The following is a 72,089-nucleotide window of genomic DNA, read 5'->3' as shown; positions in this document are numbered from 1 at the left end:
GGGGCGTGGCTGAAGGGGGGAGACGTCTAATGGCTCTTAAATCTTCCCTAGCACCCAATGAATCCTTCTTGCCGATTATGTGATCCCATATAGCTTGACCAACATTTTTGAATGCATGCATAGGGTCCAATAAGTGCTGAATTCTCAACGAAGCCCAATAGGGGAGCGACAAGAAGATTGAGTACCTCCACATACCCTTTGGCAACCCATTGGGAGGCGGTGAGGTACCATGATGCTCCTCCCAATGCTTCGCCCAATTAGCCATGTTCCAATGGAACGGCTGCACTCCATTGATAGAGGGAGCATATCTACGATGTGAAGGAGGTAGGAAGCGATGGTTGTTGGGATAGATCACCTTCCCAAGAATAGGAGGTCTCTCTGTCACAAGGGAAGGGCCACAAGTGGGACACTCCCTATGTCCAGATGTTGCCAATCCTGCCAGGAGGTAAACAAACGTTACACATGAGACGATAAACCTAAAGCAAAGAGTACAATTAACATGTGCATACTTACCAGATACCTCTCCAAATCCTGGGTAATCATGCATGGTCCACATGAGGATGCACTTGATGACGGCATTGCGGTCTCGTGGTGGCCGTGAAATGTCAATGACATCTATTCCTCTCCATAGTTCTTGAAGCTCATCAATAAGAGGCTGCAGATATACATCCATGTTTTTTACCTTGTGCTTTCCTGGAATGATAAGTGATAGTAAAATGTTTCCCTTTTTTGTTGCCTCCCAAGGCGGAATATTGTAGTTTACAACAACCACTGGCCAAGTGCTCCATGAAGTAGAGCGGTGCCCAAATGGATTCACTCCATCACTAGCTAACCCAATCCTCAAGTGATGTGGCTCATCCCTGAACTCTGGCCATGTGTCCTCTATGTGCTTCCACGCTGGTGAGTCAGCTGGCACTCTCATAATACCATCTGTGGAGCGGTTTTTTGCATGCCAACTCAAAATCTCGCTCGTACCCTTCGATGTAAACATATGTTGGATGCGAGGGATGAGTGGAAAATTCCTCAAAACTTTACGTGGAATTCTGTTGCTCTGCATTCCTTCTTTGAACCTAGGCTCCCCGCACGATGGACATGTGTCACAATCGGCATGCTCATTACGAAAGAGCACACAATCGTTCACGCAAGCATGAATGCGATCATAATCCATCCCTAATGCAGTCACCACTTCGCGGGCTTTTCGTCTATTCTCTGGCATGTGATTCCCAGCTGGCAGCATCTTTCCTAGCAACCTATCACAAGAAGAAAGTACATTAGAAGCTAATTTATGCACTCCACAAGCATCCTTCGCAATCTGTAAACATACCTCAAAAGTGCGTCGACACTAGCATTGCTCCATCCAAACATCGCCTGAAGGTTAAGGACTTCGAGAGAAGCCCTTAAAATGGAGTAAGAGCATCTATCATATAGTGCGGTGTGTGCCAAATCGAGTAGCTCACTCCTGGTTCGCTCGGAAGCTTCTTCGCATGCACACTCTGGTTCATGCTCCTCTTCTCGTGCAAAGAGATCTTAAACCATTCTATGCAAATGGTCGTCTTCTGCATCTACGTAAGGAGATGGGATGTGGTCACTCGGATAAGAGGGAGCAGCAGTACTTGGCTGATTTGATGTGCTTCCTCTCTCTCTAATGGATTCCTGGCGCATGCGCTCTTCCACCCTCCTTTCCCCTCCTCCACCAACCACACGCCAATGTGGGATGACGTCAATAGCCGCAAAAATTCGCAGATCGTTTGTTTCCATCCGTGCACGCTTGCGAGGATCGTCCCATAGTCCATAATCTTCTACATGGCTCAAGCATATCCGTCGAAGTCGAGCAATGGCGCATTTGCACCGCACGCATGGGCATGGTAATCGCTCGGCCAACCACTGTGATCTATCCGGTTCAGTGGACGGGCCAAAATCATCCCAAGCAACCTACATTAATAAATTACATACACTAATTAAAATCAAATTACCAAAGAATGTTAATAAAATATCAGTAAAAAATAAAAATTAACCATTTAGGTAAAAATGTCAATTTCAAAGTACTAGAAATACTTTCATTTTATATATATTTTAAAAAAAACATAGTACGAATAGATTGTGAGGATCAATAGTAATAATGTCAGAACGTGGCCATCTGTTTATTTGGCCCGAATTTGCGCCACGGTAATATACGCTGTAATGTTTGCGGTAAGAGACGCGGTAATGCTCGCGGTAATAGGAGCGGAAAATCAAATTTTAAATTTTTTTATAAATAGGGGCACCCGCGTGCCCCGCGAAGTTCAAAGCCCTAAAATTCGAATTTCATCGTCTTCTCCACAGAAGCCGAGAGCGCGAACCTCACAACCTTGAGCTCTACCTCCATCTCTACTCTTCTACTCTCCACCATCTCTACTCTTCCACTCTCCTACCCTCTCCCAACAAGCGCTTCAATTCCATGTAAGTTTTGTTGTTATGTTTTTTGATTTTTTCACACGCATACACACACACACACGCATACACACATGCATACACTCATACACACGCATGCACACACATGAATACACATGCATACATACACACTAATTAGTGCATGTGTACGTTCTTTACACAGTAATTAGTGCATGTGTTCTTTACTTACACTAATTAGTGTAAGTAAAGACACACCAAAACTTAAATTTGTTAATTATTAGTTACTTGCAAAATATAAACTTGTTAGATTTATTACTTGCATAGCCTAATATGTTAAATTTGGGATTGGCCATGCACACACTAATTAGTGTGTGATTAGTGTGTGCATTGACCAATGTGATTGGTCAATGCACACACTAACTAGTGTGTTATTAGTGTGTGCATTGGCCAATGTGATTGGTCAATGCACACACTAATGAGTGCTCATTAACACACACTAATTTTTGTGTGATTAGTGTGTGCATTGACCAATGTGATTGGTCAATGTACACACTAATTAGTGTGCTATTAGTGTGTGCATTGGCCACTGTGATTGGTCAATGCACACATTAATTAGTTTTGGATTAGTGTGTGCATTGGTCAATTGGATTGGCCAATACACACATTATTTAGTGTATGTGATTAGTGTGTGCATTGGCCAATGTGATTGGTCAATACACACACTATTTAGTGTGTGATTAGTGTGTGATTAGTCCAATTACAGAAGTCAATGCACACACTAATTAGTGTATGTTAACACACACTAATTAGTGTGTGCACAATCTAATGCACACACTAATTAGTGTATGTTAAAACACACTAATTAATGTGTGCACAAGCCAATTACACAAGCCAATGCACACACTAATTAGTGTATGTTAACACACACTAATTAGTGTGTGCACAAGCCAATTACACAAGCCAATGCACACACTAATTAGTGTATGTTAACACACACTAATTAGTGTGTGCACAAGCCAATTAAACAAGCCCATTATTCACGCCAATGCATACACTAATTAGTGTGTACACAAACTAATGCACACACTAATTAGTGTGTTTTAACACACACTAATTAGTGTGTGCACAATCTAATGCACACACTAATTAGTGTATGTTAAAACACACTAATTAGTGTGTGCACAAGCCAATTACACAAGCTAATGCACACTAATTACTGTGTGTTAACACACTAATTAGTGTGTGCACAAGCCAATTACACAAGCCAATGCACACACTAATTACTGTGTGTTAACACACACTAATTAGTGTGTGCACAAGCCAATGCACACACTAATTAGTGTATGTTAACACACACTAATTAGTGTGTGCACAAGCCAATTAAACAAGCCAACACTAAAACACACACTAATTATGTTAAATTAAACAACAATCAACACAAAAACAGAAACATACCTCCATGATTAAATCATAGGTGACGTATTAGGCCCCAATGACCATCCAAGTGATCACGCAATCGATCACACTAATCATAAACACAATAATCTCTTATTAGTCAATACACACACTAATATCTTATTAGCACTCGAGGCTTTGCAAGACTCTTTTATAGGTTGTAGATACACATTGGATTCTTTCAACATTGGATACTATAGAGAATCCAATGTTAAAAAATCCAATGTTTGAAAAAAATCAATGTGTAAATTTTTAATCATATATTCAAATTTTATACCCTAGTTTAATCTTTGTCGTAATAAATGCAGACCATGTCTTCTTCTTCCACACCACGCTTTTGCAGCATTGAGGATTTCATGGCAGACGCGATGTCATATCCTGACACTCTCTCTGCCTATCATTCACAGCCGTCGCCTCAGCAGTCATCATCAGGGTTCGGCTGGTTTCGGGATGCACTAGGTGGGTCCACTTCCGTACCTGTGACCGATCCAGATGTGGAGAGGGCATTGCGTCTTCAGGCTGAGTGGTTAGGTTCACAACAGACCCTTACACAGTGCTATTCACCGGCGCAGCTAGCATCTTTTGGATTATCAGAGGTCTCTACTCCGACTGGTGGCACTCCATACCTGCAGAGTTTTCCAGCTACAGCTCCAGATTCAGCTTTTCCTTCACAGGGTCCAACGCCCAAGGGTCCGACGCCGTTGGGTGCGACGCCACGGGCATCCACCTATCCATCACCTATCCCACCTTCTGTCCTAGATTCACGTCGGCACTCTTCTGGCAGTCAGCGTCAGGGCAGCTCGCGCGTTAGCGCCGATCGATCTCGACGAGGGAGCGGAGCTAGTTGTTGTTTTGGGGGGGGGGGGGGGGGGGAAGTACTACAGATTCTCCTCCATAGTCACCGCTCCCTGCTCCAGCAGAAGATGAGGACCATGACATGCCTTCACCAGATGCTCACGGGTTATACTACCAGGTTCATAGAGGAGGTATGGTGGATCTCGGGACAGCACAGGGCAGGAGATTCCGCACACACGTCAACCAATTAATCCACTTCACATATATCAATTTTTTTCTCAAATTTGATCAGTAAGATCCCTACAACCTCACATATATAGAGACAACCATACACATGCGTTTCCCCAACCCTGAGGGGCAACAATTCTCAAGGCAATGGTTGCAAGAGCATGTCAAAACATTTCTGAAGAACAAAAAATCTAGTGTGAGGAGAGCGGCAAAGAAGACAATGGAGTCTCCAGAGCATAGCTATCGGCCAGGAAATGTCCATGATGTGGAGTGGGAGACCGCTATGGGCGAGAAAGAGGACGAAAGGGCAACCGGTGCGAGGATGTATACGCGTCAAGTTGAGGCCAAATCCCATCAGACTCCTACGCATTATGGTTTGGGAGGAAAAACGGCTTGGAAAGACAAATATGTAAGTAAAAATATTAGTTTTATTGTAAAAAATCTAATGTTTTTCATTTAATTAATTGGTTGCTATTTTTTGTCAGTATAACATTACCATGAGTCGCCCGACGAGAGAAGTGCAGAGATATAGAGAGAACCATACCAAGTATCAAACTTGGTGTTGGTTGTTTGAAAATCAAATGATCTCTCGAGAGGAGTTCAAAAATGCGTGCAGAAGTCTGCAACATGTAAGTTTAATCTTATCTAAATAATCAGATTGTTGATTTTATATCAAATATTAAATAACAAAGTGTTAATTGTTTCTTTTTTATGGTTTTGCAAAGTCAAGGAGTTCCACGTGAAATGCCGCCAACTCCCCCATGAGCATCCTCTATTTTGTATACGCGGGGCCCGTTTGCCCTATCCCACATGACCATACTCTATTTTGTACACGCGGGCTTTTTTTGCCCTTTATGTAAATGCAATACCTATCATTTTTTGGCTCAATACCTCCCCCAATTGTAATTCCACTTATGTAAATGAAATTATCAATCTTTTTTTTGGCTCAATGTATTGTCCAATTGTGATATTTTGTTGTAATTAATAATAATTTTGTAAAATAACTAAAATAAATAAAAAAATAGATGACCTTTTGGATGGTCCTGCAAAGGACAATCCAAACGGTCATCTATTTTTTATAATAAATCCCTTCGCGGTAATGCTCGCGATAAGCCTGACACGGTAATATGTGAGGGTACTGTTGCAGCAAAGCACGCGATAATATTTGCAGAAATATTGCCGCATACATTACCGCATCAGTTACCGCTAGACCATTACCGCCAGGTTTGCCGCAGTATTTGCCACGTACGAGAATTTTTATATTTCAAGTTTGTTTGTTTTTTTGCGGTAATGTGAGCGATAATACCGCGCATATGTTATAGTGCACTATTTTCTTTTTGGGCAAAAAAATACGTACAAAAAAGTTTTATTTTTTCTATTCTATGGACATATCATCAAAGTTTCTATAGTCATGCTCAATGTGTTGTAGCTATTACATTTGCAAAGCTTAACAATCATGTGATTTTGCCTATGACGTGTATAATTATCATTGATTTACTTTTATCAATTCCGTTCAATTACTTTTTATTCTGCAAACAATACTATGCATGATGGAGTTAATGGTTATATTGTCTTGTGGGTGACTACTTTGGTTCTATACCTTGCACTTTCGTGCAAAGGCAAATCTGGGCTTATCTTGGATTCATTTAGATTTACTCTATTATGGAAACATTCAATATGGTTGATGGGTGAATGCCCTGCCACCCAAAAAAATTTACTCTCAGGCGTCGCTATAAGCGTTGCTACAGAAGGACTGCAACCGTCGCTATATGCGTCGCTATATAGCGACACATACAGTGATGTTCCCGTAGGACAATGTTAGCGACGGTCTTAGTGACGCCGGGGAGTAAAAAAACCCAATGTATTTTCATCGTTAAAAGCGTCACAAGTGCACATAACCTCTTGTAGTGCTCAGGGGATCAGAACCATTTTTTTCACTCATGAAGTAAAGACCATCTTCAACCCTCTTCCACCCGACTTTGGATGAGGTGGAGACAGAGGAGAGGGAGGTCAATGAATCAAGTCTGGCGGTGGCAAGTCTTAGCGAGGATGATTGTCATGATGATGAAGATTATGAGATGGAGGATAACGAATTCGAAGATGATGAAGTCAACGCATCCATAAACGACAATTCTTCGTTTCTCTTTATTGATTTAGGAGCCATGGCTTAGAATTGGATGATGCCTCATGTAGGGGTCTTTTGGAAGATGATTCATAAACATTTCGCAGTTGTGAAAAGTTTTTTGGTTGTGTAATCCATTCATCTATCACTTCCCCCTCTTTCTCTCTAATTTTTTGAACATGTTCAATTATGTTAATCAAGTGATAGTGATTATTTTAGTTGTAACCAAGTGTAATCCTATTATCACCTACCCCCACCCCCCCCTCTCTCTCTCTCTCTCTCTCTCTCTCTTTTCTCTTTAAATTTGAAAATTTCATACAATATTTTGTAATTTTTATTGAGAGCAGAGAAACACCAAATTTTGAAGGGGAAATTGTTTAAGCCAGAATTTGAAAGTTTAGGTGCTACATTTTTTTGTCGAAAATAAATGCAGTAATACAACCGGTAAAAGATGAGGTAATAAACGCGAAAAAGCTCGCGGTAATATTTTAGAAAAAAAACCCTCGTCCTCCTCTCTCTTCCTTCTCCAGCTGAGTTTGAACCTTCTCTCTACAAAATGCGGTAAAATAGTGCAGTAAACACTTAGAGATTTTCATAAGGTCAGTGCATATGGTAGACTTGGCTTCAAGAATGTATTCCCATAGAAGGATGTTCTTGGCTCACAAATTTCTCTAAATACTACATGATCAGGATTAGGGGATACTATGAAGTGTACCTATGTTTTAGCTGTTATGGCTTCTTGTGTCTCCACAACTCTCTCTTCTCCAATGGCTTGCATGAATTGTTGCCTCTTCTTTAATTCATTCAACACCTTTTCTAGAAACATAAAAATAGTTGTAATTATGAAACCTTTGTCTGAATCTCAAATTATGAGTAAAACTCAAACACATCAGGCCAAGTGATGTTCTGAGTTTAAGCAAAATTTGGAAGTCTCGATTTTAGAATCACTAGAACCTTGATGGAGTAAAAAATTGGTTGGTGCATGTAGTTGGGCAACATGATGGAGCATTCTACTGAACACATAGTTCAACTATTCAACTGTTTGCTCCTTGTGTTTGCCTCAAACACATTCACCTATATTATTTGTAATTATGTCTCCTCTAAAACGCATGAACATTCCAAAAACATACTGCAATAATTTCATGGTCTTTGTCTTTGCATGGAGTATGGCTCTTGGAAGCATCTCTCTCACACGCGTCCACGCGCGCACTCACACACACACAAATCTATGCGCACACATTTGTACATGTGTTTCTGCATGAATGAGAGAGAAAGGTTTTTTTGGGGGGGGGGGGGGGGGAGGGGGAGGCACATTCAATTTTGGGTTGCCATGACAGAGCGAGCGAGAGAGATGAAAATGTTAAAACACTTTAATTGGCATCAAATCTACACCAAAGAATGTAGAGAGATGGCCATGTACAAGGATGGCGAAAGTGTGAACACAGTCCTACGAAGGGCCACTGGTGGGCTGCAAGGGAGCTGCAGCGAGGGGCAGATCAGGAATCAGGATATCAAGGGGCTACAAGAGTTGGTGCGCTTGTTGTTCGCCTTGGTGGTGAAGGGGGAGGAGGAAGAGGAAAGGACGTGGGAGAGGGAGCGCATGAGTTTGGCTGCTATGGCGGCCTTCACCTGGCCGCGGCGAGGAAGAGGCCGATAGTCACGTGCAGCAGCTGCACTATGATCACCTGCCATATCTTCTTCTTAGTTCAGTAGTCTACTCTTGTTGTGATAGGCTGGTTTCTTTGCAATGCCCTCTAGCTGTAGACGTAGCTGGCCACCACCTTGCAAGGCTCTTCTTATATACACGCACACACACCAGGCCGCCATTGAAAACGAGCTAAAAAATCAGGTGAAGATCTGCACCCCATCATGTTGCCAGCAATTCTTCGCTTTCAAAATATGAAGAATGTCTTCCTTTTGCCGCATGCGGGTTATCCTCCTCCATCCGATTCAAAAAGTCTAGTTATAAAACTTAGTAGCTCAAAAGAATCGCCCACAAATTCTCTGCGTGACATGTGTGAGAGATTTTTTTAATCGCCAATTGCCCTATTTTATGACTTCAAGGCCCAACAGCTTCTGCATATCATATCTGCCCCCACTTGTAGGTATATGTATCGATCATTCAGAATAAGCCATTTACTCTATATAATAATCAACGTAAAAATCGAATCCATTCATTAATCTCCTTATTTTAAGCAATCTATAGCTTGATATGCTGACGGCCATACGTCTTACTGTGTAAATCAAGGTTGGTGTTTGTGGCAAAGGCCATAGACAATGCCTCCTTGAAAGAAACACCCATTACTTCCATTTCTATGTCCAGAAACCAGTTTGCACTAGCTCCAAACACACATACCTAAATTTAATTAGTACAGACTAGCCCATCGGCTCTAATAACCTATCTGCTAGAGTTTATTTGAATTATCTGTTAGTTTATTTTTTTCTCGAGAGACTCAAAACTGTAATTCTAGTTCCAACATATTTACCACATCCTTAAGGATCCTAACGAATGTGCCTAGCATTCGTTGTTGCTAGCATCTCAAAATCCTTTTCTGATTGACCATCCAAAATAAGATGAGAGCAACAATGCTAGTGACGAAAACAAAAGTGTATTTCCAATTAAGACCTTCCCATGCCAAGACATGACACTAAACCCTAAGCCACACTATACGGAGATAAACATTTTTTAAATTCATTGCAAACACGTGATGCACAAAAAATGGTAAACCTCAAGCCAACCCGTTCCTAACCAAATCTGCAACACAAATAGAAAATGCAATGCACTACATGGCTCATCACAAAAATAAAAAAATGCAATGCACCCAGAAATCTATAAAGCCCAAATAAAACAAAAAGTACCTCATAGTTTAGGGATCCAAAAGTACATATATGATAGCACCAAGTTGACAACGCAAAACCTTGCAAGCACAAAGCCACAATGAAAACATGATTTCACATAGAGAATTTTCAAGGAGCAACTAAGTCCGAGAGAAGGTGAATCACCGCTCACGAAGAAAGGTTGACGCAATCACCAACGAAGGATCACTGCGATCATGAACTCTACCAACGTATGTATCCTCTTTTCATCTACAACGTGTTTGTGAATGATACATATGTGCAAACATGAAAGGGAGATGGGAAGGAGGAGGGCATGAAATGCATTGTAGAGCATGTGTGATGTGTGTGCATACGTGTGTGTGTGTGTGTGTGTGTGTGTGTGTGTGAGAGAGAGAGAGAGAGAGAGAGAGAGAGAGAGAGAGAGAAAGAGAGACTCAGGGGGGCACTTAATAATGATGTGACTATCATGTGAGTACATGAGTAGAAGGGGTTACTATTTTTTTTCTCACATTTTCACATGCAAAAGGGTACCATAAAACAGATTTGGGAAATATATTTATAGATTGAATAGGAAAAGGGTATATTTTCTTTGTAAAAATTTCATACATAAGGGGTTTATAAATAGTTCTCAATGCACCTGATATACACAATTTATACATAGTGACCCCCTTGAGGAGAGAGAGAGAGAGAGAGAGAGAGAGAGAGAGAGAGAGAGAGAGTTCACCTCAAAAAAGCACCTAGCTATGATGTATGTCTACAACACATCAAGAGCGCACTCTATTTGAATAAAACCAATAGTTTTTATCTCGAGTTACTCAGGTAAGGATGGGTAGGAGTAAAATCTATAGCAACACTTGCAATCAAAAATATAGCCGCCACTATAACAATGCACTTAGCCATGTAAGTAACAATGTATATAGAGGCACAAGTAGCAATGCATATAGTTGTATTCATAACCTAGTTTTAATAGTTTCAAATTCTAGAGAACATCAATCTTGAAGATTTTTGGAATTGTTTGGTTCTAAACACAGATTCCTAAATTTTTTTGAACTACCAAGCAATTCCGCTACAAGACGTTTGAGTGTTATATTAGTCAAAGGAGAAGGTTTGCTACTGTTGCATAAGGGGCAAAGGGAAAATAGTGGATTTGAGATGTATTTGTATGCAAAATGCACAAAAGTATGGCTTTTGGGATGGCCCTTCATGCTTGGATAGTGATAAGGATGAGAGCAATGATGAGGAGCATGCCAATCATGAAGCTGTGGGAGACTCATTGCCACACTACTCTATGGTGGGGGATATCAAAGGAGGATCAAAAGGCTCCACCAAGGTCATCATGAAGTGCAATATCTTGGTGGGTATAGCCCTTTGCTTGAGGAAAAATCCATCACCGACACAATAATCTTTTGTTCCACCTAAACTAAGTAAACACACATCTCATGTGACCCATTTATTGATAGCCCATTGGCTCTAATAACCTATGTGACAAGCACAATTGGTATATATCTATTAATTTATTTTTTTCTCGAGTGTCAGAGAATCCAATTCTTACTTTAGATTCAACAAAATTTGACATCTGAAAGGAGAGAGTTTTTTTAGGAGAGAGATTGAAGAGGAGGATATATGATATTCCGGGCTGATCTCTATATACAATTATGCATTAAACACTAAAATCATGCACATAATTCAAAGAGAATACCACAATCAAGATTGACAACTTCATAAGGACCGGATTTACTTGGATCCAGTCCCCCCTCCAAAAGTCTTTAACACTTGTTTGGTACCAAAATAGGACACTTAAATGTTCTTTTTTCACAAATTTAAATTAAATGCTACTTTCATTAGACGGTTTATTCAAGAAACCCCTCTTGATATACTTAAAGTATGTTAGCTAGAGGGTCTTTTAAAAATATAACCTTGCATTTTAGAATCTACCATGATCAAGAACTATACTCATCAAGTTGGTCCTCGTAAGACTGCAATTAATGCTTTGAAGGAATCGATTTTATAAGCTCAAGAAAAAATGAAGTGACCTAGTAGAAAATTTTAGGTGACTTTTCCACAATTTTGCTATAGATAATCGATAGTTTAATTTGAAAAAAATTTGACTTTGGAGTATATAAAATAATGGAAATTTCCATGTGCTTGATATGGCCATTTCAAGCATATCGTTGTATACAAAGACAAATATGTTTTTGATGTATTTGTGAGTTTTAGAAAGTGATACATTGCTTGCCCTTTCCACTGAGGACTCAAGGTGGCAAGTAGAAGGGCTTTGGTATGCAACAATTATTGGATCTTTTTAAATGTTCAAAACTGCATAAGAGAAAACTTTGATATTTTCATTCTTGAGACATAAGCATTCAAAACCTCAAATAGTATCAAAATTTCTATGTAGATCAACTAAATGTATCAAAGTAAGTGGTACATCACACCTAAAACCTTGGTTTCAATGTTATTATGGAGATCTCAAGATTTTCAAGAGTTTTTGCACAATAAAAAATTCAAGATAGAGTTCAAGCAACAAGATTTAATTGAGTTAGGGAGCCCAGAAAATACATAATTTCTTGGTTTAAACATATAAAGTCATTTGTAGTTGTCAAATTGCACTAGAATAGTACCAATTTCATGAGCGGACCTTTGGAAGAGAAAAATTATGCTCTTCTTCAGCACGTAGTCAAGTATGAAACTATGTCTATAACTTGCATTTGACTTGGAAACTTGTCTTTGAAGTGAATACGATTGTTTTGTAGCACTAAGTGCTAACACTTGGCTTTTATAAACATAAAAAATGCCATCTCAATTAAAAAAGGCCATCTCTATAAAAAAAAAGGCAAAACAGCTTGAAATTTTACTAAAATTTGTGACTTAGAACTTACCAGAATTCTCTCCATATGGATTGTATTTTGATATGGAGAAAACTCTAGTGTTTTCTTTCCCTCATAACCAACCTATGGTAGAAGCAAGGTGTAAGAAACTTCTTTCTAGCTTGACAAATAAATTGCCAGAACTTGGTAGGAAAACAATACACTTTAGTGTCTCAGAAGACTTAAGTGTCCAATTACAGAACTAGTGTTAATGTATTCTAATTCTTTCTCGAAGAAATCTTTGATTACAACACAACTTGTGCTCTTGTGGAGCTTTCCTTGAACCAAGAAGATGGTGTTCTTCAATATTCCATGGTATAACCTCCTTTCCAAGACACGAAGTGATGTTATTACCCAAGAATAAGTACATTTTTTTTTTTTTGTTTAATACATCATGAGTAAATAGGAAGTAGAAAACTACCTAAACATTGAGTTAGTCCCAATTTGAAACCGTATCAATTGAACTTGTTAATGTTCTTTAAGATGTATTAATTCGTAAGGACTTCTTGAGGATATACTGTCTGGAGTAGGAAAGAAATGTTTGCCTAGTAGGAAAACTCTCGAACCTTCTTCATTCAAAAATCCTATACCAATATAGTCAAAACTCCCTTTGATATCCAAGGAGGAGGGCTTAGAGGAGTGAACGCTCAAGCAGTGCATATGGGTGCACACATCCTGTGGGTTTGTGTAAAAAATGCAAGATATTACTTGCGGGTTTGTGCTCAGGCTACAAGTTAGCCATTGCGGATTTGTGCCGAGATTGTAGGACAATTTATTTGTATAGCAACTAAAGACAAAGGGAGCAATAAACTCTCGCCAAGAAGAGTAAACTTTGGGGTTTTTATATTTTAATGAAGAAGGGTTGTATGTTGTTTTCCTTCTAGAAAAGATTGTCTTGGTGCCGATGTTTAAAGGACCATGAGGAGGACTTAAAGGAGTGAACGCTAAAGCAGTGCATATGGGTGCACACATATTGCGGATCTATGTCCAGAATGCACGATATTACTTGCGGGTTTGTGCCCAGATTGTAGGACAATTTATCTGTATAGCAACTAAGGACACAGAGAGCAATAACTTCTTGCCAAGAAGATTGAACTCTTGGGGTCTTGGTGCCGATTTGACAATGATTAAAGGTCCGTTTTAACAAACTTGTGATAGGAGCCCTTAAAAGGAATTTTGTGTATGAACAATCATGTGGTACATTAGGAGAAAGCTGGACTCACTTTTGGGCCTTTCAGTTCTAGGGAGAGAGTGGCGCTTGACTAATGAGGAAGAGGCTAACGTTACGTTGAAAATCGACATTTTGGAGTCAAGCTCTTTTTTTTAAAAGGAAGAAAATATTATTTTGGTTCATCAAATTGCACAATTTCACTCTTTCAAGGCATAAACACCGTAAGTCGTACTAACTATGTACCGAGGAATTTCAGAACTTTCATTGAAGACTCTATCTAGTATCTTTGTTCCCGCCCAAATATGACTTTGAGTAGCTCTACTTCCCTCTCAAAACTTCTTCCTTTTTTTTTATTTGCACTAACCTTTCTGTGTATTCATTCTACTACACACCATGTCTACTTCTCGAAGGCCTAGCACTACCATTGACTCTGTTAGCATTTTTAACAGTTATACTACAGACGATCAAGCATGGATTCCATCTCGAATAACTATCGGAAGTTGGGTTCTACTGCAAACTAGGAGGAGGAAGAGGAGGCAACGCAATGATTTCGTAGAGGCTTTCAAGGGTCAAGTTAAAGAGTTTAAAGTGTGTGCACAAAGCAAGCGGGTGAAAGAGGTCCTCATACAACATGCTTTCCAGCATGCAAACTTAAGGTTGCAAAAATCTCCTCCAAGTTTTCCAAGGCATCGACCCAACTGTAAGTTATTAGGGCATCTCGCTTAGTGAATGATTATATTCGAATATTAAGTGGTGGATATCATTTTTGGTATGTTTCAGATATTTATCCATCGAATAGGACAGATTGGCAACTAGTTGAGAGTATAGTTGGGATTTTTGATGCTTTCCATGCATTTATTGGTGAGCAAATGTACCGAGGAAGACAACACAAGGAACTTGCAGATAGTGGAATTTTCGTTTATGATATGTCATATGTGGAACCGAGAACTTCCATTGGTTGGGATCGTGTAGATCCTTTGTCACTTCCATCCTTTGACAGCAAGGATTGGTCCCTGCCTGCTTCGCAAACTAGTGAAAGCTTCAGGAATAAGTTGTTTCAGGATATACAAAAGTCCCTCAAGTATTCAATTGCCACAAAAATAGTTCGGCTTGCACTATTTATGCCTCTTGAAGTGTTTGTAGATTTTGTCTTCGATGAGCAAATAAGAACTACCGCAACAATGTTCATTTGCAAGTCTGAGAGCTGTTTGGACTTTTTAGACGATAACTGGGATAGGAAACAATCACAGAACAAAATTTGTATTTTGCAAAAGAAGTCCATAATTTCCAAGTTCATTATAAGCTCTCAGAATTTCTTAGTATCGTTTTACTATATTAGATATCATCTTCTTAGTGGGCAGCTTATTCCACTCGACCAAGATACATAGAACAGCCTCGAGAACAAACCTTTATCAATGGAGCTCTACTTTCGAGACAGCCTACTTACTATGATGGAGACAATGTCAAGCACAATTCTGGCACAGCTCAGGATAGATCTTACATGTGAAGAACTTCCACTTTTTCCGGAATTGTATGCATTCAGTCTCAACAATAGAAAGGTGCTTACTAAATCAATAAATTTTGATTGTCTTTAATACACTATGACTGAATCTAACTTTTTCTTCTTTTCAGATTCCAAGGCGCAAGGAGAAAACAACATTGTGTAAGGAGTCACTAACAAATACACTTCACTTAATTGCTTCCACCGGAAGCAATTAAGTGACCTAGCTTCCACTGGAAGCTAGGTCACATACCTTGTGCACGCAAAGAGCTTTGATGCCACGCAAACCATGATGTACTCTTCAAAATGACTAATGCAGAGATATTTTTTGGCGGTCAAACAATTTTTCAAAAATGTACATTTTCAATGTTTCAAAACTTTACATATTGTGTTGTTTCTGTCAAGATTTATACAAGTAATTCACATACCTTGTGCACGCAAAGAGCTTTGATGCCACGCAAACCATGATGTACTCTTCAAAATGACTAATGCAGAGATATTTTTTGGCGGTCAAACAATTTTTCAAAAATGTACATTTTCAATGTTTCAAAACTTTACATATTGTGTTGTTTCTGTCAAGATTTATACAAGTAATTTGATCCCTTTCCCTGCTACTATCCTCTCCCCCGGTTTGTGCCACTCGTCCCTTGTCCTCTCCCCTGGTTTGTGCCACTCGTCCCCTGTCCTCTCCCGCGGTTTGTGCCACTCGTCCCTTGACCTCTGCTCCGATTGCTCCCCTGCCCTCTGCTCCGGTTGTTGCTACCTCTGCCTCTGGGGACACTGGTCTCATGCATCCTTTTGCGTCGCTCGAAATCATGGGCCTCTTCCATGGCTTCCCATGATTCTTGCACCTGTGAAGCTTCCCCATGTTCTTGCTCTTGCCGTCGACGTGTAGCCCATTCCTCTACTTATGCGGCGTCTGTATAATATTGGTTTATTGCTTCTTGCATATTTCTAACTTCTTCTTGAGTCTGATTGTGGCGTTGTGTCATTTCGTTAATGCGAGCCTCTTTGAACTCATTAGCTCTCGTCGCTTCCTCTCTTGTGCGTCTGTTTACCAAGATTATAATATGCTGGATGGCCATTACAGAAAAATGTCGCACATCGTTGTTGGTGTAGTTATGTAATCGAAGTTCCTGTAGAAGCGTGATACAGACATCTGTTGCTTCATACATACGTTGCAGCAAACAATAAAACAGCAGGTTACTTACGTTCGGTATATCCATAATTTGACTAATGAGCAACACGGCATTCAAACAGGTTCGCCAGCCACAACTATAGTCAGCAGTCTGCGTGGGCACAGTTACCCGTTCGTGCCGGACTACATTTCCTAGATCATGTTCTAACAAAAGATGCTCTACACAGCATACAAGTTTTTTCGCGGCACTACATGCATAACCACTTGAGTCAGCAACACATTACAAAGACACACTGCTTTCCCAATGTACCCAAATGGATCTTACGTTTTTACACGACCATGAAACGCCTTGCTTTGCCCAGAGTTTGCATAGTAAACAATCTTAGCTTCCATGTCAAATAACATCAGACTCCAATGATCACTACAAATACACCATCAAAGATGAGGAGAGATTCTCAATAAAAGATGTTTTTTACAAGGCAAGAAAATACTCACGATTGATTGTACGTAGTGACTAGAAAGCGCGCTAGATCAAAGTTGACTCTGCTAAACCAGTTCATCAGACTCAAAAAGGAAACTGAGTTGTTCTGCAGATAAGGCAATATCAGCGGATCTATTACGTATACTTTCTCTTGAACCTCAGGGGGCAGAAGCGAGACAGCGTGGCTAACATGAACAAATGGCAGAGATTAGACTTGAACACTAAGTGGGTCACTACCGAGCAAGTGGGGCAGCTATCGAATTCCATCGGCCGCTGATTCGCTTGGTATTGACCCATGTCTTGGCTGAAATGAGCCATTATAAAGAACTTGACGACTATCGCAAAGACATTGGTCAATACCGAGTGAGTCAGCGGCGGCGGATTCCAATTCCATAAGCAACAGACTCGCTTGGTATTGACCCATGTCTTTAAGGTAGTGAACCATTATAAAGAAAAACTTGGCAACTGCCGCAAAGACATGGGTCAATACCGAGCGAGTAGTACCAAAATCCAATTTCATTAGCCATTGTTTCGCTTGGTATTGACCCATGTCTCAGTAGAGACCCATTTAATGAGCATGAGAAATAAAGAGCATGAGAATTACCACAAACCAACATTGATGACCTCATTCGTTGCGAGGGAGTCGGTGAAACTGCGCATGCACATGAAGTCTACATTATTGAGGTTGGTAATGCAGGCCTCCTCTGACCTTGCAGGCAGTTGTATGTGCGCATGCAGAGGCGCTGATCTCAACAAAATTCTCAACTCCTCTTCATTCTCTTCGTTTATTTGCTCTAATATAATTGACTGATCCGATACGTTGGAGGGCCCTTCTGATGCAGAGCCTTGTCCTTGCCTTTCTTGAGCTGGCTCCGGAGCTGCCTCAGGCTCCTCCCTAACAGCCTCCCTAACGGCCTCAGACTCCTCAGGCTCTGGATCATTTTCCTTCAATATTGGTTGCTCCATAGATGCCTCACACTCCACCTTGACCTACTCTTGTCCCTCATCGTCCATGATGGGCTATGAATCCTCCATGACTTGCTCATTTTGGTGTCTAGATGGCTCCTCGATAACTGTCTCTGTTTCTTCCATGAAAGTCTTGGGGTCCACTCTGGCTTGCTCTTGGCCCTTTGCGGCTATCTCAGCCTGCCCGTCTGTGTCGTTTCTCTCGACCCGTTGTCAAGAGTTTTTTGGAGCAAGGGATTGTGCATATGTACATATACATGCATGGTGCATGAAATAAAGAATTGCCCATTTTTCAGAGCCAGGTGGTTACGTAGGGCCCACATGTGTACAAGTAGGACAGGGTGTACATAGTGCATCGATTTTCACTATTACCAGTACCACTGTGTTTTTTCTATAATAAAGAGGAGTTGTTAGCGCATATAACTTCTCGAGCAAGCTATCCACGGGCCGACGACATGAGGTAAGCAGGTGCGTCAGATGGCATCTAGTGGCGTCAGGAGGGCGAATGGGGTCAATACTTGCACACGGAGAAGTACGGACACAACGTGGGTGTTTGCTTGTGAGAATTATGGAGAAAGGTCATCATGAGGACTTTTTTTTGGGTCCACTTCACGTGGTGGCGAGATGCATTATTGGAAAAAAGCTGAGTGCCAGGTGTGCGAATGATGCAAAAAGGTGACAACTATGCACTGCGAGGTCAGTTTTTGGCCTGTTCGGGGTCCGTTTGAGGTCATCTAAAAGGCCAAGGGTACCCAAGTAATAAAGCTAAGTGTGGGAACTGAAAAAACAGAGAGAAGACCAGAAAAAACGTGGAGAAGAGAGGAGGAACAGCCGCAGGTGTGTTTTTGGTGTTTTTGGAGCCTGTTTTGGCCGTAAACTGCTCATCCGAGGTCGGATTTGAGCACTTTGACATTGTAGACTGGGGTTTTGGGCCGTTCTGGACGCGATGGCGCTGTCCATTTTGCCAAATTTCTCACTCTTTTTCTGCTGTTTTTCTGTGTAAGTTTTTCTGGTGAGTGAAGCTTCTTCTCCAATTTGTGATTGTATCTGGTATCTTTTACCCATATTGTGTGAGCTGTTTGCCCCATTGGTGTTGGCCCAAGCTCAATTGTATCTAAACATCAAAAATTATCCTCTTTTGAGCTGAGTTTTTTGTGTGTGTGTGTGTGTGCTGTGTGGAGTGGGCAAGTGGATAGTCTCTCTCCTCTCACTCCAGAGGTGTGTTCCCTGTCTCGGCCAGGTGTGTTGTCTAAGCCGAGTGGTGCCCCATAGTTTGTGTGTGTATCTTCCCAAGAGTGTGTGTCGGGTTGTTATAGAGGCGCTGTGTGTGTTTTCATCCCGCTCACATTCTTTTGGCGCCCCCACGGAGGATCTTCTTCGAGTACCTTCTGCTTCGAGCTTCGAGCTTCAGGATTACAGGTTGCAGGTTACAGGTTACAGGTTACAGGGACAGGTACAGGTACAGGTGATTCACACAAGTACAGGTAGCTGGAGTACAGTGATATACTAGCAGTGATGTCACTTGTAGTTGTTGTGGGAATGCATCACTTGGCGCCTATTTGAGCGCATTGTCTGCTGGATTGTACGTTACTTGTGGAAACTTCCATTGTACGCATTTGCGGAGCCATACTTGGTTGTATTTGGCAGTCCCATCCATTTCTGAGACTTGGTCTGGAAGATAGTCATTTCTGAGACTTAACTATATGTGATTTGCATTAGCCTTCGTGTGAGGGTCGATAGCGTGAGGTTTTTATTGAGCTGGGGGATTCTCAAATGTGGAGATCCTTTCGGTTATACAGGTAGCTGGAGCACCCTTTTTGTGACCTCGCCACAGGCTATGTACTAGTGATTCCTACTTGATGCTCGGGTTCTATTGTTGACAGTTTATGCATACATAGACAGTCTATATTTTGGGTTCCTACTGCTCTACTTCTGGGGAAACTCTGTCGAAATTTTCCCAAGTTATGATGGCTGGTTTTTTGGTCTTTTGAGCCATTTATGCTGTTATGCTGCTGAAATTTTGGCAAAATCAGAGGATAAGACAGGTGTGCTTTCTTGGGAGCTGCATGGTTGACTTTAATGGATGATCAAAATGGACCTCAGTTCACTCCTTTTCGTTTAACTCAAAGAATCTAGATTAATGTTCATGTGTCCAGGAAGATTTTTTTCCAGCAGCGCATAGTCTTTATGTTCGGGCCAAGAAGATTAAGAGAGATCCTGGAATGTCCTTTGCCTGTTGTAATTCCGATGATCAACTATGAAAACTCATTTGATGTGCATGTGTTTGTCCTTATCTAAAGTTGAGCTCCATTGAAGTTTTTGGGAATTGAGTTAATTAAAAGTTTTGGGTTCTTGCATGTGTGTTTGAAGGGGTTCTCAAAGCATTGTAACTTGGGTAGCCATGGCTTTCTCTTATCCGGAATTCCATGCAAGAAGTGGTGAAGATGCAGAAGACTTTCTGGAGCAAGTCGAGGTGGCATGCATAAGCAACAATATGTGTGATGAGGACAAGATTTTGAGGCTATTTGGATTGCTTTTGAAAGATGAGGCCCGTGTTTGGTTCATGGATTTGGAAGCTAAAGAAGCAATGGCTTCTTCTTATGGCTTGAGTCTTGACAAGTTTATAGAAGCTTTTTTAGAGCGTTTCCACGTTTTTGAAGATGCAAATGCAGTATGGAATGAGCTCAATGCTCTTAAGCAAGGTTCTTGTCAAGGTGTTGATGCCTATGTACAAGGTTTTACAGATTTATGGACTCGTTGGTGTTGCTCTTAAGGATGAGACCCCCCCTTGTTCATTCAAGAAAAGTTTTTTTGTTGATGGTTTGTCACCTTGGTTGCGTTTTGAGGTTGAGTTGAAGAGGCCCGAGTCTTTTGAAGATGCAGTATGCATTGCAAAGCACAAGGAATGGAAGTTTAAGTGTCTTGAGGAACATGGTATCAGTACAGGTATGCATGTGCAAGATGGATTTGACATGGAAGATGAAGTTAAGCCTAAGCAGGTGAAAAGTAGCCTATCCTATGATGTTTCTCGTTTCTTCCCAAGGTCTATTGTGAAGCGCAAAGAGGTCTTGCAGGTTGACAAGTTCATGGAAGAGCCTAAAGAGGTGAGTAATACTTTGGATACAGGATTGAAAAGTCTTGAAGAGGATGCATTGGCTACTTGTGTACCTTGTGATTCTGGGTGTGAGTGTGAGGTTATTGATGATGAGCACGTATCTTTGGATACTAGTTCCTTGGAAATTAGGGAAGAGGGCAAGGTTGAGAGCCATTTTGTGGATTTGTTGGATGTGGAGCCTGTTTTGAAGCCATATGTTGATGGATGTGCAGTGATTGAATCGATTTGTGAGCATGATTGTGGTTTAGAGCAGGGATCTGTATTCTTGGAGATTGATGAACCCATGCTAGAAGCTATGGATAGTGGTGATAGCCATGATTATGATGTGGATGAAGTTATGTGTGATGATGAGTATGCTTATGATGATGAGAAGGGGTTTGGCATATATGAGTCCAATCTTAGCTATGTGGATGCCTATGCTAGGGATATGTGTGCTGCGGGGATACTTTTGTGCTTTGGATATCATCAACTTTACCTTCACACAATGCTTTTAGCTACTTGGGTGCATGATTTGCAAGTTGTTGCTATGGCTGGTGAAGCCAAGATGCCAGGTGATGAGTCACTTGAGTTGTCTCTACCTGTTGGGTTGAATGTGGCATGCAATATTTATGCTTTTGGAACTCCAGACAGGGCGGATGTGTTAGTTGGATATGCCCATGGTGCATTTTGGTTGATTGTTGACAAATGTAGGTGTGGTGTTATGATGCTTCTTGTGAATCAGGCAATATGCCTTTGGCCTTTTGATCCAGGTGGAATGGGCATCTACTAGTGCTGCTGCTGAGCATGAATGCTCTAGCAGGCTAGAGGGTGGGCAAATTATGTCAGGAGTTTTTTGGAGCAAGGGATTGTGCATATGTACATATACATGCATGGTGCATGAAATAAAGAATTGCCCATTTTTCAGAGCCAGGTGGTTACGTAGGGCCCACATGTGTACAAGTAGGACAGGGTGTACATAGTGCATCGATTTTCACTATTACCAGTACCACTGTGTTTTTTCTATAATAAAGAGGAGTTGTTAGCGCATATAACTTCTCGAGCAAGCTATCCACGGGCCGACGACATGAGGTAAGCAGGTGCGTCAGATGGCATCTAGTGGCGTCAGGAGGGCGAATGGGGTCAATACTTGCACACGAAGAAGTACGGACACAACGTGGGTGTTTGCTTGTGAGAACTATGGAGAAAGGTCATCATGAGGACTTTTTTTTGGGTCCACTTCACGTGGTGGCGAGATGCATTATTGGAAAAAAGCTGAGTGCCAGGTGTGCGAATGATGCAAAAAGGTGACAACTATGCACTGCGAGGTCAATTTTTGGCCTGTTCGGGGTCCGTTTGAGGTCATCTAAAAGGCCAAGGGTACCCAAGTAATAAAGCTAAGTGTGGGAACTGAAAAAACAGAGAGAAGACCAGAAAAAACGTGGAGAAGAGAGGAGGAACAGCCGCAGGTGTGTTTTTGGTGTTTTTGGAGCCTGTTTTGGCCGTAAACTGCTCATCCGAGGTCGGATTTGAGCACTTTGACATTGTAGACTGGGGTTTTGGGCCGTTCCGGACGCGATGGCGCTGTCCATTTTGCCAAATTTCTCACTCTTTTTCTGCTGTTTTTCTGTGTAAGTTTCTCCGGTGAGTGAAGCTTCTTCTCCAATTTGTGATTGTATCTGGTATCTTTTACCCATATTGTGTGAGCTGTTTGCCCCATTGGTGTTGGCCCAAGCTCAATTGTATCTAAACATCAGAAATTATCCTCTTTTGAGCTGAGTTTTTTTTGTGTGTGTGTGTGTGTGTGTGTCTGTGTGGAGTGGGTAAGTGGATAGTCTCTCTCCTCTCACTCCAGAGGTGTGTTCCCTGTCTCGGCCAGGTGTGTTTTTTAAGCCGAGTGGTGCCCCATAGTTTGTGTGTGTATCTTCCCAAGAGTGTGTGTCGGGTCGTTATAGAGGCGCTGTGTGTGTTTTCATCCCGCTCACACCGTGATCGGGTCCTTCTGCTATTTGTTTCAGCCCTAGAAGGCTCTGTCTGTTGTGCACGAGGATGGAGAGGGGGGATGTTGAGAATATCCATGGTTCTACTATCCCGGATAGGCAATGGCTGAAGCAACCCATCGTAGCGGAAACGAAGCCTACGAAGAGTATCAAAATCTCGCGGCATTATAGTGACGTGGTGTGCATTGGCAACTAGGATATATCCATCGCTGAAGAATTCCACGAGGTAGTCTTCAGCAATTTCTTGAAGGCAGAGGAGTGCACTGCTGGCCCATCGCATGCCGACTCTCCACTGCTCGCAAATCTCCCGCACTACTCACTGGAAAGGGAGACATGGAATAGCAGGTTGAACGTGTCGTTCTATCCTCTGCAGCTCTTGCAGTACACCTTTGTGCGCCTCATATCAGCGTCTTCTTGCTTGAGCATTCAAAGATTCACCTGTTGCCCTACTAGCTCAGGCCTTTACACGAGGCATCTCTACAAATACAATAACACCAAAAGACAATTCATTTGTCAGCACAAGGGACATCAGATTTCAAAATTAATGGTCAGTACCAAGGGAATATGTGAATAGGAAAGAGTTGCCACCTCTTATTCTCTCGGAAGTGACCTAAGAAAATAGTAATAGCAGGCATGAATTATATTTTCTGAGGTCACTACCGAGCGAATAGGTGCATAGGAAATAGTTTACCTTGCCATATTCGCTCGGTAGTGACCTCAAAAAATAGTAATCGCAGACATGACTTATATTTTCAGAGGTCACTAACGAGCGAATAGGTGCATAGGATAGAGTTGCCTTGCCTTATTCGCTCTGTAGTGACCTCAGAAAATAGTAGTGGCAGACATGACTTATATTTTTTGAGGTCTGTACAGAGCGAATAGGCGCATAGGAAAGAGTTTGTTTTGCCTTATTCGCTTGGTAGTGGCTTCAAAAAATAGTAATAGAAGACATCACTTACATTTTTTGAGGTCACTACAGAGCGACCAGGTTTGCATCCCTAGCAACAAAATACCTTATTCGCTGGGTAGTGACCTCAGAAAAGTGTACAAGCGAGCGAACATGTTTGCATCCTCTGCAACAAAATACCAATGACAGGTCCTAACTGTCATGTCGTTCCCTCCCATCACCTCCCCTAATATCGGGGGGATGGTACCATTGATTCTGTCTCCCACGTCCACCTCTCATGAAACCGCATGGCGGTACCATCGCTCACAGACCACTCACTCATAAGACAGAACCGTGGCTCTGCTTTTTAGGCATGTCTGAAAGTCTATTTAAGAAGCACTTGTTTCAGAACCTCCCTCAGGCTTTCGCAGAACAACTAAAGGAAGCTTAGGATAGTGGCAATGCCTTTCCAAGGTATACTCCCGCAGTGCCAGCAACACCGCATCGGGGCCCTCCCCCGATGTTACCTTTAATGTTCTCTACCGACACAGCTCGGGAGTGGCTGCTGTCAACACGTGAGTCAATTCTCGAGGTAAGCCATTGGTAATTCTTTGCTTTCTGCTCCCAATTTCCAAGCTCCTAGTTTGAAGGGCTTACTTTCTAAATGCTCTGTGCAGGATGCTAGCCTGAAGCTGCAGCAAATGTTGATCCTCAAGTAGCGGGTCTCAATCCTTAAAGACTCTCTAGAAGAAAGAAGGCCTGAAGACATGGAGTGATTTCTCGCCGAGAATGGCTCTATGGAGGCTATCAGTAATTGGCTTCAGGAAATGAAGGATGAAGTGCTTGAGCTAGCCAGTAAATATGAGGAAGCCATTAACTTTTCCAACAGCCTTTGCGAGCAGATAGCCTGGCTATGAAGGAAAAGGACTACATGGTTATTGCAAACCCTAAACCCCCGGAAATTAATAGTTCACTCTTTTTAAAGTCCAAAGTGTTTTCTAACTCAAAACCCAGTGTTCAGTTGTAATTTTGTTTCTTTCTTATAAAATCAAAACGCGTATTTGGCAAAAAAAAACCCTAAATCCGCAACAAGCAGGGGCTACCTTCCCTTTGTTTGCTTAGTATTGACCTCTGTACTAGCAGACATCACTGAACTTTTCTTTTGGTCAGTACCAAGCGAATAGGGCCCATTGAACTAAGTGACCTTACCTTATGCGCTTGGTACTGACCAAGGATGATGACCTGTACCAAGCAAACAGGTGCAAAAAATAGGGTTTACCTTCCCTTATTTGCCTCGTACTAACTACACAAAATACAAGTGCACAGAAGGGTAGTAAGTAGCATACCTCTTCACTGTGTGTAGAGTTCCGCATCGCTCAAGCACTGCAGAACAAGAGTAAGAGAAGGAGGATGTGCGAGAGTAAGAGGTGATGGAGTTTGCTTACCGCGTAGCGTCGATGGGGGTAGAGTTAATTAGAATGATGCGCTGTAGAGGACGCGAAAATAGGCAGAATAGTTGAAACTTGAGATGTTTGGCGAGGGTAATGCCTCAACTTAGAATGCTTACCTCGGGGAGGGTGACAACTTCACTTATGCGCGAGATTGTGGTTGGTAAATCGTACTGCAGGGAAATCTGAGACCATTTAATACTGGTTGTCCTTGAGAGCACAGCCCACGTGCCTTTTTGAGTGACTGTTTAGGGTCAGACAGATGCCAATCACCATCACCATCTCCATCTCCATCTCCGAGTGGAACAAACAGATCGCCGCTACCTTTGCCTTTTCTACGTCCTTCCCCTTGGCCAGCTCTCGCGATCCCGCGTTTAGAGTCAGACGTCGATCGCCCTTGCATTCGCCATCTCCATCTCCATCGCCCTTGCATTCACCATCTCCATCTCCATCTCCATCTCCATCGCCTTTGCATTTTCTGTGCTCTTCCCCTTGTCCAGCTCTCGTGATCCTGCATTGAGTGACCTCCACTAGGTCGAGTCCTTTTCTGCCGCGTCGCCATCGCTATCGCCCCCCTTTGGTTCTTGCTATCGGTGGCCTGCAACATCACCATCCAACTCGGCACCATTGGATATTGTAGAGATAGGTTCTTTCTCCCTGCCTCTCCCCTTCCTGTGTGCTGTTAACTGTGTGCGCACCGAAGCCACTGCATTAGGATAAAAATGCATGCATGGTTTGAATAATTACTCCTTATGTGACCGTACCGCATTCATGGTTGGAATAATTACTCCTTATGTGACCGTGCTTGAGTTTGGGCATAGTGAGTGAGTAGGCATATAAATCTATCACTGATAACATAATATGCTCTGTTCTTATCCACCTGTTCCGAATGCTTAGGTCACAAGATAGAACCAAGCGAATAGGGCCCTTCGGAGATTCTTGGGGCCCCTACTCGCTTGGTTCTGACTCAACTAACGTCAAGTCTTATGACATTAGCACATGGGACAAAACCAAGCAAATAGGGTCTTTCGAAAATTCTTGGGGGTCCTACTCGCATGGTTCTGACTCAACTAACATCATCTCTTATGACCTTAGCGCACGGGACAGAACTCGTCGATAGGGCCCTTTGGTGATTCTTGGGGCCCCTACTCGCTTGGTACTAACACAACTAATGTCAACTCTTATGACATTATCACACGGGACAGAACCAAGCGAATAGGGTCCTTCGGAAATTCCTGGGGGCCCTATTCGCTTGGTTCTGACTCAACTAATGTCACCTCTTATGACATTAGTGCACAGGACAAAACCAAGCAAAAAAGGACATTGAGGGGTACTCGAGGCTCAACATTCGCTTGGTTATGACACCAAATAGTTTTGGCTTGCTTTTTATTTCAGTCATGGAGACAGACATGAGCGAGGATACATGTGAAGAAAAACTATTCACATTCTTATATAATGCGCGTGCTCATCACCGTGCACCAGAACTATCAAGAATGTTCAATGCAGAGTTTCCTATATAGAGGATTATAGATTTCTCCTTTGAGTACCTACAAAACCATTTGCAACAGTATGAGGCAGTCACTTGTGACAATTCCATGACAGTTGATGGCATGAGATATGTGCACCCTGCCGACCTTGACCCTGACAAGAGTGCTTCAAGGAGACTGAATCGCTGTTTAGAAAAGTGTCCCTCCAATGCATTGCTTGTACAAGACAGGTGTATAAAGCACTTCAAAAAGTGTCACTTATTGGAATTCTACCATGGGTTTGTCTGTTACTTATACTTGCAGACGGATGGTGAGTCAGAGACTTCGCAGCAGTCAAAAACTTTCGGTAGTTGTCCATTGGCGCCGGAGGAAGAGGTAGAGGATGTGGAGGTGCAATTCAACCCAGAAGAAGAGCGGGTAGAGGTACTAAATGAAACATTTGATGTGGGCTTAACTCTTGTTTCTCTTGCGGATGCAGAAATAGGGTGCAAGCAAGAAAGCCCAAGTAAGGAAGTGACTTTGCCTCTGAATTATGCTCCCAGCTTTGCTATGGCGGGCGACACCCACTATGTTCTGCTCACAGATATCATGCATGAGCTCAATATATGGGAGGACTACTGCCTAGCAGCAATTGCGAATTTTTATAAGACAGACATGGAGTTTGTGGATGATGATGGAGTGGACCAGCATCTTATTGCTGACACAGCTGTCCGTGACTCACAGTTCACTTCAGGGTCTCAGCTGATCAAAGATACGTTCAATGAAGCGAAGTCCGGAGAGGCCAATTTTCCAACAGATTAGCAGTTTGAATTGAAAACAAAACAACTCGGCTTGGAAAACATGGGTAGGCATGAGGCACCCAAAGATCAGGTAATGAATAGTCAGTCTATTCACTTGTGGGAGAGGTCAATGCTGGAAATGGACGAGAATCAGATGGTAACTTTTGTCGTGCATTCAGATGGTATTAGAGATGGCCCAGTGATAAAATATCATGATCATTTTCTTTTGCTGCCAAGTGCTAGTGTATGACGATAGTTTCCTTAGAAGAGCGGGAGGCTCACAGCAAGGGTTTGTCACTGGAGTCCAAGGCAAGGATGCTGCATTGTCTCACTACATCGGGCGTTTCAACCACAAAAAGGTTTGTAGAAAAAAATCAAGTACTTGGCAATTGCACTCATCTCACTTACGGCATATAAATTCTTTGCAATTTTTATGTAGATCATAATATACCACAAGGAATACTCCGATGACAATGCAAAGTTCCCACTGTTTGCAATAAAAGTTATTACAAGATTGTGTGGTGGGCACCCCCTCCCACTAAACGCAGAAAGACTAATTCTGATTGAGAAACAGTTTTCTCTACGCGTATTTGGCATTGGGTATGGGTGCCAAGCACTCAGAGCCCCCTATTTCATGTCCTACACAGCTCAGGCTCTGGCTGCAGGGGTTGAAGACCCGGAAAGCTTAGATCCATACAACAAGAGGCTATTTCTAAGGGAAAGAAGACGTCTGATGCCCGTGGGGATGCTGCCATCAACAGAGGAACGAGCTCGTGTGTACAGAGCTTGCACATCGAAGAGGTACAAAGTGAGGAAGAAGGAGGTGCATCGAAGAGGATAAAAACGACGGGCTCAGGTCCATCTTTTCCCGCTCCTGACTCGTGACCGACGCCACCTAGCATGGCGTTCCACCACATTTGAAGCTCCCCAAGCCATCTGTTTCTTCTCTCTGTGGATGTGTTGTAAAGATCGTGTAATTTCTGAACTCTTAAGAAGCTCCTTCTGCCTTGCTCTATGAATTAGTCGTCTATAAGTCCATTGGTGTAACTCTAATAGGCTATTGGCCTTTTCTTTTCCTCCCCCATGTCGAGTGTGCTTAAAATAACTTGTTCTTGCCATGTAATGGGTTTTTTCCATGCCTTGTGTGGACCATATTGATAGTGAGCGGTATGTCTTGGCAAAATATGGACCATGGTTGAACAGTATGTGCTGCATTTAAATAAAACAAAATGGTCAGTAGAGTACAATTTAAAATTTTGTTTTGTATGCGTAGAATGCCAACCCACCATATAATGTGTGATATGTTGCCCACCCCACCCTGTAAGGTAAGCCTTTTTCCAATCCAGCAAGGCTGCTTGAAATGATGTGCGCTTACTTTGGTCCCAAGAATGCTGCTCAACATAATGGAAAATTTTGTCTAGTTATTTCTACACATTCGCCTTGTGATTCTGGATTGCCCCACCACCAGCATTGTCTTTAACCACTTTATGTAACTGTTTCCATTTGTTGAACAGGTTTCTCCTTTCTTCTCTATCTAAATCTTTGAGGCTAAACCCAAGAAACCTTCTTGCCTTCACTCCGCCTATCGATGGTTTCCTCGGTACCTTGTATCGACTTTGAGACATCTTAGGGTCCTCTTCGATTTTGACATTGCCTCCATGCAAACCAATGTCTGAGAGCACTCCCTCTAATGCTTTGATCACTCTTTTCGACTCACTCTCTAGCTTTAATGTCCATGCAAAACATATGTACAAATGAACCACCTTTTCAATTATTCGACAGAGTGCATGAAGTGTAGAGACGTGAACTCTACTCAGAGGAATATCAAGCACTGGTTTAAAAGTTTTATCTTGAAGATGCATGTTGGGAGCTTTAATCCATTGCACACTCTCAAGTGATTGTGTATCAGCCATGCAATATAAGCATGGATTTGCCACAGCTGCTCCGTGTGTTATGTTGTACATACACTTAAGAGTCTTTAAGTCACCTTCCATGTGCCATTCCACTGTGTAGTCACCAAATCCTTCCACTGAAAGAACGGCTCCGTTTCTTTGTTCACTGATGATAGAAGAAATTTGTGTTTGACTAAAAACCCAATCGAGGATTTCAAAATTTTCCTTATCAACCTGCAGTGAAAAATGAAAACACGAAGTCAACAACCAAATAATCAATATTTTTGTTATCAGAGATTGAACGAAGCATACCTAAAATGATCCTAGAGTTAGAATGTTGTTTTCTGATTGCACACTGAAGTATCGTGGATCCTCTTTCGTTATTGATGGATCCAAAGCTCTGTTCATGAGGGTAATGGTGACTCTCTCCAACTTCTTATTCTTCAGGACCTCGCACTCATCGAGCTTCAAAACAAACTTGAGAACCCCACCGCATTCGTCGCGACTGATGTCAAAGAAGTGAACTGCATACCTTTGCAATGATTCAAGATCAACGAAGAGGTTGTTGTGCTCGTTAAACTGTACCTCTCTGCCGCCCTTGCCTAAGAACGTTGCTTCAATATGGAATGGTGACCCAAGTTTCTCAAACACCTCATTGTTTACGTGCTGGCGAGCAACCTTTACATGTGATGGATTTGGCAGCAATGATCCTCTCTATAGTTTATTTTGAGACTTTTTAGCTAATGCTTTGAAGAGTGCCCTGTATCCCATCTACGAGATGCCACTCTCATCAAGTATTGCTTGCACTTCCATTGGTTCCAGCTGATTCTCGTTCATGAAGGAGGTAAGTAGCCTCCCTTTCAACTTACAAAATTTTTTGAGAGTTATCATCTCTTCAACTACTTCTTTTGGAACTAGACGGCTGTAATGCACTCCAGCATTGAAGCCTGCACCGTTCGAGTTTGGATGCAGTAAAGATCTGCCAAAAAATCACAATGAGTTATGATCATGTATAGGAAAGTAAGTGTATCCATTTCTTAATGAAGCACATTGAAGAAACAAACTTTGGGTTACCTTAAAGCTCGTATTCATTTTTTCAGGCCACCACTACCAACCTTCATGTTCTCAATGTTGCACAGATCTCGTTTTCTTTTTCGACTACCAAGCACGGTGTCTTTCTCTCGCAAACATGTGATCTTCTTCTCAAGGCCTTGGATTGTCTCTCTGTTTGATGAAATCTTTTGAGAGCATGCTTCATTAAGTTTCTTCAGCTGCATGTTCTCCATTGCCAGGAAGTTTCTTTTCCTTTTCGCATTCAATCCTCTCATTTCCAAATGTTCGGTGTATCCCAATAGCCCATCCTTGCCATCGCCTGTGAATGTAAAAGGTTAGTGATATTAGAAAAGGGAGTTGGAGCATTTGTTTTAGGATCCTTTGGATAAATAGACCCATCGGTCCACAAATCCAAATGATGTTCCTTGTTTGTCCTTCTAAGTTCTTTCTCCCGTTGAGATAAAAAAGACTCCCTCCTACGTTTCTGCAACAGTGCGTACTCTTGCAATACATCAACATGAAGATGATGTGTGTTCTTTTTTTGGGTAAGTGTTAAAGATGAAGGGCCTGAGGATTGTAAGTTCAAATTAGTGTTTTCATCAGGAAAAGATGCATTCTCCATTCCTAGAGTCGATAGAGAAGAAGACGGAGAAATGTCTCAGGTTTTGGGAGGGAAAGCCATATTCTCAAGTTTAGAGTTGATAGAGTTCGTGTGGCTTATGTTTCTGGAGGGAATGCTTGTAAGTTGGCGTTTCAATTCATTAGTCATATGGTTAGTTGGATTCCTGACAAGAGAACGAAGGATAAGACTGATAAAAACGGCGGCTACCTACCAAAGAATGTCATTTTGGCCTTTTGTTGCGAAGAAAAGTATCACATAAAATGCACAATTGAACATTTTCATTTTCTCTCTCTAAGCCGACGTGGCACTTATTACAGGGCCCAAAAGTGAGTCCAACTTTCTCCTAATTGTAATTAGAAAACAAGCTAAAGAGTGTGAGTGCGGGGTGGAAAGTGGGGGCTGGCTCAAGTTGTCAGTCAAGGATGGGTGGTCTTAATTAGTCAAGAAACTCTCCACTCCCTCTGTTAGGAGAAGCAAAACTAGAGACTCATTGTGCCAAGAGTCGAGAAGTCCCAATTGTACGTGCATCTGAAACTTATGGGGAAAAAGGCATTTAGGGTTTCTCTCTTTTGGAAGGTGAGAATTAGGATAGTTAGAAACGTTAAATTATTGTGTTAGTTCATTGTTTCTCTACAAGACAGGGCTAGGAAACCTTTTCAATGGCTCGGACTCAAGTTACTTGGTGACAAGAATCTATCTATTAGAAATCTTGTCTATCTAACTATGCTTTTCTCAATCGATTAGGGCCTAGAGACCTGTCAGGTGCCCTCCTATTGCCAACTGGATATGGTAAAACGGGGAGGGGACATCACATGGATATAGTTTCATTAATATTTTCAAAATATTATTTGCAGTCTCTACTATACTCATCAGTAGGAACTATCTTCCCAAGTTCCTTGACTATCAATGGAAGCTTGGGTCTTCCTTCAATTACTTCGAAGAGTGCCTAGCCTGTAGAAGTATGGATAGTGTTATAGTACACATACTCTAATAAAAGTAAGTATTTCTTCCATTGATCTCTTTGATCTACTTCTGTAGCATAGTCTTTAAGTAGATCAACAATTGTTAAATTTGCTATCTCACTTTGGCCATCCATTTGTGGGAGATAGGCGGAGGAGAAATTCAACTTGGTACCCTAGTTTTCTCAAAGAGACCCCTACAAAAATTTCTACTCATTCTTATGTTTTCCAGATACTATAGATGTTGGTAAGTCATGATATTTAAAGTCTTGTGAGATGAAGAGGGTTGTCTTTTGGTGTGCTTTAATAGTCTTTTTGACCGGTATAAAATGTGCTTGACTATTAAGCCGGCCTACTATTGCCCATATTCTTCTATTCCCATGTATGGATTTTGGCAATCCAAAGATAAAATCCATGGATGTACTTTCCCATGGGGAGTCACGTATAGGAAATGGTTGCTTTCCTCTATCATACTTTTCCTTTTTCGATATACAATGTATTTGGAAACATAGGCTGGTATTTTTACCTTCATATTGCCCAATAAAAGTACATCTCTACTTCCTTGACAGTAGCTTGAATCCCCCTAAGTCCTGCATAAGGTGGAACATGAGATTCTTACATAACCTTTTCACATAAACTATGTGTAACACATAACCTATTTCCATAGGGAAGATAATTATTTTGCACATTATATGGTTCCTATCTCTTCTCTAATGCAATGGCTGACATTACATTTTTGAATTTTAGATTTGTAGCATACTTATCTATCATAGAGGATAGATCACTGTAAGTATCTATTGATGCAACATTCACCCTTCATCTTTCTGAAAGTGCATCAGCCACTTGGTTGTGCTTACCAGCTACTTGAGCAGTATGAAGGCTAAACTATGAAAGAGTGTTCGCCCACCTCATTTTCTTATCACTTAATTTAGTTTTCATCAGAAAGTATTTAAGACTTTGATGATCTATTTTCAAAATAAATGGAGTGCCTAGGAGATAATGTGTCCATGCATCTAGGGCATGTAAGATAGCTAGCATCTAAAAAATCTCTCTCTCAATGCACCATTTTTCTCTTTTAGTCCAAATTTTGAATTTCTCCCTGCTCATTTTTTCCTTTCTCTACACCTTTCTTTGCATCTTCTTCTGCACTATATCCAACTCATCATCGGCTCCACATCCAAGCTTTGACCATGAATCCTGCTAAGAGAGGTATCTATCATCTCTATGTTGATTTGAAAGATGAATATTCACCGCTCTGAAAAAGGAAAAGGCTTTGTGAAATTCCTCCTTCTATGATAGAAGCATTGAGATTGGCAGAAAAGAAGCACATTGAACTATGGATGATGGTAGATTTTATCCCATAGACCCCATCACCAAATGCACCCCACCATTTTTGAATTGTTCTTTATTGATGAGATTTATAGGAGATGGTATGAAAGGGTTGTTAGGCTATACACGATTCCACCCATTGTTGTTGGAAACCTAATTTTAGGGTTGCTAGGTAGGAATGCATCAATGAATTTTTTGCAAAGTTCTACTTTGGACAAGGATGAAGTTCAAGGCACTAAGGTCAAATTTAAAATCAATATGGCATGTTACTAAAAGCTATTCAATCTCATCGATAAAAACCTAAAGCAGTCAAGAGTGTGGGACAGGTGTCTAACCTCACTCCTATCTTATTGCAGACGTAACGAGAACCACGAATATAATTGTCAATCCATGGGACGAAGCTGACTCAACTAGTACATAGAGGCTACAAGAGGTTGTCAATCTCTTGAAAAACAACAAACAACTTGCATCAAGCTACACTCAGATGACTGAAATCACCAAAAGCTAATCGCTCATCGGCAGACAAATCATATCCGTTACAGCATCAAACGACATCCAAACGTAACAAAAATTCTAGGACATGTATATAAGACCTAAGAACACATGATTATGTTCTCAAATCTCACTTAGGTCAACTGCAAAAATCATGATTAACAACAGTGAGTTTTTGACCTAGTCGTTTTCAACCCAGAATGCATCTAAATTTCTTAGCAATGATGCCCCAATACCTTGCATATACTTAGTTTTTTATTTTGAAGTATAAATCCCTACTTATGATGGAATTAGGCCGCGGGTCAGTGATTCCAAAAGCTACAAAATAGCGTGAAAGGCTTACGTCAATGCATAGAGCTCTTACCTGCGATTACAACACAATAGACACGACTACAATGTGACAACTGGGGAGGGAGTAGGAAGTGCAAGAAGTAGAGAAGTGAGCACCTTTAGCTCACGCTGTGTTTCTATTATCCAAAACTGATACAAAACTTACAAAAATTGGCTTTTATATCTTAGCCAAGGTTTTTGGTGGTCAAAATTAATAATTTGGGAGCTCTAACTAAAGACACGTTGATACAATCTAGAAGCTTGTAGCCCCGGCTCATCAATTACAAAGTTTATCTCGAAAGTAGGAGTTACAATATTCCCAATTTATCAAAATAATAAATGTTTTTACAATGAGAGCTCCAAAAAATTGTATCCGAGTTATCTTGCTACTAATATTCCCCCCTCCTCGCATGTGCGTCCCTTGACACAGGTTTATGGGCTGAAGTAATCTTTGTGTTGACGGATAGCGAGGCATTATTTAAGCGTATGTAAGGCTTTAATCTTATATACGATCTTTCTTTCTTTGTCTGAAACCTGCAAGAATTACATGGTGACTCTGTTTTTTAGCTCAATGGCTGAATAGCCAACAAATCTGGAGGTTATGTTGCTTATCACATTGGCACAAATATCTTTGTTCGCCAAGTGAAGAACCCTCTATAAAATTCTTCCTCAAATGCCAACATATTGCTAGAAGGTAAGAACATGCATCGGGCATAAAAGTCGTAAAGAACTTCTTCGGAAGGTTGGCCACTTAGGACGTAGCAGAGACCCTTATTGCCTTTGAGGAATGACATCCACGGTGCCCCTGCTTGCTCTGGCTCGTGAAAAGCTTCAATGCATGTGAGCAGCTTCGGCAAATTTTGTAGAGCATGGCACATAAGAGATCAAGGAGACTTTTGAAGAATGTCATGGTGCCTGTTAGGGTTTTCACTATGTATTCCTCTGCCGGTGTTCCCTGCTCTGATAGTTGAGCCATGTAGGCCGCTTCTTATTCAGTGCTTCATGTGCTTTTCATGTCCTTACCCATGGTACAAGACAAAAGGTTGTGTCTTTTTGAAGTGCTACAGGTGCTCTTATATCATGGATTTTTGTTCAGCCAACACTTTCTCCACTTGGGGGTGGACTCCCTCTGTGCATTCTGCCTGCATGTCTTTATATAGTCGTTCTTTGACCTGTAAAGTCTCTACCTTGATCAAGGGATATGGCAATGATTATTGATGCCATTGTGCATTGATTTGGTTGGGAGTGAGTTGAGCGACATTGACTAAATGGAGAACCCTCAACTCCCAATCCATCATTGCTTTCCATTCAGCATCTGTCTCTTCGGAAACCTATTCCTTAAGTGCCTCTTCTTCAGCTTTAGACAGTTGGGAGACAGCTGGACCATGGGCATTTGTTCAGCATCTGTTAGTGGTATCTAAAACTCTTCTTCTCCTCCTAGACCTTCTGTTGGCTGTGTTTCCATCTCAGCAAAGAGACTAATGGAATTTCAACATTTGGTTGCTCTGAGGTACCAGCTTCTTCTTGTGTCTCTGGCTGTCCCTCTCGTAATAGCTGATTGACTCTCTTGAGCTCTGCTATCTCCTTGAGCAGCTGTTCTTCTCATTGTATCCACATTAGTACAAGGTCTCTTCTCTGGGACTGCTCTAGCTTTAACTCAAGTTTGAGATCCTTATTCTTCTTTTCCAGTGCCTTATATACTTCATCTGTACCTTTCATCAAGGCAGTTGCGGGATTTTCCCTTATCTATCGCAAAAATGTTGCCTGATCATTGATCCTTTGCTCTGAATATAGCAGAGACTCCATTTTCTATGTTGAGCTGCACTTGGATCTTTTGTACTGATAGATGTATGGTTAAGAGTTCCTTGGTTACCTCTTTTAGCTATTGGTCTTTGGTCTTGTAGGCATCTAAAAACTTCGTGAGAAGTTCACCTAGCTCCTCCATTTATTTTTGTTGCTTCTCTTTGGCTAGCTGGTGTGGTTCAGCTTCTGCTCTCAAGTATTGGATTTGTCTTTGCAGATCTGTGATGACATTCATTCTGTCCTCTAGTTCTCCTTGGAGAGCGTTGATGACGATCGCCAGCTCTCTAGCCTTAGCACTGCGGGCGGCTAAGTGCTCTTGTTCGCATTTTTTCAATCATCTCCTGCATCTGCTTGGCATATTTATTAACTTGTAGGATGACTTTGTCATTCTTGTCCCATGCTTCATGATCTGTAGGCTGCCAAGATGTTTCAGCAGTCTTTGTGTGTGGCTCCTTGTGTGTGGCTCCTTGGGTGGGGCTGCGGTGGCTTGTGGTTTTGGCGGCGGCTCTACCTCTCCTTGAGGCTATGCAGCTGCCTCAGTTGCTTTGTCTTCTTGAGGCTTGGTGGATGCCTCGACCGTTTCCTATTGGGTGGTTGTAGAAGGTGTGGTTTCTGTCTCTATTGCTTTGGGTTGCTCAAAACTAGTTGTCTTTTGTGCTTCAGGCTGCTTTTCTTTGGCTTCCTCGCCCTCATCAGATCTAATGGTTGGTGAAGGTGGAGGGCTTGGCATTGTGGTCTTCTTATTGCGTATATGGTGATGATGTTCCGAGAGACATCTCACCCTGTTCGTGTTGGGCTTCACTTTGTTGGGCCGCTTCAACTTGTCTCTGCTGCTTCGTCGCATCTTCCTTTGCTTTTCTTTCAGCTTCTTGAGCTTCTTTTAGCTTTAAGGATTTTGATTCCACCTACATGAGTTCAAGAGAATCCTTGGGATCTTCTGGTTTTCTGTTGGCAGGATTCTTGGTTCTTCTGTCTTCTCGATTTCTGGTTTGGAAAGTCAAAAAACTTTTCCTCCCCTCCTTTCGTGAGTAGTTTAGCACTCACAAGTTCTTTTCTGACCCCAAATCATCTGAGGTAGCTAAATGTTCTTCTAACTCATCTATTGCATCATAATAGAGGTCTGAAAAGACTTGTTGAGCTTTCATTAAGTCCTTGGATTCTTGAATTTTGTCTTCAATGTGAAGGAATGAGATCATTTGTATGGAAATTATGTCATAGTCATCCTCATTGCAAAATTGAGGAGGCATAGACGTATTTACACATACATCCATTGTTGCTAAAATTTGAGTCCACTCAAATGGCTCAAACAAATGCTCCGCAAAAGGTTCAGGTACATAGGCTTCATCTGTGCAATTCCTTTCTAAGATACATTCTTTGCGTTTTAAGCTCCTGTTTTTTGAGGCTCCGCACATCCAAATAGGAGTGTCTTTGTTTAACCAAGATGGAAGCTTAGTTTCAGCCGAAGAGACTGAGTCAAGTTCTTGTATGGGTGTTTTCATGATATATCTATAAGTGTGATCTTTTATGTTAACCCTTGTTATTGATCTCGCTTGCTTCAAGTACAGATAATTGTTCCCCCAATCCTGGATGGGTTGTACTAGTTGCATGAAAGGTCTTCCCAAGCCTTGATTTTGTAATTGAGTTTCTTTCCAAAGTCCACTATGGAAAAAGTGTGTTGATATTCAATCCCGCGGGAATTAGCTATTACTTTCTCAAGCATTCCTAAGGATCTTTCAATGTGTCCATCAACCAATTGGAATTTCATTTGAGTTTGTCAAATGGTTGGTTGTCCCCGTGATTCCCATACTTCTTTCGTGGCTATGGCTATGCCTGCACCACTATCCAATATTTCGATGGTTTGTATATCATTATATCTCACTAGAAGGGTTATGTTTCCTTCTTTCCCTTCGTAGTATTCTCTAACTTTGTTCATTGGAATAGATCAAATCTCTTTGTTATCCATTTCATGTTTCAATTTTCTCAAATTCTTTGCGATTTTCCCTGTTATGCCCACCTTCTCTAGAGTTTTTTATAGATCATTCTATAAATATGGTTTAACTTTCAACAGTTATCCTAAAGTAAGAGTGCATTGAATAGGTGTAGACGTGATTGAATGAATGTTGTCTACCTCTAGGGTCTGTTCTGCTCTCTTTATCTTAGTGGTTTTACACACTATGGATTCATCTTCGTTATCTCCCAAGTAAGAGGGTAATGTTTTCAAAGTCAATGGTTTAGACATTCGTGAAGCTTCAGAGCCGCAATCCCCATACAAGGATTGTACATCGATGTCCATATCAGGAGATAGATTGTCTAAACAAACTTCCTCTATAGGAGCTGGCTTCAGAGTTAGGCTCACATCATTAATCTCTCTAACTTTTTTCCATAAGTGTCTTGGACAGTCTTCTTCTAATAATGGAATTTTGTCTTAGTTGTCTTCCCTGTTGGGCACTATAAGTTCTAGTTCTTTGGTTTCAAGGTGCCGTTCTACCACCTCTTTTGATTTTTCTTTACTGGTTCCTGCCCCCACAAGCTGTTCAGGTTTTGCCATACTCTCGAGCTTTGGTTTTTGTTTTTCTAGTATCTCTTGAGTAATTCTTACCAAATTTTGATAATCTTTAAGCTTAGCTGCTTCCATGTCTGGAGAAGGATAGTTGTTTCATTTGTTTTCCATGTTTTGGCATGCTTTAACTCCTGCTTGGTAAGCTTCCAAGGCTGCATTAATTGGCTCAAAAATTTTGTCTACCAAAATTGATCCTCCAGATTTCATTGTGGTTTCCTTGATTTTGTTTCTTTCACTTTTTCTTGGAATAGTTTCTTTTCTTTCTCCTCATTTTCAGCCCTTTGTTTTTGTTTTCTCATTTTATACCTTTTGCTTCTGATTCTCTTGGTCTTTTGAGAGAAAATTTTAGTATTCTCTAAATCATCAGAGGAGTTATGTTTCTTTTTCTTAGCCTGGGCTCTAGTGATTACCTTGATTGGAACAATCGGTTCACTCTGAGACAAGCTACTATGTATCACTTGGACTCCGTTCATGACTGTTTTACCCTTGTTTAAAGGTTTTTTTGGACAATCTTCAGGGAAGTGTCCTCCCTTTTTGCAACATTGTATGCAATAAGCTTCAACTGGCTTGAAGTTCTTGTCACGCTCTGGGCATTCCTTTTTCCAATGATCATTAGCACCACAATTATGACAGTTTTTAGTTCTTGGCCTAATCATGGGTCTTACCGTAGGAGGTCTAACACCTTGAGTAGCTACATAGTACATTGATGCCAGCTCTGGTGAAGTATAAGTCACAGGTTCTTCCATTGGTGGTGGATGTGAATTATACCAGTCTCCTTCTACCATTACTATAGATGGACTAGGTTCATCATACAGTGTAACAGGCACTAGTGCTTGTTTATCTATGACTCCCTCTGAATGCATGTACTTTATAGGTACTACATTATGTCCAGGATTTGGAAGTTGTTGACCCAACACGGATTGAGTTTTTTCCTTACCCATTAGTGGTCTTTGAGCTGGGGCTATATTAGGTTGATATATGTACATGGGTTGTCCTTGTGGACCTGATAGGCACGTAGTGAACATTCCCATCATACTTTGATCGATAATAGCACTCATTGTTCTCATGGTTGGTCCATTTTTCCTTGATTGCACACCATTTTTGTGGCCTAATTGGTTGTCCCTGTCGAGGAATCCCTTGCCCTGGTCCCCTCATAGGTGCTTTTTGCATGTTATTCATCATGTCATTCATCCTTTTGAGCATGTCTTCTATGGCTAAAAGCAGTGCTACAACAGCCCTTCCCACTTGTGTTGGTTTGTTGGATGTTGTTTTCTCACTTTGGTGATCCTTAGGGACATCTTCTTCATTGAATATATCACAATTGTCTCGTAAGTCAATAGCATCTGACACACACTCTTCTAGGGTCATATGCTTCTTGCTATACAGTATAGCATGAAGTTCTTTGTTTAGCAGTCCCTCTAGAAACAATGATACTAGTCTCTCCTCTATAGGTATCTCTAGCTCTGGGCATCTTGCAATGTATTGCTTCATTCGAGTTGCACAATCCCTAACAGACTCACCTTGTTTCCGTTTGAAGCTATAGATTTGAGCTACCGTATTATATTTGATCCCCGTTTTGGAACATTAGCTACAAACCCTTGAGCTAATGTATTTAAGTCCATGATTGACCTTGGTGGAATGTTTTGGAACCATGTCAGTGCTCTTCCTTCTAATGTCATTAAAAATCCCTCGAATTGAGTATGGAAATCAAATATGCACTCTGCTCTTAGCACTTGCTTAAAACTTGCTAAGTGGTCATATGGATCCCCAGATCCATTGTATTTTTTGATCCATTTCTAAAAATCAGCTGGTCTGACACGTCTATTTGATTCAACTCCCGGTCTCCTCGCAGTTGATCCTGTTCCGAGTCCTTCAAACCAGTCTGGTGGAAATAGTGACTCGTGTAGCCTTGGACTGGCTTTAGTGTCACCTGGCTTTCTTTGTGATGAGGTGGTTTCTAGTTTTTTAACATTACTCTCAAAAGATCTCTCGCAGAGTTCATCTCTTGGAATAGGTTTTGGTCCTTGGCCTAGTATCCAATCCCTTGTGGAGTACCCTTGATATTTGGTTTGTTCCACCTCCTTAGAAGTCATCATAACAAAGTTATTGTTATAACAATACCTAAACATGTAGGTTGGTAGATCTGTTGATCCCTTGTCTTTGATTTTGAAGATATAAATGATCTTCATGGGCGTTAACTGTCCTGATTTGGCATGAGAAGTCCATAGGAGATCTTTGACATTTCTATCCTCCCAACAGTAGACTTCAATTTTAGGATTATCCGTGCTAAGCCGTTTCAAAGGCTTCAAAATCAACTTGATCATATCCCTCGAATTCTAAAGTTGGTGGTCCTTCTTTTGCTGCCATATCTGGAATTATAGTATTTACTTCTAACCCCCATTTGTCTATCACGTCAGGGTTTTCAACTTGTAAATAATTAGTTCCGTTTCTATCCATGTACATGTTTCCTTGTTTTTTTGCCCTGATTTCCTCTTCAAACTCTATGTCATGGTCATCGATGTGAATGGCATACTCTTCATTAGGATCCAGGTAAACCTGAGCTCCATGACGATTCGTCTTATAAAAAGAGAGTATGTGCTTATATCGCACTGTCATTCCGGTTTTTGAATGAGTATATAGGAAGATATTTCAGATGTTGATTCTGAAAAAGTGTCTGAGACTTCTTCAAGGATAGTGTGCAAGTGATTGCCTTGATTCACACTTTCTTCGGTGGATTCTCTACTAGATGTCTCTCCAAATATGCCTTGATTTGCTAGTATACAACTAGATCTAAGGTTCATATAGACTTGTGAAGCCCTGGATAGAGTACTTGCCGTCGGATTGACTTGTTGTCAATTTTTGTCAAGCTTTCAATTCCTTGTCGGCAACCTGGTTCCTGTATTAGTTTTAATCAAGTTAGCTATTCTTTCCCAAAGACTATAGAATTCTTGCTAACTGTTGTGACTAGTCTATGTTATCACTTCAAATCGAGCTAAGTGAGTCGGCAGTTGAGACTTTCAGATTCTACTTTTGCAGAAAGCCAAAGGACTAATCTGCAACCTAGAAACTAAGTGAACATGTACTAATTTGGATCCGATTGAACCCCAAATTGCCTGATGGCCTTGTATTATGTTGGTCTAACACTGTACAAGTTCAAAAGTCAAAAATGGTGTCTCTGTGTAGCAGTAGTAAATAATCATGATTATTTACTTTTTTTCAGATTTTCGCACTTTTTGGCTTGATTTGCCAAGTATGCAACTTGTTAAGGTCTCTTGACAAGTTTCACTAAGTTTGAACAAAATTTGTTCAAGTTATCAACTGTTTCGGGTCCGAAGATTCAGTTTTCAAGAATCTGGCTTAAGTCGTGATCAAAATTTCACCAAAATTGATTTGTGTAATCTACTTGATATGCTTGACCTTGATCTGTAAAAATGTCAATTTTGGTAGAAGATGTAAATAATCATGATTATTTACTCCTGCTATTTGTTTGCAAGTTTTTGTCCCAATCTTGATAGAGATCTGTTAAGCAGCATAACTTAAGCTCCCTAGCCAAGTTTCATCAAGTTACTCTAATTTTTGCTCAAATGGTCATCAGTTTTGTATCTGCAGACTAAGTTTGCAATTTTGGCCACAATTTTCAATCCAGTGGTCCAAATCTTACGGATTTTGGTTTGTGGGTTGAATACAACATGCTAAAGCTAGTGATATGCTGACTTGGTCAATAAAGTTGAAAAATGGGACAAAAGTGAATAATCATGATTATTTGCTTCTAATAAATTTTTGTATCTTTTTGGTCAACTGAGCATGTACACTTGTCTATCACATCAATATAAGCCTATAAGTCAAGTTTCATTGAGTTTGAACAAAATTTTTTCAATTTTTACTCAAGTTCTTAAAAGTTAGTACATAATTTACTTTTTTCCCAGTTTTTGGTCAACTTGGTGATCCAAATTCTATGGGCCTTTACAAAAGTTGTTTGTACACATGCATAGAGTCTCTGGTATCAACCTTGGTCAATTTTGAACTGAAAGTAAATAATCACAATTATTTACTTTAAGCCTAAAATGAACACTTTTTTGAACTTTTTTCTTGGACAGTCTTTTCATGAGGTATTTTAAGCCTTTGATTCAAGTCAAAAATTAATTTGGCCTAAAATATCAAGAAAAAGTAAATAATCTGAGTTTTTACAAACCCGTAAAATTTTTACCTCAATGTGTCCTTGAGCTTACCCACTGGTTCATACAACTTTTAAAGCATACTCTCCAGTCAGATTGAGTGGTTGACATTCTTCTGGTGCTATTTATAGCCGTAGACCTGAAATTCTGCAACTTCACATAATAACTCACAATTGATTCTTTTGAAGTGAGCAATGTTTTGAGATCTACCTCGGATTCTACTTACCCTACTCCTGTTTGTGGAAAGTATCCACAAACACTCGTTTTCTTCTTTTTTTATGGTTTTTTGAGCCTTGATCTTAAGACTTGTCTCGTCCCTCAATCATTATCAAAATCCTAATCTAATATTACAATCCTACAATCCTAAAGATACTTAGCAAGTACGACTTACTTCCAAGCTATCTCTACACAGTAGAAGACGACAATCTTAAGCTATGCCGTTTTAAAAAGAAAATTTTACTCTAGGAGATCCTAGAGGAAGTTAAAGGATTCACAAGATTCTCGTGTTTTTCCCTAGTTTAGGTCTCTTAGTTCCCTGGAAACGGCACCAAATGTGGGACGGGTGTCTAACCTCACTCCTATCTTATTGCAGATGTAGCGAGAATCACGCATATGATTGTCAATCCATGGGACGAAGCTGACTTGACTAGTGCATAGAGGCTACAAGAGGTTGTCAATCTCTTGGAAAACAACAAAGAACTCACATCTAACTAAGGCTACATTCAGATGACTGAAATCACCCAACGTTAATCGCTCAACATCGGTAAATAAATTACATCCATTATGGCATCAAACGACATCCAAATGTAATGAAACTTCTAAGACATGTTTATAAGACCTAAGCACACATACTTATGGTCTGAAATCTCACTTTAGTTTAAGTATAAAAATCACGATTATTAATAGCAATGAGTTTTTGACCTAGTCGTTTTCAACCCAGAATGCATCTAAATGCTTAGCAATGATGCCCCAATACCCCGCCTATACTAAGTTTTTGGTTGTGAAGTGTAAATTCCTACTTATGATGAAATTAGGCCGCAGGTAGGCGATGCCAAAAGCTACAAAATATCATGAAATGCTTACGTCAATGCGTAGAGCTCTTACCTGCGGTTACAACACAACAGACACGACTGCAATGTGACAACCGAGGAGGGAGTAGGAAGCGCGAGAAAGAGAGAAGTGAGCGCCGTTAGCTCACACTATATGTTTCTATTAATTAAAACTTATATAAAACTTACAAAAATTGGCGTTTATACCTTAGCCAAGGTTTTTGGTGGTCAAAACTAATAATCGTGGTGCTCTAACTAAAGACAGGTTGATATATTCTGGAATATTGTAGCCTCGGCTCATCAATTACAAAGTTTATAAAGTAAGAGTTACAATATTCTCGATTCATCAAAATAATAAATGTTTTTACAATGAGAGCTCCGAAAAATGGTATCCGAGTTAGCTTGCTGCTAACAAAGAGTGAAGGGATCCTTGCTACTAAATCCATCACTTGCTCAATAGATGAGGCTCAAAATTAATTCCAAGGTCATGGATATTTTTGGAGAGACTCTCCACATTAATGACATAGATCCTGGTAACAAGAAAGAACCTCATGTTTAACTCTTTCAACAATTTGTTCTTTGACTTGACAACTTAGTAGAGGGTAATGATATAATTCTATGATCTTCAACATACCGAGGGTGAATGGGCCAGTTATTTTTGTGATCAAATTAGATGAGAGTGAAATTGTAAAGGGTGGAAAGCCTCAGAGATTATCAATAACCCTCATGAATAGAGTTCTTGATACCAGAGAGGAGGAGAAAACCCTAAAACATTTAGTGTGAAGTTAGAGAAGAACATTTGGTGGTTGGTTGCTTTTGCGTTTGATAGTGAGGATTTCAATGTGTTGGATTGGGTATTTCAACACACTAGTATCCTTGCAATAATCCAAGCTCAACAGGCTAAGAAATAACTAGATGTTGAGGGTTTTTGTCATAAAAACTAATATCTAATTCTCCCAAATGATTTTCTCATGTTAAACTGATCATTTGATTTGGGGAAGTACCAGGGGAGTAAAAGCTAGAATATTGGAAAGGTTGCCAGGCCGATCTCTGCAGGAATCCAAAGGAGGAAAAATAGGGATCCAAAGGGAGACAGTCCGCAAAAGAGCAATGAGCTTCAATGGGGCTTAAAAGACCTAAGGTTCGGCTCCATTAAGACTTCCATAGGGTAAGGTTCCAAATTTTAATTCAATTGTCCGAAGGCCAAAGTAGGGGAAAATTGGATGGTCATGGGAATACTAAAAAGTCTTCCCACATCCCTAGGAAGGAGAGGGCAAGCCCTTTTGGTAGGTAATGAGAGAGAAACACTCACACACACACACACACACTCCAAAGCTCCTCCTTTACACAAAGGGAATACCGAACACATGTCAGGCTCCTAGGCCATTTGCCCCCAATCTCCCCTCAAATCCTATTGGATGGCCATAGAGGTGGACCAATGGGAATTAGGCTAGTGCAAAGCTATTCTAATCAATTTAAAAAATGCTTGATAGAAGAACCAATATAGATTAAGCTCCCTAGAAGACTATTGGTGGACAGTCTACCAAGCGGTCCAATGAGCATCCAGCAGCCCAATTCTTATCTGATTCCTATTGGCTAGAAGAGTAAGAGGTCCAATGAGAGTTTAATTGAATTATTTAATTACCCAAAGCTCTCACAAAATGGCAAAAGGGGGACACTTTTCAAAAGGCTACTAATTATGCTTCTAGTTTGTGGTTGGCTAAGCTTTGTAGGAGCCAATAGGATGCCAGCATGAGCCAAAAGCAAGAGGGGTCGACCAAGAGAGAGAGAGAGTTTGCCATTTTAGTCTAGATTTTATGCTACACACACAACTCATGTGTGCAAGAAGAACTCCATCTCCTTCTCCAAGCATTGAGAAGTAGAGGCCTACACCAACAATTCTTGGCTATGAAATGCAAATCCAACCAACAACCAAGCTTCAATGGCATGCTCATCTCCTCTACCATGCTAATTACTAAGCTAATCTATGTTATTAGAGTGAATATGTGAGGAGAATAATTCTTTCTCATAAAATACATCTTCTTCCTCTCAATCTATCCTCATTCCCTCCTAGCTCTCACCATTTTTGAAGGTGTGTGAGGTCTTGGCACTGAGGCTAGGGACACTAGGTGTGTTTTTCAAGCATAATTTGGTGCATGAAGCTTCCATCTTCATGGTTTCCATTTGATGGGCCTTGATAGTCTTTTTGATAGGTATGAAATGCGCTTGTTTACTAAACCTGTCTACTATCGTCCATATTCTTGTATTCCCATGGATAGACTTAGCAGTCCAATGACAAAATCCATGGATATGCTCCCCCATGGTGAATTAGGGATTGGAAAAGATTGAAGCAATCCAGGTTGCTTCCCTCTATCAATCTTTGTCTTTTGGCATACCAACATTTTGAAACATACTCTTTTATGTTTTCTTTCATGGTAGGCCAATAGAAATATGTTTCTATCCCTTTTAGGGTAGATTGAATCCCTCTATGCCACGCATAAGGAGGAGCATGAGATTCATAAATTACTTTCTCACGTAGTGAGTTAGTAACACATAATCTATTGCCATAGAGAAGATAACCATCTTGTAGGGTCAATGGTTCTTCTTTCTTTCCTAGTGCAAGGGCTGAAATCACATTTCTAAAATCGAGATCGATCGCGTACTCATCTATCATAGAAGATAGATCATTGTGAGTTGCTATGGATACCGCTATGAGCGGGATGGAAACACACACATCGCCTCTATAATGGCCCGACACACACTCTTGGGATGCTACACACACACACACACACTATGAGAAACACACACCCAAAACACTCAGCTCAAAAGAGGAGAATTTCTGATGTTTAGATACAATTGAGCTTGGGCCAACACCAATGGGGCAAATAGCTCACACAATATGGGTAAAATATGCCAGATACAATCACAAATTGGAGCAGAGGCTTCACTCAGGAGAAACTTATACAACCAAAACAACAAAAAAACAGTGAGGAATTTGGAAAAATGGACAGCACCATCACGTTCGAAACAGCCCAAAACCCCAGTTTACAATGTCAAAGTTCTCAAATTTGACCTTGGATGAGTAGTTTATGGCCAAAACAGGCTCCAAAAACAGCAAAAACTCAGTTGCGGCTATTCCTCCTCTTTCTCCACGTTTTTTTTGGTCTTCTCTCAGGTTTTTTAGTTCCCACACTTAGAATTATTACTTAGGCACCTTTGGTCTTTTAGTTGACCTCAAACGGACCCCGAACAGGCCAAAAAGTGGCCTCGCAGTGCATAGTTGTCACCCTACTGCATCCATCCACACACCTGGCACTCAACTTTTTCCAATAATGCATCCCGAAACCACGTGAAGTGGGTCCCAGATACAGTTCTTATGATGTCCTTTTTGCACAATTATCACAAGAAAACACCCACGTTGTGTCCGTACTTATCAACGTGCAAGTCTTGACCCCATTCGACCTCCTGACGCCACTAGATGCCATCTGACGCACCTGCTTACCTCATGTGGTCGGCCCACGTATAGCTTCCTTGAGAAGTTTTATGCACTATCAACTCCTCATTATTATAGAAAAAACACACTGGTACTGGTGATAGTGAAAATCGATGCACTATGTACACGCTGTCCTACCTGTACACATGTGGGCCCCACGTAACCACCTGGCTCTGGAAAATGGGCAATCCTTTATTCGATGCCCCATGCATGTGTATGTACATATGCGTAATCACTTCTTCCAAAAAAACTCCTAACACCGCATTCACTCTCTATCGTCTTGAGAGTGCATCGGCCACTTAATTATGCTTGCCAACAATGTGAGCAATATGAAAATGAAATTGCGAAAGGAAATTGGTCCACCTCATTTGTTTGGTGGGAAGCTTGGTCTGTGTCATGAAGTACTTAAGGCTTTGGTGATCCTTTCATAGAATGAAAGGAGTCCCCAATAAATAGTGCTTCCACGAGTCTAGAGCATGTAGAAGTGCTAAGAGTTCCTTCTCATATATGCCTAGAGCTTGCTCAATAGGGTCGAGCCTTCGACTTTCATAGGCTATGGTGTACCCTTCTTGGAGCAAAACAGCTCCAAGGCAATCACCACAAGCGTCGCATTGGACCTCAAATGGCTTTGAGAGATCTGAAAGTGTAAGCACAGGGTGAGGGATAAGATTCTCTATAAGATTTTTGAAAGCATTGTTCTCCTTGGGGACCATATATACCTAACGTTTTTCTTTGTTAGGTCATGTAATGGTCTTGTGATTTGTGAGAACTTTTCTATGAAGCGTCTATAGTATGCACACATACCTATAAAGCTTCTTAGTTCATGGAGATTCCTTGGATTAGGCCATCCTTTTATTACCTCTAGCTTTGATGGATCCATTTGGATGCCATCTTGAGAGATAATGTGACCTAAATATTGAATCTCTTGTAAGAAAAATTCACTTTTCTTTTTATTAATATAAAGTTTATTCTCTCGTAAAACTTGAAATAGTACCTTGAGGTGTTGATTGTGTTTGTCTAATGAATTAGAGTAGATGATTTTATCATCAAAGAACACTCCAGTAAAGGTTTTGTAAGGCCTGAATAGCTTCTCCATCAAGTGGTTAAATGTGGCTAGTGCATTGGTCAAGCCAAAAGGCATGACAATGTACTCGTAAAGACCAAACATAGTGCAAAATGTGGTCTTTACAATGTCTTGATCAACTATCCTTATTTGATGGTAGCCACTTTTTAGGTCAATCTTATTGAAGTAGGTTGACCCATGTATCTTATCAAATAGGTCTTCTACCCATGGAATGGGAAACCTATTCTTGATAGAGATCCTATTTAGTGCTCTATAGTCGACACACATACGATATGTGCCATCTTTCTTTTGCATTAATAACACTGGTGAACAAAATGGAGATGAGCTAGGACTAACCATGCCTTTCTCAACCAGCTCATGCACTTGCCGCATAATCTCCTCTTGTTGAGCTTGAGAAACTCGATAAGGAGGTTTATTAGACGGTGAGCTTCGTGGAAGAAGTTCAATTGCAAGGTCGTCATTTCCTCGTTTGGGAGGTAGTTCACAAGGGATGTCGTCAATAAAAACATCTTGAAACCCCTTGAGAAAATTGGATAACTCTAATTCCTTTTGATTGTTTATATTTTCTTTTGCTAAAGCATTAGGTTCATTTTGAGAATCTTTAACAAAAAATCATTCACACAAAAATAGAGCTCTTTACTGACTTATCTAAATCTTGCTTATGTACAAGGGGTATAGTACTACCCAACTCATTAGCATCTATGTACATATCTTTTTTCCTGAACCTAAAGTAGATTTGCCTTTTAGGGAATTTCACATTGGCATCCATGCGATTAAACCATGGTGCCACTAGGATTACATCCTCATGCTTGAGAGGAGAGATAAAGAAATCCTCCTTGTCCACATATCTTTGGACATGGAGCCTCAGTTTCCCAATTAAGGGAGTGACTGAGGCTTCTTGCCCCTTGAAAGCACCATCAACAGGTAGGACATCTCCCATCTCATAGGCATTAATGCCTAGTTTGGTGGCCAACTCTGTGGATATGAAATTGTGAGTAGAACTAGGGTCAAAGAGAATGAAAGCATCATGTTCTCTTACCTTTCCCCAAGCATCACATAGAGGAGATCCTTTATGATGAGCATCCTCTTCTTTAATTTCTACCAAGGTAGCTCTAGGAGGCTCATTATGTATATTCTTGTGGGGACAAGCATGATAGGTATGCCCTTTCTCCCCGCACTTGAAACAACGGTTATGTTTTTGATAGCACTCTAGCTCTTCAGGAGAGAGTTTACTTTTCCTTTTATAGACTCCCTTCTCCTTAGCTTTGTTGTTGTTGGCATTGCCTTTGGGACACTTTTGAACGTTATCCTTTCCCTTAGGCTCGTTACGGTCCTTGTTCTCCGTGGGCTTAAGATTTCTCTTAGCCCCTTGTTGGAAGTTGATTCTTGAAGCCACCATGGTATGGTGTATGATCGCAGATATGGTGCGTGCCCTTTGGGACTTAACATACTCCACCATATCCTGAGTTAAACACGCACAATATTGTTGTTTTTGCTCTCCAAAATCCATCTTTTTGAAGATAGTGGCTCTTAGTTGTAAGTCCCAAAACTTGTCTACTTAGTTGTGAATAGATTCATAGGGAGAGAGCTTCAAGCTTCACCATTGGGTGAGTACTTTGTCTTTGGCATCAGTAGCCCAAAACTGCTTCATAATGGAAGCTCTTAAAGCTTTCCATGTTCATGGAGCTTCACCGTTTGCTCGTAGGCTAGACCGCCATTTCCTGGTGGACTTTTTAAAATGCATAGCCACATGATGTAGCTTAGAGGACTCTGTGAAGCCCTCATCTCCAAATGCCGCATCAAATTTTTGGATAAAGGCCAAGAATTTATTCGTAGCACCAAAAGTGCCATCGTAGCTAAGGAAAGAGATGTTCTTTCCTCCCTCTTTAAACTTTTTGAGCTTGGATGACCTCTTCCAGGCGGCATAGGATTTCCTATGGTCTCCTCTTTTAGGTGGTTTGAGAGCTGCACCATCACTCTCTTTAGAAGAGGAAGAGTATGAGGAGGATGGAGAAGAGGGTGACCTCCTTCTCGCCTTTTTCTTCTCTTGTTCCTCCTTGTCTGCACCATCACTTTCTTCAAAAGAGGAAGAGGATGAAGAAGATGGAGAAGAGGGTGACCTCTTTCTCGCCTTTTTCTTCTCTTGTTTTCTCTCTTCCCTCTTTGAATTATGGTGTAGAGAAGTATGAGATGCTCTTCTCCGTTTAAGGAGTGCTGGAGAGTGTTTTGCCTGTCGTCTTCATGGAGCCATCCCCACCGAGGTGGCAGGAGACTCACTTCTTTCTCCTTCTTTTGGTGGGGGCTCTACCGTTGAAACTTGGGTTCTCCTTTGGGAGGGAGATGCCTCATCGAGTAGCAAGTTTTTGCGCCCTTCGTACGAATCCTCCTCTTATTCCCTTATCGGAGAGAGTCCTCTTTTGGAAGTCTCAGTAGGAGGCTTCCTAGGTACTCTCTCTTTGGTGGGGAGTTTGGAGAATACCATGGGTGCGCAATTGCTGTAGCACTTCACCTTGGAGGGACGGATTGCCCAAGGCTTGTTGAAGCCTAGTAACAAGATAGTTTACAAGCATAGGGGCATCATTAGTTTCTCTTTCATTAGAAAAATCAAAGCTATCAACATTCATTTCAATCTCTTTTTCCTTGTCAGCCATACTAGCAAATTTTAGGTGTAAATGTTTACTTGTACTTTGGCACTTCAAGCCCTAGTTGTTATTTCTCTTTACCTTCAAAGATAAGCTCTCAAGCATCTATACCTATGGCTGGAATATTATTAATTGCAAGGAATAGAAGAGAGGGTTCAATAGACCCAAGACAGCACCGGTTCTCGTCAAGCTTCTAATAGATCAATAATGGTTAAGCCATAGGCAAGCCTCACATGACTCCATTGTTAAGACTGGCATAGCTCTTGATGGTATCCCCGTTATTTGCATAAAGCAGGCGTGCTTCAAGGATGAAAAAACCCTATTCTACTTACACTTTTGCAGGATATAGACAAGGACAACAGGTTGGAGACAATAACCAGCAGGGTGGGAGCAAGGACTAGAAGGGGGAAGTAGATGATGACAAGTCGCTACCAGAGAAGAAGGATGGAGACAAGGATCCCATTATAGAGGACACAAAGGTGGACATGGGTGGTAATAAAGTGTTAAAGGAAGAGGACCCAAAGGTGGATGATACTGGTGTGAGCAAGGAGCTACTTGAGAAATGCTTACCGCTTTATGATGTAGTGCACAAGGCCCAGTTTTTGGGAGACAAGGAACCCCCTATAGGGGTTGATGTTAATTAGCATACAACAGGTGATGATGACGCTCCTCAAGCAAATATATTTTATATTTTAAAAAAATCTCTCTCAAATGTGTGTGCCTAAGACTCGTGCATGCAAGGTGTAATGCATGTGTTGTGCCACATTGTATTACCGACCTTATTTCAGCCATTTGTTATGAGCCAAATATATCTATTACTTTCTAGTGTTTAATGAGCAATTATATGTTTTTTGTCTCTTTTGCCTATTCTTGTTTGTTAGGGTTACAAGCTTGGTGGTTAGATGAGCCTACTGTTGTCGAGCGTAATGCTCCAAAGGATCTTCCTGCATCAAAGGGAAGACTAATTATTCTTGATGTCAATGGGGTGGTCTTGAAGAGTTGGTCTAGGTTACCAAAAGATGAATGGGAAATCAAGCAAGCGTTACAAGAAGTACATGTCAATTATTTATGGTGTTGTAAGTTGAGGCTAGGTGCCCAAGATTTCTTAGAAGTACTGGCAGCTCAAGCAAGCATTATGATTTGGAGTTGTTGCATGAAGCCTAAGCTGATGCAAATCTTGAATACTTGCTTCCCAAAAGTTATGAAGAATCCAAAATTCATAAAAGGTAATGTAACTTGGAGGAAGTCAGTATAATAATCTGATGTACAGCCTTGTTTTGATTAAGTCTTATATGATTTCTTTTGTATGACCAGACATATTTTCTCAGGAGGATTGTGAGATTTGGCAGGATAGTTTTAAATGTGTTCCGTACATTGACGATCAATTTTGGCAAAAGCCTATTTTCTTGAAGAAGTTGCGAAACATTGTGGAAAAAACACCCACAATTCAATGCTAGCAACACGATCCTTCTTGAAGACACCCGCTACAAGTCTTTGAAGAATGATTTATGACAATTGCTTGCCGATCCGTTGTTTTGAGCCAGGAGTGGAGCCCGAGGGCTCCTCGTATCTCGCTAATATAGTAGAGCCTTGGTTAGTTGAGTGGATCAGAGATCCGTGCCCACTTGCCTATTGTAGGAAACACCCATTTTTTGATGTTGAAGATGATTTGTCCCCACTGGTTGCTGATTATTTTGTAGAGATGGAAGGTTATTTGTATTGGTTTGACCCCCAAATATATGATGTATCCAATTGGCTACTAACATACACAACATTGTCACTACTTTGACCTACTGACTAATGTTCAGTATCCAAATGTTGATATTACTACCATTTATGATAATTTTGTTATTTCCAACTACTTGCAATGTGTTTTTTTAACTTGTTAGCTTCAATTTGGTCTTCTTGGGAACTATTTTGTTACTATACATGTTAGGCACTGCAACATTTGGTTCTATAACTATTTGGTACTCTACAATAGCAATATATAGTACCAATTTTGGTACTTTATTGTACCAATTTTGGTATTGTGGACATTAGCCATCAAGAGAGGATGCACTAAAATATCATACAGATGGGTTACAGTTGGTGTAGTACTAGTTTTGATACTAGGTACTATATATCTTTGGTACTTCAACATTTGGTTTAGGAACTATTTGGGATTGTACAGTCCAATTTTGGTACTATACATTGCCATGTTTGAAACTATATATTAGGCAATGAAAAGAACATGGTTGGCTTTTTGGTAAATATTCTAAGTTATTGGGATAGGGTGATTAACCCAAGTTATTCTTTGGTACCTGCTATCAGAACACAGGAACAGAAAGAGAGGAAACTCAAGAGAGAAACAAAAATACATTAGGCTATCAAAAGAAGTACATGGTTGAATTTGTTGGTAATTAACCCAAGTACTATCAGAGATCGTAATAGAAATCTATTGGTACTTTTTGCCTCTATGTTTGGTATTGTTTGTTACATGATTAGTGCATGTTGATCACTCTCATTCTCATATGGCATGCTATTGTATATGTTTTCATAAATTTCAAGAGATAACCTGAATTTATTTTGGCATCCATGGATAGGCTCCATGGGAAATTGTATTTCTCTTACAAGGTGTGAGTAGATCATACCTAGAGGTGTATGATCTAGAAGGCTGTATGTATCAAAATTTCCTTCAGCTTGTCCATAATACAAGCCTTCAACTACTTTCCCCCCTCTAGCAATTTTGTTGTGCCACTCATCCTTTTGTGCCTTCACTGTCTGGTACATCTTTTTGGTGCATTTGATCAGATAGAAATCATGTCCTTTCTCTGCTGCCTTGACTACAAAGTTGTCATTGACAACAATTCACACAAACAGTAGGGGTTACCTTCTTACATAGGGAGGCTAGAGACATTATGCATTGGCAAATTTAAATCCGAAATGTTATTTTCTTTGGCATCATCGTCTTCATCACCACAAGGATCGTTTGATTCTAGTAATGGTTGGACTATCAGATATTTCCATTCTTCTACATGTTTTTTGTTCTTGCATCTTCTCCATTGCCCACAGAGATATGAATCACAAAAACATGAGTGTGTCTGATATCGTAGAGTGCACTGTTTATCTTGTGAATATCCATCAATGCAATGAAATGATTGTGAGCCTGTAATACGCTGGAAAGGGGGAAGTCGGAAACACCAGCACACAAGTTGAATGCCTCTCTATAGCCCAGTGATCTCACAGCACCCCTATCCCTTAGCTAACACACACCTTGACTCACAATCTGAAAACAACTATTAACTCTACCCGTACCCAACCAACACCGTCTACATACATCTTGTCGCCAAGCATACCGTAATGGCTTTAGTCTATGACCTTTTAGAGCACCTTCACCCACAAATACACAACTCTATATCCAACAACACACATAGCCTTGCACAATCCCTTGTAGGCATCCATTTTCCTTCAAGCTTATAGATTGGAACACATCGACATCCACATAGGAGGCTCTCACAATTCTCAGATACCCACAAGCTTTCCTACCCCTTGCACTTATCATACTCACACACAAATATGGCACAAACAAATGAATATAAGAGCAAGAGGGCGAGAATGTTCACTTGAACAATAGCATTATGATAGATTATGGTGACAATGATGCAATTAGCTTCATTTAGAGAGTGTAGAATGCAGCCCTCGCCTGCTCCAGGTCTTCTGTAATGCGCCTCGCCCTCCCCACTTTCCCATCCATCGGCCCATTAGATTCCCCAACGCCTTAACTGGACGCCCGTGCTGCAGCCCCTCCAATCCGTTAAGGGGTCGTCCTTCCTTCTGTAATGCCTGCAGCCCACTATTGCACCCGTGCGACCTCTACACACCGCCCTTGTTTGGCTTATGATTGCTCATCCTCCTGCTCTGTGGTGATGACCCTTCATGCAGCCCATTGACGGATCCTCCCTGCTGGCGCTACGCTCAGCCCTCTTTTGCATTCAACTAGCGAGCCCTTGCAACTGGCCCAACTCTCCTCCGGAGCTCCCCTCTGCCTGCTACCCGATTTGGCACCCACCTCCTCCTCAGTTTTTGTGGCACTGCCTTGCAGCCGACCCACCCCCTCTTGTGACCACCGGCCACCTGCCGTATGCAGCTCCCTCACCACCGTTGGCCTCCTGCAACTACTTCCTGCCCGCAGCCCTGGCGGGTCCTCTCCTGCAACCGATTGGAGGTCACCTTGATGCAGTTCCCCCCGTGTCTGTAGGCCGGTCACCCCTCTTTGGCCCCCGTGTGCCTCCCACTGAATATGGAAGCCCGCAAATCTTTCTTTCCTTCTCCCAGCTTGCTCACAGCCCTTGGCGGCCCGGCTCCTCATGCAGACTACCACCTGGCAAGCTTCCCTGTCGCGCTGCTCGTCTACCGCAGACAAACGCTTTTTTTCCTTTTAATAGCTCAAAGCTTTTTTTTTTAGGCCTTGCTTGGCGACAGGTCCTACGCCATCCACCACACTTGATTGCCGATACCAAAAGACCCACCTTGGTATCCCATGCCAATCCACTCAAACCAACAAATCCCCGCTGCAACGGATTGAGTAAGTGCCCGAAGTCATGATAATAACTATCACCTTGCTTAGCCAAGGGTCACAAATAGAGCCAACCATCCTCCTCCATACACGATGATATCCATCAAACACTAACATTTATAAGCTTCCCCTATTAGTGAAGCATGAAAACCCTCATAGACCTCTTGATTTTCACCTTTGACATACGTTTATTGATTGGATCCATTGTATCATGCATGTAGCATGTCCTTGAAACCGTGCCATCCACCTGCTAAGCCTCATGAACCTGCTTCTTGCATTACCATGGGTCGGCCATCTTTAGGTATACCATCATTGCCCACCCCCTCGTTGAGCATTCAGGCTCAACCATAGTATTATTTAGGTAAAAGAAGATTGCATATGTAAAATAGGTAATATAGTGGCTATATAGATAAGATAGAGATAGAGAGAAAAGCATCTGCTACTGCATCACCCTCCAGGGTCAAAGGAAATCTCGACTCCCCCAAGCATGGCATAGATTCCACCTGGATCTAAAACAAAACAATGGCCGTGACCATCCACCTGTAAAGCATGCACATTGAAGCTCCTCTTTGCACTTGTAGGCCAATAGACACGCCACCCTTCCAGCTCTTCATAGCTTAGAGCTTTGTCACCCTGTATCCATAATCCTTGTTGCCAACCATAAGCATGCTTTTGCTCACTTGAAGCACCTGTACTATAAGCAGCTATCATGTCACGTGCTAAAGAACTCTCCATATCATCACCTTTATCATATGAGCATTGAAACCTGCATAGTACAGCTTGCAAAGCAACAACATAGCTATCAATAGCATAGCATAAAGTAGCAAGACCCTCCCATTTGTCTCCACCTGCTGCATAGCCAAGCAAACATGATCTCTTTGCAAACCTGCATCCAAATCTTCTAAACATGGCTCCAAAACCATCTCTTTATACTCAAGAAGATCTCTTTATACTCAAGAAGATGACTGCTAGAGCGACAACCTGTTCTTCAAACACTTCATCACCTGCATGGATCACTTGCATGGTTGGTGGCACCTTCCTCGTTGCATGGAGCCTCACTCTCATAGGCTGCATTTGTATCAGCTTCCATAGAGTCATCTGCCGGAGCTAACTCTCCATGGCTACACACAAACTCCAAAACTTCAAAGTGCACCTGACATGCTCACCAAGGCAAGGTTGCCCCACCCCTTGCATAGACAAATTGCTTCGACCGACCACAGCTTCTTTCCCTAGCTCCTACAAGTCATCCTCAAAAATCTGCTCTTCAATCAAACTGGATGCACAATCAAACCATATTTCTTCCTCCAATAGGGACTCACCATCATACGACATCTGATAGGGTTGCTCGACTAGCAGATTCACACAAGGTGAAACACTATGCTTCTCTTTGACCTTTAGCTGGCTGGCTAGCAACTCGCATACACTGTTCATCATTTCATCTACATGAAAATTTCATAAGTTTCGTACCTAGAAGACATGGACTCCATCTCCCACACACTATCTATGTCCAAACTGCCACTGGAGCTATGAGAACTGTCGGACTTCTCTTTTGAACTTGCCAAGTCTTGTACCACTGCTACCTTCCTCGTTGCTGGTTCTCAAACCAACACTTCGTCTTTGAATTCTTTTGTCACCTCGTCCTCTTGAGGAAGCAAATTGGGTGGCAGTCTGAATATGCCTCTCTCTATCCTTTGAGACCTGGTTGGCACTTCTTCTACCTCTTCTAGCCTGGCATCAGCTTCACGTGCTTTGATCAAATGCATATCAAGAAAAGAAAGGGCTTTTACCTCTCGATGCTCATCAATCTGCTTGGGCTTAGGTCCACTAGCTACTGTGATTGCCGACTGTAGCAATCCTGCCTCCATCTTCTTCTTCATCTTTCGACTCTTTGCTCTGCCGACTCTAACAGCTTCATCATAAGTGCTTGGATCTTCATAGTCCACTCTCTCACGAACATAGGGATGCAAGCATGATAGAAACTTCTCCCGCATAAAAAATCCCGTATTGGTTGCTTGGGTAGCAGCCACAAAATCCCCCCAATAAGCTTCAAATTTATCAACAAAAGCATCAAAATTTGCACTTACTTCCTGTTGCAAGCCTTTGAGCTTTGCATCTGCTTCCGAAGCCGACACCACCTTTTGATGCCTTTGTAAGAATTGCTCGCAAAATCTGATCCAAGACTGCTTGTGTGCATCTTCTAAGCCATCGAACCAAACTTTTGCTTTACCTCGTAGCACCAAAGGTACAGTCTGGATCTTTGCTTCATCACCTGGAATTTGCAATACTGTCAGCATAAATAGCTCAAAATCGGCAAGCCAATCATCTACATCCACATCTCCTTTGAACACTAGACCAAACTCCTGCTTCATTTTGACTGAAGAACACCTTGTTAGGAAGCAATCAGTGGATCCTCAGTGGGGGCACCACAAGATGGAAAGGGGGAAGTCGGAAACACCAGCACACAAGTTGAATGCCTGTCTATAGCCCAGTGATCTCACAGCACCCCTATCCCTTAGCTAACACACACCTTGACTCACAATCTGAAAACAACTATTAACTCTACCCGTACCCAACCAACACCGTCCACATACATCTTGTCGCCAAGCATACCGTAATGGCTTTAGTCTATGACCTTTTAGAGCACCTTCACCCACAAATACACAACTCTATATCCAACAACACACATAGCCTTGCACAATCCCTTGTAGGCATCCATTTTCCTTCAAGCTTATAGATTGGAACACATTTGACATCCACATAGGAGGCTCTCACAATTATCAGATACCCACAAGCTTTCCTACCCCTTGCACTTATCATACTCACACACAAATATGGCACAAACAAATGAATATAAGAGCAAGAGGGCGAGAATGTTCACTTGAACAATAGCATTATGATAGATTATGGTGACAATGATGCAATTAGCTTCATTTAGAGAGTGTAGAATGCAGCCCTCGCCTGCTCCAGGTCTTCTGTAATGCGCCCTCGCCCTCCCCACTCTCCCATCCATCGGCCCATTGGATTCCCCAACGCCTTAACCGGCCGCCCGTGCTGCAGCCCCTCCAACCCGTTAAGGGGTCGTCCTTCCTTCTGTAATGCCTGCAGCCCACTATTACATGCAACTGACTCGTGCGGCCTCTACACACCGCCCTTGTTTGGCTTATGATTGCTCATCGTCCTGCTCTGTGGTGATGACCCTTCATGCAGCCCATTGACGGCTCCTCCTTGCTGGCGCTACGCTCAGCCCTCTTTTGCATTCAATTGGTGAGCCCTTGCAATTGGCCCCACTCTCCTCCAGAGCTCCCCTCTGCCTGCTACCCGATTTGGCACCCACCTCCTCCTCAGTTTCTGTGGCGCTGCCCTGCAGCCGACCCACCCCTCTTGTGACCAGCGGCCACCTGCCGTATGCAGCTCCCTCACCACCGGTGGCCTCCTGCAACTCCTTCCTGCCCGCAGCCCTGGCGGGTCCTCTCCTGCAACCGATTGGAGGTCACCTTGATGCAGTTCCCCCCGTGTCTGTAGGCCGGTCACCCCTCTTTGGCCCCCGTGTGCCTCCCACTGAATATGGAAGCCCGCCAATCTTTCTTTCCTTCTCCCAGCTTGCTCGCAGCCCTTGGCGGCCCGGCTCCTCATGCAGACTACCACCTGGCAAGCTTCCCTGACGCGCTGCTCGTCTACTGCAGACAAACGCTTTTTTTTTACTTTTAATAGCTCAAAGCTTTTTTTTTTAGGCCTTGCTTGGTAACCGGTCCTACGCCATCGACAACATTTGATTGCCGATACCAAAAGACCCACCTTGGTATCCCATGCCAATCCACTCGAACCAACAAATCCCTGCCGTAACGGATTGAGTAAGTGCCCAAAGTCATGATAATAACTATCACCTTGCTTAGCCAAGGGTCGCAAATACAGTCGACCATCCACCTCCATACGCGATGATATCCATCAAACACTAACATTTATAAGCTTCCCCTATTAATGAAGCATGAAAACCCTGATAGACCTCTTGATTGCCACCTTTGACATACGTTTAATATTGATTGGATCCATTGTATCGTGCATCTAGCATGTCCTTGAGAACCATGCCATCCACCTGCTAAGCCTCATGAACCTGCTTCTTGCATTACCATGGGTCGGCCATCTTTAGCTGTACCAACGCTGACAATCCCATTAGACATTGTGTTGCACATCATCCTTGGAAACAAGCCAAAAAACTCTTTGGCTGAGACTTCATAGGCCAGTCATCTGGTTTCAACTCCTCATGAGTGAGGGTTCTCTTTATGACTGCCCCTGCTCCATCGTGCTTGCCTTTTCCATGTCCTAATGTTGAAAATTTATGCATCATCTACAGACCTGTCAATCAATAATACCTAGCCACAAAGTAGAAAGGTCTTCACGCTTTAAATTAAGATGATGCACCATCTGACCACACCCAATGATGTCGTAAAGAATGTCCTTTCTGTTTCAACCACATGTCATGAACAAGAAAACAATGTTGTACAAATAGAGTGTCTTGCAATATATCATCAGATATGTAAAAATGGAGTGTCTTTTCAACACCACCTCCTGAGTTTCTCACATAAGTAATGTGAACAAGTATCATAACCTAATTAGACCACTAGTGCATGGACTGTATCTCATTTTGTATTTTAAATCGATAATTCTCAGCAAAGTTGATGATAGAAACAACAACATCTGATGGAAACTTGAGTAAGCACTCTTTAAATTGTTGTGCCTGCCACAAAAAAATGTAGTTATGCTTGATGAAGCTCTTAAGATGAGATCAGAATAGATCAATAAAAGTAGAGCTTCTTATTCGTTGCACTACCAAGTCCTTTCTTTTCTTCTTAGACCCACCTGCATCAAACTTGCCCAGTTGGAACATCTGCAAAGATCTTCACAGTGACCTCCCCACTATCCACTGAAATCTCATCAGGACACAATGTCAACTTGTTTATGCCACATCTAGAGAAATCCCCAAACAAGCATTTTTTTGCATAGTATTGTGCATCATGAGCTTTGTACATAAAAGTGATTCCCACATATCAGTGATGCTATGCACCCTGATTGGTTTGCAGTATACTTACCTGAATCATCATTGCAACAAACGAAACATGTGCAGGCATGATCCTTTCCATGATGCCCAAACTTGTTTTGTTGCATATGATTAAATGTCTCTTTAAAATATATCATTTGGAAATGATATACACAGCAACACGTATATCACTCCTTCAATTTTTGGACAAAGTAAGGCTTTATAGCCTTAAAACATCTAAGAGAAATTTCCACTTCTAGATGGGCCCTCTTGAATCTTTGATACAACTCAACAAAACATCTTATGAGAGTAAAATACTAGCCATTTTGTACAGTACCATTTGGTATATAGTACAATAGCAAATGTGGGGTTGTAAAATATTGGCCATTTTGTACAGTATCATTTGGTACTGTACAATTTTGTACAGTACCATTTGGTACAGAACAACACCATTTGGTTGTGTATAGTACCAGTTTTGGTACATTTAGTAGAGTATAGTAGCAATTAGGTTTTGTAAGGTTCCAGATTTGGTATAGTAAGGCATTAGCTATTTGGTATTTGGTGCAGTAGAGTACCAATTTGGTATTGTTCAGTACCAAGTTTGAAATTAGTTTGGAAATGTCTTATAGAGTACCTTAAATGGTGGTACAAGGTGGATGCCAGAAAGTACCAATTTATTTGGTGTATAGTACCAATTTTGGTACTGTAAGACTTTATCAATGAAAGATATTTTTGTTTTGTACTAGGAAATCTACTATGGAGTACCTTGAGTAATGCTATAGGGTCGATAGGGATATTATGTAGTACATAATATGGAATTATAGGGTACTCTTTAGTACATTTAGGGTGCTCTATATAACATGCTACTATATGGTAGATAAATGTACTTTGGCCTACATCACAAGGTTCTATAGTGTACTCCAATCAGATAGAATGCACTATGGTGTACCTTATATGGTAGTATAGGGTAGATGAAGGACCTATGAGTATTATTATAGGGTACTTCAATCACATGAAAAGTGCTATTGAGTACCTAGAGTGGAAGCATAGGGCATTATAATTAAGGTATAACAATGGAGTACCTTCATATTAATATAGCTCCTATTATACCTTAGGTTGCTACATGTACCAAATGATATATCTTTAGCAAGTTACTAGAGGTATTGTATGAGATAAAGCAAATGGAGGCCGGATTACCTTCAAGTACTATAAGTAGAGTACATTACACCTGAGAAAATAGAGAGGCACAAAAGACATTAGCAACAGTTTGAATTTACATGAGGGTCATCGAGAAGATGCACTAGATGTTTGACATCACTTTTTCTTCCAATCCTCTTCTAACATATGTCCTTTTTGTTGGGCAAAACTCGGGTCTTTGAGGTCTAAAAGACATAAACTAGATCTCTTACTTCACTTGTGACAATGTTACCTTGAGGCAACTGTCTTTGACAAGCACTCAATGGCAAAACTTCCTCATCATGTTTAATCTCAACACGATAACTGGCTATAGCAATGTTTCTTTGATGAACACCCAAAATACTTGCTATCCTTGTATGGTTCATTTGTATTGTGCCATGTGTATTATTCATTACCATCATCAAAGAAGATCTCTTCAAGACGAGCTCATTTGTGAGCGGGGCACCTTGAGTTGGCTGAGGGTGTTACGGATGTTAGATAGAAGAGTTCTTTCAACATTAGTTGTTGATGTTTGTAGATCCTTAGAAGTAGGATGAAGCAAGAGTTGTTGGAATAAATCTGTCTGGATACTTCTTGTAAGCCCTAGTGTCTCTATGCACCAAAACTTTGCCATAGCTGATTAAATCTGCTTTATTGATTTGGCTTTATCCATTAAAGATGGATCTTGCAACTTGTTGCTTTCTTTTTCTTTCCTTCTCTGTTCTTGTTTCTTAACAGCCCAATACTCATGCATAGAAGTGGTGTCCATGCTGTGAACACTTGCATTCCTCTCCATAATCCAATCCCTATTTAGGCAGCCTTGCACAGTAGGCCAATCCCTATTTGGACAGCCTTGCTCATTCACCATGCTAGGAGAAGTAGTTGTGAATTTCATGCCTTGAGGATTATCCATGTTTACACAGCCTTGCATATTCTCCATGCTAGGAAAACCAGTTGTATTCTCTAGTCAATCTGTGAATTCCATGCTGGAAAGAGTGTGGGTAATGTAGAGAGGTAAAGAGCTACAACTACAAAATCAGCTATGTCGTGAACACAGAGGAAGAAAGACATGAAGAAAGAGAGAGAGAGAGAGAGAGAGAGAGAGAGAGAGAGAGATCACGCCTCATCTATAATCATTACATAGAACTATGATGTTACAAACCAAACATTTTCTTTTTACATAAAAGAATTCCCCAAACAAAGATAAAAACAAATTTCCCAATAAAGTGGATAAAAAAGACTTCCCCAAAAAAGGCTAATTTTCTACCAAAAAAAGGGAGTGTCCTTGATAGTGTATATTGTATCACCAAACCATGCTTTCATCCCTCTATGCTCATTAGGAACTTGTTCTTAATGAAATGCTCACTATGTTATCAATTTCCGCTACACACAAGTTACTAGTGCATTAAATGTTACAGTTTTGGTAGGTACAAGGTGGAATGTCAAATGGGGGGAGACCTAGGGAGACACTAAAGTGTATGTACAGTGTGTGCTTGTAACCTTGCAATTGCTTGCCTATATTGTCACCAAAAGAGGCAAGGACATAACTAGCCATAGTGACAAAGTATGCACTTTTTGAGCCCATAAATCTGGAGCAAGTCCAAAAATTTTAATGACTTCTTGCTTTTCAAGAAGTTTGATTTTGTCCACTCTAGGTTGTATTGGATGTGAACCTAGCACCCTTGACAGAGCTAGTAGTGAAAATATGGGGAGAGTGGGTGATTGGTAAAGCTTATTATGGTAGATAGCTATTATCTCCTTGTTGAGCTTCCCAATGTAATGTTCCAAACTCTAATTCCTCTTCAGATCCAAATGCGTAGATCCCTTTATTCTCCCTAGAAACTTGTCAGGGTTCACAATGTCTATCTGTGCAAAAAGCCCCTCAAATCTATTAAAGAATAAAGTTTCACTAGCCTAAACTACATTCTTGCAAAAATGCTATTTTACCTTAGGTTTTTCATCATCTTCAAGAAGGTCCTCTTTCCAAAGGTCAATGGAAAAGCTTGGTTTATTCTCTTGGTTCTCTCTTGGAACTTCTTTGCCCATGTGTTCAATTTTCAATCTTTTTTAAATTTGCTAGAGCTCATCCTCTATGGAAATCCCTTGCTCTTCATAGCTTTGAACAACATTTATTAGTACATGCTCTCAAGCATGGTACTGTTCAATGAAATTTTTAAATTATGTATCAAGCAATGAAAATGGCATGATGTGTTGTAGTCCACAAAGCCTTTATCATGCTCTACCCACTCTGCCAAAATAGCAAGGCAATAGTCCTCTCTTAAATCAAAGAGAATTTGTATATCATGTATTGGAATAAGAAATAAAAAGAGCAAAAACTCAATGTCTTTAATGACAAGAACACAACCATGCTTTCCATGCCACTCACAATGGTTATGAACTTTCTTCCAATCATCTTGAAGTAATCCCAACTTCTTGGATTCTATGCTCCTTGTTAATTGCTTTAAAAATATCATGAAAATGTACAAAGCTGCCAACCTTGTGATTGATTGCTCATTGTTGAAGCCTTCCACAAAAATCCCTCCAATTGAAAGGCAACATTAAACATAAAAGCAAACTTAGATAACAGCTTAACTTGGTAGATTAGGTCTATCAACCTATCATCACTTGTCTCATCAACCTCTTCAATTCCCACACCTTCCAAACTCTTCCTCTTGAGTGATAAGGATGACATACATCAAAAACCTCAAAGAAATACATACTTGTGTCGTCCTTATGAAATTTTAGAAGGTAAGAAAAGACGTCCGCACACAAATATTTTGCACTAGGAAGACATACATCAAGAACAACAAAAATAAATAAAGAAGGCTCTAATGGTGTGATGTTCATAAAAATTACAAAACAAATTACATTTTATGTGATGTGTCATCCTTGTGTGATTTATGAGACATCAGAGAGGCATTTGAACCCTCTGTTTTTGCGTAGGGATGACATGAGTCAAAAATAAAAAAAATTGAAAGTTGTGTCATCCTTGTGAAATTTATGAGACACCAAAGAGGCGCCCTACCCCACTGTTTTCACATAGGGAGGCGACATGCACCCAAAAACAATTTTCAAAGTTGTATCGCCCTTGTGTGATTTGTGAGACACATGGTTAGGCATCCGAGCCCACTGTTTTTGCATAGGGACGACATGCGTCAAATATTTTCTGAAAGTTGTGTTTCCCTTTCACAGGTTATGAGACAAATGATCAGCCCATTGTTTTTGTGTAAGGACGACATGCATTTTTTTTTTGGAAGTTGTGTCCTCCTTGCATGATTTATGAGACACTGGACACATGTTCTTACATTAGAAAATCGCATAGGGAAGATACATTGAAACAAAATGCACTTAAAATTTTTTATTTAGAAAAAACACAAAAAAAACATACTTGTGTGCTTAGCATCATTGTGAACTCTGAATTTTACTTAAAAATCTTGACAAAATGAAAAGATCGATTGAAAATGACATTTATAAGTATTTATAGCTATATGTAGTATGTCAATCATGCACCTTGATATTTGTGCACAATGGTCAAATCCATGCATCATAATTTGCGTGAAATCAAATTTTACCTAGGTAATTTTGCACTACTATATATTTTAGAGCTTTCCATTTTCCACCATTATTTTTGAGGATTTTCTTTCATCAACTCCTTTTCCTCTCCGTACCACAAAAAAATTGTGAAAAACATATTCACTTACATGCTCCAAAGGATCGATTTGGCATGGATTTTCTCCACTAGGAGTATCTACTTTTCACTTTCTTATTCAAAACATTGGATGCTACACTAGAGGTACTCATTGTTAGGTAAATAAATTTCTATCAAATCTATTGTAGTTTTTTTCAAATGAATTATTTTGCTACTTGTGTCCTCCCAAAGACAAAATAGTGTAGTCCGACATGCATTGGAGTACTCTATTTTTGCATAGGGGAGACAATTTCGGAAGCTTGTGTATTCCTTAAGTGAAAATAGAGTACTAAGACGCTATTTTTGCATACAAAGGACACAAATTTTATGGAAGACTTTTTTTGAGGTTGTCCTCCTTAAGCAAAAATAGAGTAGTTGCTGACTACACTATTTTTGTGTAGGGAAGACACTAAGTTTTTGTGAAAATCTGAAACTTTTTTGGAGGTTGTGTCCTCCTCAAGTCAATTTAGAGTAGCCAGTCAAGCATCCTACTACACTATTTTTGCATAGGGAAGATACTATGTACGTAGAAGGTAAAGAGTAAACTTAAGATAGTGTACTAATTTTGAAAATTGTACTAATTTTGAAAGTGATAATATAGTGGCATTATACAAGGACCAAACAAACTCCAAGCAAGGTTCCTAGAGAATATGTCAAAGAATCTAACACTTACTATTAGATTCAATGGACACCCCAGCAGGGAGAAAGGAACTACGGGGAAAGAGGAAGAAGATGGTGGAAATAAGTATTTTCTAAGCAAGAGAATATATTTTCATATATGCTTGCTCATGGGAAAGCTCTTATTACAGCTTAGTGAGAGAGTAATAGAGATGGAGAAGAAGAAACTTCCATTGGCTTGGATTTGCATCCATTGCGAAGAGCTTGAGCATAGAGTCCATCGTCTCTAGAGCTCAAATGAGAGCAAGAGAACGAGAGATCTTGCCTTGCAAATCTTGGGCACTTAAGAGAGTGTGTAAGAGTAGAAAAAGCCTCAAAAATGCAACGAGCCCTCTCTTATATAGCTATGCAATAGTGCAGCTAGTCTTAACTTAAAATGCTTCGCACTTGACCAATGAGGTGGGAACATCTCCTAATGATCGATGATAGTTGAATTTGCTATCTCGCTTTGGCCATCCATTTTTGTGGGTGATGGGCCAAGAAGAGATTCAACTTAGCACCCAAATTTTCAAAGAGACCGTTCCAAAAATTTCTAGTCATTCTTGGATCTCTATCAAATACTAGAGACGTTGGTAAGCCATGGTACTTAAAGACCTGTGTAATAAAGAGGGTTCCTGTCATAAAATCTAATATCTAACCAACCCAAATTATTTTCTCATATTAAATTGATCACTTAATGTGGGAGAATAAACGGGAACAAGTGTTAAGATATAGATATGTGCTTATAGATCTATCTCAACACGGGGCCAATGGTAAAGGGGCCCAAATGAGAGATGGTCTATCAAAGAGCAAGGCTAACCAATGGAGCATAAGACCTTAGGGTTAGCTTCATTGAAGACCTCCAATAATGTGTGTAAAATTCCTTTGACCTTAGGCAAGCTAGGGCTGAGCTTGAGGCGGGAACACGGACCAAGCTCGAGGTGGTAGTCGTGCTTGAGGTGCTTGTCATGCTTGAGGTGCTTGATTAAGGTGTTTGAGGTCTTGGGACTGAGGCTTGGGATAGTTAAAGCTTTCTTCAAGTTTATGATATGTTTGTGATGCATGAAGCTTTCCATCTTCATTGCATCACCTAGGTCACAAGGAACACAAAGAGTGTATTGTAACAAGTCTCTCTTAATGGGAGAACTCATAATACAAATGCCTATTGGAGGGGGGACCGGCTCCACGTAAATACGGTCCTTAACTGTTGTCATGTTCTCTAAATTCTCTCTCTTGCAAAAGTATTGTTCATGCCAAGTTAACTAATTGCTATGATTATGTTGCTATCTTCAATTATGTTCACCCGTTATGCTCACAAAGTTATTTCTCAAAAGTACTCTCATTAATTTCTGCTATTCTCAAGTTAAATAGGCCAATTCCATTAGAGTTCCGAGATGGTGTGCTTTAATAGTCTTTTTGATTGGTATGAAATGCACTTGCTTCCTTGCTAAAGTGGTCTACTATTATCTAATTCCAGTATTCCCATGTATGGATTTGGGTAATCCAAAGATGAAATTCATGCATAAACTTTCCCATGGGTAATACGATATAGGCAATGGCTAAAGAAAGTGAAGTTTCTTCCTTCTATCATACTTCATCTTTTGACATACAATTCATTTGGCAACATAGTCCTACGGTATGTTTGCCTTCATTGTTGGCCAATAAAAGTACACCTCTACTCCCTTGAGAGTAGCTTGAATCCCTCTATGTTTAGCATAAGGTGGAACATGAGATTTGTACATAACCTTTTGACGTATATTATGTGGAACACATACCCTATTGCCATAGAGAAGATAACCACTTTGCACATTGTATGGTTCCTCTTTCTTCCCTAGTGCAATAGTTGACATTACATTTTTGAAGTACGGATCCATAGTGTACTCATCTATCATAGGGGAAAGATCATTGTGAGTAACTATTGATACATCATTCACCCTTAGACTTCATGAAAGTACTTCCGCCATTTGATTGTTCTTAGAAACTATGTGAGCAATATAAAAATTAAATTGTGAGAGAATATTTGCCCAACTCATTTGCTTATCACTGAATTTAGTTTGGTCAAAAAGTATTTAAGACTTTGATGGTATGTGCGCATAGCAAATGCAGTACCTAGGAGATAATGCTTTCAAGTATCTAGGGCGTGCCCGAGGGATTCACCATGAAAAACTTACCGCACCACATAAGTGCAAGGGAGGGGTGGGGTTTTTTTTTAGAAGTTACATAAGCGTATAAGTTAGGGGCTGGCCCCCAATAATTTATTTCCCAAGCTTAAAAATAAGGGAGGGGGTATCATATTTATTGGTTGGGGGGGGGGGGAGAAGTGAGAAAAGGAAAAAATGAGAGGAAGTTTTTGTGTTTCAAAATCATGGCTTCCCAAAAGAGTCTACCCTGGAATTTTTGAGTCAGTAGCTACAAAGATCCATGCAAGAACTAACACTGCTTTGTATCAATTGCTTGTTTTGTGATTATAATTCATTTGTTGAGAGATGAAAGCTATAAAGAGTTTGTATAGATGCAATTTTACATAGAACCTAGCACAACTTTATGACAATGTTTTGTGAGTAATTTAAATGGGGCAGAATTGGACGAGTAGCTAGAGTGCAAGCTGAGCGAGTACATAGTTTGAGAGTCAAACTAAGACACATTGAGGGTACTTCTAGTTATCAACATAAGTGGGTCCTTAGTACATTGCCAGTCACTATGCTACATGCTCTTTGGCTAGTTTTCCTCAGTTAGATCATGTGAGACCTAAATTTTATATCTAAGATAGGGGTATGATAATTTTCTACATTGATTGTCGTATAAGTGTAGAAAGGGGGGTCATATTTCCTAGTATGAGTCGTATATAGGGGTTTTATTAAAGTTGTCCGCTCGCAGGTAGCGTCCCATTTTATATATAGAGTAAATCCCCCGGGAGGGCGTGTAAGATAGCTATATGATCTTTTTCATTTATGCCTATATTCTTTTCTTGGTCATCCACACTTCTACTTTTGTATGCTATGGGATGCCCTTTTGAATAAAAACGATTCTAAGGTATTATCCACAAGCATCACACTAGACCTCAAAAGGCTCTGAAAGGTCTTGTAATATTAGGACGGGTTGAGAGATAAGCTTTGCCTTTAAATTTTCAATAGCTTCAATCTCTTTTGTAGACCGTACATATTCTTAGTCAAAACATATAACGGTCATGCTATGAATGAGAAATTTTCTATGAAGCATCTATAATATGTGTACATTTTAAAGGAACTCCCTAATTTGTGTAGATTTGTTGTGGTATAGGTCATTCTTTTATTACCTCCAACTTTGCAGGGTCCATTAAGATCCTTGCTTGAGAGATAATATGACCTAAACCTTGAATATTTTTAACAAAATATTCACTTTTCTTTTTATTAATGTAAATCTTATTGTTTCTCAAAGCTTAAAATATTACCTGAAAATGTTGTTTATGTTCCTCAATAATCTTCAAATAGATGATAATGTTGTTGAAGCTAGAACACTCCCATGAAGCTTTAACGAGGTATGAGGAGCCTTTCCATCATTCGATTAAAGGTAGCCAATGCATTGGTAATTCCAAAAGTGAGTACTAAGAATTCATATAGGAAAAATTTGTTCGAATGGACATCTTATGAATATCTTCAGGCACTACCCTTATATGGTGATACCCGCTTTTGAGTTCTACTCTACTAAAGTAGGTTGACCCTTGCAGCTTATTGAATAGATATTCTATCCTAGGAACATGAAATCAATTTTTTATGGTTATTCAATTAAGCACCCAATAGTCCACACACATTCTATAAGTACCATATTTATTTTGTACTAATAGAACGGGTGAACAAAATGGAGATGAACTAGGCATAACCATCCCTTTATCTACAAGCTCGTTCACTTACCCCATAATATATACTTTCTCAATTGGTGAGACTTGATAAGGAATCTTATAAGGAGGTGAGCTACCAGGTAGAAGTTCTATGGACTGATCATCTTGTCTCCTTAAGGGAGGTATCTCCTTGGGAATGTCATCCATAAAAACTTATCTTGAAATTCATTTAGGAAACTAGAAAGTTCTAATATCTCTTTAGTTTTCTTTTTAACCTCATTAGGGACACATGCATTTTGCTTAGACTCGTTAACAAAAACCATGTAATAAGAAAGATATCTTTTCATTTCTTTGTCTAAAGTTTGAGTCTGTACAAGAGGTATAGTTCTGCCTGCACTATTTACATCAAGTGAAACATCCTTTCATTGCTTTGTCTAAAGTTTGAGTCTGTACAACAAGTATAGTGTTGCCCACACTGTTTATGTCAAGTGCAACATCCTTGCCTTGATAATAAAAGAGGACTTGTCTCTCTAGAAACTTCAAAGTGGTAGCCATGTGATCAAACCATGGTGCCCCTAGGATAACATCTTCATGCTTGAGTGGAGAGATAAAGAAATATTCTTTATCAACATAGCTTTGCACATGGTGTCTTAGCTTCTCAATCAACTAAATGATTGAGACCTCTTGGACTTTGAAATCTCCATTTTATTGTACCACATCTCCCATCTCAAATTAATGAATTCCTAGCTTGGTAGCTAGCTCAACAAAAATAAATTTGTGGGTAGAGCTAGGGTCAAACAATATGAAAGCATCATGCTCTCTTACTTCTCCCCAAGAAATGGCCTTCCTCTTTTAGAGCTTCCACAATGGTGGCTCCAGGCAGGAGGGTCATTACGTTCCTTTGTCTTAGGAAATGGCCGAGAAATATCACCTTCATTAGGGAAAAAGGACTCTCAAAGGGGCCCTATAAGGAGGTTTGACTTTGACTCTCTTGTCCAAAGTTGGCAACCCGGTGAAGTACAAAACCCTTTGTCAAAACCCTATCAACCAACATATCATTGGAATTATCTTAGAAAGCAGGTTCTAAATCTCCAAGCTTTGACAAATTTGGAGTTGATTTGTAGAAGCTATGGCCTCCTCACCATTAAGAAGAGGATGGGGTCTAGGAGGACCTCTTTATTTGCCATGAACTTATTGAGGTGATTAACATTTTGACAAATATGTGTACGCCATGTGTGCAAGAATGGTGGGTGTGTAAGAGATGTGTAAGAGTGATCAAGAGATGCTCTCTTCCTCCAAAAAAGGAGGTGGACAATTTTATGATTTTCGACCTTCCATAACTCCCACATATAATCTCCAATTTGAGCGGAGATTATAGATCTGCAATTTACACACTGAGCTCTTTCCATAGATATGTTACATGATATGCTTTTACCCACTAGATTTTAAATTCAATTTTGGAGGAAAATTTGAAATCAAATAAACTAGCCGTTTTGCCTGTTTGAATTCAAAAGTTGTCCTTTGATTACTTTCTTAATACTAAAGGCTTGACTTCCTTAAACTGCCAAATAAAGAGGCCCTCTTAGACCCCATTCTTTTCCTAATGTGAAGTTGAAATGTGGGGAGAGATTCCATTTTTGTCACATCAAAAAATGGAATCTTCTAGAATATAAAGAACTTGATGGCAGGATATATATCAATGGATAGATCTTGATGAGTACATTCTAAATCCAAAAGGTCCGACAAGTTTTGATTTCATTTGGTATAAAAAAAAATTACCGTGCATCCATTTTGGACAAGAGAGAGAAATTCAAAGTCCTTATAGGGCCCCTTTGAGAGTCAAAATTTTCCCTAATGCTCCACACGTGAAACACTTAGTATCTTTAGGATAATGTTCAATCTCTTCAAGAGAAAGTTTATTTTTACCTTTGTAGCCCTTTAATTTTTCCTTTACTTTGTTGTTGTTGTTGTTAGCCTTGGGAGAATTTTGCATCACATTGTCCTTCCCCTTTGGCTCATTTAATTCCTTGGCTT

At 40.7% G+C, this 72,089-nt stretch overlaps 1 protein-coding gene and 1 pseudogene across 2 annotated transcripts; both read right to left on the bottom strand.

Annotated features, from left to right (window-relative positions):
- Positions 1-53,553: 53,553 nt before the first annotated feature.
- LOC147447983 (uncharacterized) lies at positions 53,554-57,254 on the bottom strand. The gene has a single exon (XM_086523877.1). It carries the CDS (start codon positions 55,473-55,475, stop codon positions 55,041-55,043), a length of 435 nt encoding a protein of 144 aa, XP_086380003.1. The 5' UTR covers positions 55,476-57,254; the 3' UTR covers positions 53,554-55,040.
- LOC147447982 (uncharacterized) lies at positions 56,790-58,874 on the bottom strand (annotated as a pseudogene). Its single transcript, XR_015189662.1, has 2 exons — positions 58,641-58,874; positions 56,790-57,951 (listed from the first exon to the last, which is right to left on the bottom strand). The product of XR_015189662.1 is annotated as an uncharacterized LOC147447982 (transcript).
- Positions 58,875-72,089: the final 13,215 nt, after the last annotated feature.

This window comes from Adiantum capillus-veneris, chromosome 11 (assembly GCF_014529385.1).
Source record: "Adiantum capillus-veneris isolate H3 chromosome 11, ASM1452938v2, whole genome shotgun sequence".
Lineage (NCBI taxonomy): Eukaryota > Viridiplantae > Streptophyta > Polypodiopsida > Polypodiales > Pteridaceae > Adiantum > Adiantum capillus-veneris.
This window is presented reverse-complemented; position numbering and strand designations above follow the sequence as displayed.

Coding starts and splice junctions, on each gene's coding strand:
- LOC147447983 (XM_086523877.1), bottom strand. CDS start 55,475: ATGAGGAGCCGGGCCGCCAAGGGCTGTGAGCAAGCTGGGAGAAGGAAA.